Below are 60948 nucleotides of genomic sequence, written 5' to 3' on the forward strand. Positions count from 1 at the left end.
AGTGAAAAGAATATACAGATCGGTGGCTTAGGGCCTTAGATCTAGGTTTTTCAAAGGTTGATGATGAATTTAGGGTTTGAACGGAGATGATCTCAAAGATCTGTGATCTGTGATCTACGATCTAGTAGGAAGGATGATGGAGATGATGCAGATTTGCCGGATTCCGATGAGATTTTGCCGGAAATGGGGTTTGGCCAGGATTGGACCGGAGAAAATGATCGGAAGCACGAAAATCTCTCGATCTCTCTCTCTCTGTTTCAGAGATCTTTTCTATAACCGGAAAATGACTAGAAGCCGGCCGGAGTACTGCCGGATCTCAAGTAAACAATCGGAAGGGACGAGGGATTCAAAATCTAAAAAAAAAAACAGAGAAATCGGAGGAGAAGAAAAGGACTGAAGAATATGATCGGAATTTTGTAGACAATTGACCGGAAAAATACCACCGGAGAAGAAGAATACGCATGAAAAGGGGTTTTAAAATCTCAGATCTGTTTCTCTCTCTCTCGTCTGCGAAATTTTTTTTTTTTCGTAATTCTGATTTTTTTGTATATATAGAAAAATATATCTGCTGATAATGGCACTACTACTTGATGAAGCGCGCGGACTTTGATAGGCGCGCGAAATTGCGCGTCTCTTTCGGCCTAAATTGCATTTTCCAAAATAAATTCGCCCCCATTTCGGATAAATTCGCCCCCTTTTCTGATTTACACAACGGTCTTTTCTCGGCTTGTTCGCAGGGCAAACGCACTCGGAATTCAATGAAATTTTGCAGGGGCCTTAGCGGAACCTTAAGCTAGCTCGGGGTGAAATCTGGGATCCTAGCTGCTTGATTTGATGGGGTTTTGTTCAAACACAAGAAGCTTAGGGTACGGTCAAAATGGGGTGTCTACAGTCATTTTTGTTAGAAGGTTAGTTGGTTGCATGCAGTAACCTTGTAGAGTAGGGGTGAATTATAACTGAAGTAGTAAACGAGTGTAATTGTAGTGGTCACCTCCTAAGAGTAGTGGTAAGTAGTGTTTGGTAAGTAGCTCCCATTCGAGTAGTGTCATCAACGGAATAAGGGACTATAAGAATGTCATTGCTAATATAGAGAGCGAAAGGAGAGAAAAGAGAGTAGTGCTAAATCCCAAGACTCTACTAACAAAAAAGCACCTTTTTTCAAGTAGCTTGGTAGGGGACAAAAGTCATGTCACACCAAATAGCTTGTTGGGGTTGGTCACACAATAGCCTTGAGAAGAGGCATCAATTAGGCCTTGTTTGTTTTAGATTTTGTGAACCAATTCTGAGCGTAAAACATTCTAGGCAAAATAAGGTATTTGACTCCTAGAATTGATTTTGGACTCAAATTGATTCAATGCCGAGTAACATCTGGAATCGATTTGAGTATAAAAATCGATTCTATAGCTGCAAACCCAACTCCAATTCTGCCAAAATCAGTTTTGGATTCAAAATCAATTCTAAAAATTGCCAACAAACACGGTCCTATTTGTTTTGGATTTTGAGAACCGACTGCGAGTCCAAAACTAATCATCGAACTCAAAACTGATAATCAGAGTCTTTATAAACAAAATGACCATAACACTGTGACATGTGGCATATATGCTATGTGATTGGGAGTGTTGATATGATGGGCCATCACACAACTAAGTGGGTGAAGGTCTGATGACGAATAGAGTTTTCATTTGCAAGATAGAGGTATGCAAAAACTAATGCCCTACAAACATCGTATCGGATTGATCGGTTAAAGATCTACAAACATTTGATGAATGAGGCCAAGGGCATAGAGTGACCAACAATATTGATGGACCTGAGGTGATAATATGTAACAAGTAAGAATGATTGGATGCCGGCAGAAAAACTCAGTGCGCGCCTAGATCAAGCGGATGAATGCTGAAAAAGGGAAATGTGGGAGAGAGCTAGGGTATGGAAATCCAGAGGACATATTGATGTTCTCTCAAGAGAGTGTGGACTTGTCAATTCTTTTCAACGCGGATGAATTTTCTTGATTTACCGAGAGATATTTATACCCCTTGCAGTGATGTTGTGTATTTTCCATCAATCCCTTGGATAGACTTTTTCATGTCCTTTCAAGAGAGGCTTTTCCATCTCCTTTCAGGAGGGACTTTTCCATCTCCAACATGGCCTATTATTTAGGTCCATCCACTCACAATCATACTAAGGGTCTAGATTAATGTCTTGAGAAGACTTTTCATCTCCAAATATGGGAAGACTTCTTATTCCCACAATGGTCGATCACCATCAAGCACACACCCACCTAAGACAACTACCCTTTCGCTAAGCGGGATATTTTGTCCACCATATGAGTCACCCACCCCAAGCTAGTTCATCAATTGATGCGGTAGGCTCATGCATTCCTAATGTCCCCATGCACATGCCACCTAGTAGGAAATCAATTTATTTATACAAAATAATAATACATATAAATATGATTTAGAAAATAATGCAAGTGGTGTGTGCATTATGTGTCTAGGGATTGTCAACTGATTATCTTCACTAATGGCCACAATCAGATCATTTCTGATTTCCGATCGAGAGGTTATGGCCACACGACTCAACAATACCTCTGATAAAAGGATAGAAGGGGCAAAATGAAGACATGCCTTGTACTGAAATGTTAAACAAGGAAAATGCTTAGAAGATGGTAAGTGTTAGCCTGCATCCTTGGGCCTCGCTTATGGGACGTCTATGTGGTTGAACCACTTGGCCGAACCTACTGTACAAGTCCGTTCACATGTTGTCTTAAAAATACCACCATCGGATGATCCTAAGGTGTTGATCCAATGGGACAAAGTCTTAGGGTTTTTGTTCATTGTCCCATGCATAGGATGTCCAATAAGTATGACAGGAGCTTCGGCTCTTCGCCTAATGCTATTGTACCAGTTCAATGGTCTTGATTGTACAAACATGTCTCTATGTATGTGGGACCCTATAATCTACTGTCACCGTTGAAAAGAAATCACGGGTAGAGATGGGGAGAAACTTCCATGAGAGAACAGCCACCTCAATGAATTAAATGAATAAGAAAAATCTGCTAAAACGTCAACCCGTGTGACTATTCTCTCGTGCAATAGTGAGCTGCACATTGGCTTCAGTGAATTTGCCTAGCAATCCCAAAATATAAAGGGGTGGCATGACTACAAAAGGGGGGTGGCACCAAATCACGTTGAAGAGATCGACTTTTAGGTCAATCAAACTAGCCCGAGGTGTGAATAACTCAACCACACATCCAGAAGCTTCCACTTGATGTACATTGACTGTATGCAGCGTTAGATTCGGCCATCATTCAAAGAGACGTCAGGGATGCTACTCAGCTACTGCAAATGTTATCAAATAAAGGTTATTGATATCAGCACGACAATGATAATGAGGCATGTTACCTTGTTTTGCATTATTTAACAGGTTGTGCTATTACAATTTCCAAAAAGCTCTCAACAGCCAATCAAGGAACGGTAAAACAAAGGTAGTGGCCCCTTTTGCAATGGACGCTAGCAATTCCCAATTATGAAACAATTGAATAATCTATCAATTAATTAGGGCTACAACTCGAGCCGGGTTTTACCTGACCCGACCCAAAAATAGCCTGGGTTGGGTTCAGGTTTCATGGGTTTCGGGTAGAGCCGGGTTGAGCATTCAAAAGCCCGCATTAATCTCGGGTCGAGCCGGGTTTGAAGGGGCCCGACCCGACCCGACCCGAGTTACATAAGTTATAGTGTGTACATTTTTTTCTATTGTTAGTTAAAAGTTAAAAGTGAAAACCCACGCACCCACTATTATTGTATGTGAGTGTAATTTCTCCTTCTATGAGTTGAGTTGATTCAAGTGTTTGATTCAGCATTGTTTGATTGTAATTACAACATTGTTTGATTCAAGTGTAATGTGAGTGTAATTACATCATTGTTTGATTCAAGTGTAATGTGAGTGTAATTTCTACTTCTATGAGTTGAGTTGCCTTGCTAAACAAGAATTATTCTTAAAAAATGTTTTTAACGTGAAAAAACATGACCCGACCCGACCCGACCCGAGATTTATCATGGGTAGGGCCGGGTTTGGGAATCGTGGGTTTTCCGAAAAAAACCTGACCTGAGATATTTCTCGGGTAGGGTTGGGTTCTCCAAAACCCGACCCGCCCAACCCGAGTTGCAGCCCTACAATTAATCCACGATGCTTCTAGAATAAAATTCGGGCCGAGTGGTGTTTTCCACTTTTCTGCAGTTAATCATTTTTTTTTTATATTTCCAATACTTACCGTTAAAATACAAGAAAAAGGCACGTTCAATGCAAGGCCATAGTGCTCGTGAAAAATAGTTTGTTCGGTGGCCCCATCACCGTATGGGCACCTGATCCACATTACATACGTGTGAAGGAGGTGTATTGCGCATGCCACATGCGTTGGTAAAAAATGAACAGGAATGAAATTACGTAACCATTATAAAAAAGAAATAACATCCGCCCTTTATTTTGACAGTGGCACTCCTCTAGTCTCCTCTGTATTTTGCACATTTTTTAATTGAGTCACGAAAGTCGTTCACGATTTTATTTATTTTTTTGACGAGAAAGCTGGGGTTAGGCAAGACCCCCACCAGAAATAAATAAAAACAAAGGAGAATACAATAGCTAGGCCCCAAGAGCCACAAAAAGGAAAACAAACTACAAATCAATAATAAATAATAATATGAAAACAGAACTCCAACTACCAGGAGCAAGAGCAGGCAAATCCACCCAAAACAGATTCAAAACGAATCAAGATAGCAGGATTCTTCGGAGGCCAACGAGATCAGCCCAATCTAGGATAGACTTGACCATTTTCATCTGCTGCGATCAAGTCCAGCAACTCGGGCGACTCAAGGAATGGAACGATATCAAAGCCTTTAATAGGGCAATGGGTCTTGGATAGGTAATCAGCTGCTGCATTTCCTTCCCTCCAGATATGGGAAATTTTCCAGCTAGAGAGCTTGGCCAGCAATGATTTGATCTTTTCCAAGGGATGGTTAATTTGCCTTGTAATACTTCCACAGCGAAAAGAGAGTCTGATTCGATCCAAATATTCGAAATGCCAATTTCAAGAGCCAGACAAATACCCGCTTCGATGGCCTGTAATTAAAGCCCGAAAATCTCTGCTTTGGAAATCTCAGTAGAGAACATGGATAGAAGCCGTTCACGATTTGTTATACAGTGGAGGCACAAGTTTTTTTTTTTTTTTTTTGGTATGATCCTAAGTCCTAACCCTTCAATCTGTTGAGGGACAGCACCGTATAGAAATCTCAACATATCGTAGGGTGTGGATATGTTTTTGGAGGAAGGGCTATTTACTTTGGGACCTAATGGTTTGGATCTTCCATATTAAAAAATAAAAATAAATAAGCGGACCACTTAAGATCGTCTTAAACATGGCAGAAGTGGGGCCCAATAAGTGCTATTAGAAAGGAGAGAAAAATGACTATCATTTTAGCATTTTGCTTTTAACCGCGGTTAATCCGATTAAACTTACTACTTACAAAACCAATAAAATTACTCCTATTCAAGTGACGAGTGTTATTATCAAAACGGAAGGCTGCAGATATCATTTCCTATAAACAGATAAGAAACAAGGAAAGCAAAATCTCTATACGCAAGAAACACAGAAAAACAAGCATCGAATCGCTTACAGGAAGAAGATGGCCTCCATTGAAGTAACAGGAGCGTACGGATACGTGGTGTTGGTGATCGTCTTGTATGTCATCCTTAACACCTGGATGCTCGCCAAAGTATACGACGCTAGGGTCAAGTAAATTTCTCATCCCCCCTTTGTTATTTTGTTCTTTCTAATTTTACCATGGCAGAGAGAGAATCGATGTCCCTTCATTACCTTTTTTTTTAAATTAAATTTGCAGGTTAAATATCCCTTACCCCACTCTCTATGCCCTAGATTCCGAAAGCAGGAATGCCAAGCTCTTTAACTGCATCCAGGTAAGAAACCATCTACTTTTTATTTCGTGTGAATGTTCAATTTGATTCGGATTGGGGATATAAGGTTTTGGGTTTTTGGCAGAGAGGGCATCAGAACTCACTGGAGATGATGCCGATTTTCTTCGTACTGATGTTGTTGGGAGGTGTTCAACATCCATGGATTTCTACTGGATTAGGGCTCTTTTATGTGGTGACCCGCTATTTCTATTTCACGGGATACTCGACTGGAAATCCTGACAATAGGCTGCAGATCGGGTAAAAAGCACAGATCCTCCCTTCTATTCTCTATTGCTTTATTTGATCAGCTTTCTCTATTGATTTGATTTTACTGCTTGTATTGTTTTTTGATGGAATGTATTTGTGCTATTGTTTTTCAGGGAATGGAATCTGCTAGCTTTGTTAGGGCTTATTTTTTGCACGATTTCGTTAGGGATCCGTCTTATCCAGAAGGATTCAATGGTCAATGCGTAGGGCGAGCTTGGGTCTGAATTGAGCCTGTAGTCATCTTTGTACTTCCTTCTAAACTTCTAGATCTATGGGGTTTTAGGATTTTTGGACTCTGCTATGTTTAGCTAATGTAATACTTTGTATGAATCAACGATCGAGTACCATCATCGTTGAAATTTTGCAAGTTTATGAATAAAATGTTATTTGTAATACATCCCAAGTCTCATTAGAAATTAAATTGCAATGATCACTTTGGTTCAAATACGTGAGATCCATACAAATTAATGGTGGGTTCTGTTGTTCTCAAGAGTTGGCTAATTGGTCAAAAAAATTACATTGTAATATGCCGGAAATAGAAGTAGCCGGACGGTATGACCACCGATTTTTTAAGTCTGACTGGCGGAGAGAGTTAGAAAACCCTTTGCCGACAGTGGTGCCCATTGGTGTGCAAGTAATGAGACCCGCCTAAAATAAAGTTGGTCCCAGCTTCCACGAAAATAAGATAATAAGAAAGAAACAATAAATTCCAGCCTAGTGGTTTTACTTCTTTTTAAAGGAAGGAATGATAAATGAAATTAAATAATAAGATAAAGAGAGGTGCCATATCAACGAATAACATCTCCCAAAGAAAAGAACAAAAACCCATTACAAAAAAGGATAGGAAGGAGAGCCCCTTTTTTTTTTTTTGATTAGTAACCCCTTTACAAGACAAGAGAGAAATTTCACAGAAACAAGAACGAATCGCTTGTGTAGAAAGAGAAGGCAATGGCTAACGTAGAATTGCACAAGGAGTTCGGATGGGTGGTACTGGTGCTTGTCTTATATGTCATCCTCAACACCTATATGCTGATCCAAGTATACTTGGCCAGGAAAAAGTAAAAATCCATTCTCCCTTCTTTCCCTTTTCTCTTTTTCTTTTTCTGGTTATAGCAGAGAAGAATAGGCAAAACCCTTGATTTACACTCTCACATCCGTTTGAATTGCAGGTATAACGTTCCTTACCCGACCCTCTATGCCCTAGAATCTGAAAACCCACAGGCCAAGCTCTTCAACTGTGTTCAGGTTCCCCTTTTAGATACCATAAATAAAAATACTTCCAATCTGTTCTTTTATTTTTCTTGATGGGTTCCTTTTTCTTTTTCTTTTTTTCTCTGGGGTTTTGAGCAGAGAGGGCATCAGAACTCTCTGGAAATGATGCCCATTTTTTTTGTGCTGTTGCTGCTGGGAGGTGTCCAACACCCTTGGATTTCTGTGGGATTTGGCCTCTTTTATGTTGTGACCCGATTTTTCTATTTCACGGGATATTCGACTGGAAATCCGGACAATAGGTTGCAGATCGGGTAAAAAAAATCCTCCTTCCTTTCAGTTCTTGGTTTATTTTCTGGTATTTCTGTTGCTTGTCTAATTTTCTCTTTGTAATGGGGTTTTCTTTGTATCTTTTCTTTTTAGGGAGTGGAATCTTTTGGCCTTGTTGGGGCATTTGGCTTTGACGATTTCATTTGGCATCCATCTTCTCACTTAAAGGGGGATTCTATTTGTAAGGCGTATTCATGTGTGATGTAGGTTTTAGATTTTTAGATATTAAATTGTGAGGTGTGTTTTAGATATCTGACTGCTTAATGTATGGTTTTGCCACTTTCATGCCTGAATAGAATCATATGTAATTTTCAAACGAGGGATCTTTTCCTTTTGGGATGGAACTACTGGTAACACCATTTGTCTGAATTATATATTAGTTTGAATTTCAGTGCTTGATGTATCAATGTCTTCTCATAAAAGAACTCCGAAAATTAATTTACCAAGTTCTTGAACAAAAGGCATGTAGAGTTGTAGTAAAGATTCAACGGAATTCAAACGAAATGCACTATTTTCAGAGAAAGAAAAGGGTTCAAATTTTCTTTTGTGTGATTAATTTGTATAATGAGTTCAACTGTGTGAATACCTATTGAATCTTCTGAAACTGATTAAGATTTCCAGCAATGTAATTTCATCCCTCTACTCTTTGTACTAAGTTTCCGGACTCAGTTAATTAATCTAAAATTTAATCAATAAATGTGTTACGATCCTAAACGCCACGTTAGTTTTAGATTCTGACAATCGATTTGAGTCCAAAACCGATTATTGGACAGAAAATTGCACTTGATTTTTAGTCGCATAATCGGTGTTCGACTCACAATTGGTTTGTCAAAATTTAAAACTAACATGGCCTAACTTGTTTAATGTCCTTGCGTAACGTGTTCCATCAATGGGGCTTTAGTGTATTAGTTAGATACTTAAAGTTTGGTATAGCCAATGTGCTTTGAGTCACAGATGTGTTCGAGTCATTTAAGGGGCGACATGTCAAAAAGGCTATCCGAAGCATATACCAGGGTGGGAAACGGAAACAGAAATGGGAAACGAAAACTGGAAACGCATGAAAAAAAATATAGGGGAAAAGAGAAATGTGAAACAATAGAAAATAGTACGAAAAACGTCTTAGGAAATGTGTGTTTTTTCCAAAATGATTTTCGTAAGTTCCACACATGTTTCTTACACGTTTCATATTTATTTTCTCCAAGTGTAGCATACGTTTATCACGCGTTTACACATTATTTACATAAGTTTTCCATATGTTTCCCATGTGTTTTGAAAATATTTCTCCAATTTTGTATCATATTTTGGAAACGTTTTCGAAACGTGTTTCCCTCATTTTAGGGGAAACGAGTTTCCCAACCGTAAGAAACGCATTTTAGGGAAAAAGGGTTTCCCACCATCCAAGGAATTTCTGGCAACTACGATATGAAGAACAATTGTGGAGCTTTCAGCACGGGCGGGTTTCCCACCCGCCCAAGGAGTTTCCGGCCACTACATCACTACTTGGGCTTTCAGCACTAGAGTTAGTTAATCAACAAAATGCCCACCAAATTGAGAGAAAATTCTGGATATTGTTTCATGAGTATCCAATAGGTCCTAATGAATAAAGGCAGATTAAATCTCCACGGACTAACAACCTTTTTAATCGGGTGAAATGGCCAGAGAACGAGAAGGGCAAAATCAGCGACCGGAAAAGGCAATTCCCTTGATCAAGGTCGATAAAAAAAAGACTCCCTTTGGAATGGTGGGTGATGATCATTACGAAGTTAAATTTGATTGTATATTATATTGTTTATAACATGGATGTTCTTTGGGTGACCTTTCGAAATAATATTATTTGCAAATAGCACTGTTACTCATGTTAAGAATTGTGCTTGGAATGGGAGGGGCCCAATCTTAAAAAATCACCCACTATATCTCCTTTTTGGTTCTTAATTTTTTTCTTTGGATCAGTGCATATAACGCTAAATAAGAGGCCTATAACATTTTTCTTCGTTTCGCAATATGATTTGCCTTCGGCATAGGATTGGTATTTGTTGAGGAATTTTGTCGAACAAGTGGTAGGTCTACATCTTTTACAATGAGACATTTTGGTGGCCTCTTGATGATTGTTACATTCCTAGATGGGTCCTGCTTTAGTAGAATAAATTAGTTTGGATTTAAGATATGTCAAATCGGAGAAGATATGTTTATTTGATTGCGTGTACGGTAGATTAGGCATGTAGGGTAGATTGAATAACTGAGATTGATTTGGCCAAAATTAGGTTAGTCTTTATTTAGTTATTTCCATTTTTATAATAAGATCTTTCTAGATATATCCATGTTTATCCCTTGAGTTTTCACATATGACATAGATTTTGTATTTCACACAAAGAGGAACGACCCTTATCTCGAAGTGGGTCAAGACCCTTATCTCGAAGTGGGTCAAGAGACTGAAGATCAATCATGTTGCGAACCGAATCAGATTCGGAACAGAGATGTGGACCTCTCACTCCCCATCTTGAAAACATTTTGGTAGGTCCACATCTTGAAAGCATGTTGGTACGCCATGTAACAAATCAGTGTTCAAGATGTGATATTTCATTGAGGTATTTTATTGAATAGGTGGTCACTACGGCAAGCATAAAATCAATTAAAGGGCATTATTCACCATCTGATCTGAAACTACAGTCTGATTAATGATTATTTGCACATAAAATTAATCTTCTCTAAAAAGAAATAATTTCATTACTAAATAATGGTTAAAAGGGTTTATTTATCTTCAAATGATAGAAATAATGCCATCCAAATAGCCTCTATAGAGGGAATGAATGTTAGATGGTTGATGCTATGGAAATAATTTTTGGGGCACAACCTAGTTAGGAGAGATAGAGAGAGCAAAATAATGTGAATCGGACGACTTTACCACGTGAAAGTGAAAAGGTAAAGGCGAGAGGCATCCAACGACTCGAAATCGGATCCAAGGTCAAACTTGGCGAGCTTGAAATCTAGGTCTTGAAGCCCTTCTCTCTCTCTCTCTCTCTCTCTCTCTGGAATAACGTTTGGAATCCTAATTACTTCTACGAAGAGAAGAAAAATGGCCTCCGTGAGATTGGCAAGGGAGTACGGATACGTGGTGCTGGTGCTCGTCTTGTATGTCTTCCTCAACACCTGGATGCTCACCCAAGTCTACCAAGCCAGAGTCAAGTAAAAAACCCATTTCCCCTTCCTTCCTTTTTCGTTTTTTTGTCATAGCAGAGAGTACTTACTATTCAATGACCCTTGATTATTCATCCTCTCTATTTGAATTGAACTGCAGGTATGAGGTCCCTTACCCGAATCTCTATGCCCAAGAATCCGAAAACAAGAACGCCAATCTATTCAACTGCATCCAGGTAAATCACATCTTCGTTTTCTACCCTTTTTTTTTTTTTTTTTTTAAATTATGCTTTTTGTGCGATGATTCGATTTGTGATAAGGGGTTTTTGGGTGTTGGGTTTTGAACAGAGAGGGCATCAGAACTCGCTGGAGATGATGCCGATTTTCTTCGTGCTTCTGCTCCTCGGTGGCATTCAGCATCCTCTGATTTCTACTGGGCTTGGGGTCTTCTATGTTGTGACTAGATATTTCTATTTCACCGGATATTCGACTGGCGATCCAGACAATAGGTTACAGATTGGGTAAATCCCTTCTTCTCCCTTCTATTTGTCTATCTTATCAATTTATTTGACTATTTATGTTGTCTATCTTATTTGGGGTTGAATAGGGAGCGGCTTCTGATTGATTTTATGGGGTTCTATCAGAAAAGAAAGTAGGGGAAAAAGATGATAGAGAAAAGGAAAAGAAAGAGTTAATTCGAGTAAACTCGGCCTCCATTAGGCTAATTGCAGTAATTGTGATATTCCTTGCCGAATAACATACTGCATCTACATTATATACAAATTAGGGGAAACAAATTGGGGGAAACAAAATAAGGAAACAGAAATCAACAGAAAAGTAAAAAGAAAATTAAGGCAACCTAATATAAGATAGGAATAAAAAAAATAATAATGTGTTGCTGGGCATGCACATGATGCTTCATATTCTCCTTTATAAATATAGTATATATGTTGTAAACAACGTTTTAAGTAACGTAGGGCATGTTCACGATACCTCATATTTGTACTTCCACTTTTTGATAAAGGAAAAAACTTCCGAGACCGGATATTGTTTAGAAAATAAGAGGAAGGTAAAATTTGACCAGCGATTTTGTCATTTCCAGTGTGTTTTTTATCATTTCTTGGGGATTCGTACTCTCTTCCTTATCTTAATGCGCTGAGCACGAATCCCGTTTTGCAAGTGTACTAAAAAATGTTTGATAAAAAGTGCTGCTACCGAGGCTGAGAGAAGTGGAATCGAACCTAAACCCACACGTTACATGGCATGGTAGGGATAGTTTTGCCATCTAAAGGGGGGAAAAGCCAAGGAAAAAGGGTAAATGATTTCTGCGCTCCAAAGTTTTGATAAACATGTGCTTCACTTGTTTGTCGTGTAGTATTTCAAAGGATGTCAGAGGATATTACAGTTCTCAAAAAGCTCTTAAAACACTTTAAATACTATACAACAAACAAATGGAGCACATGTTTATCAAAACACTGGAGCGCTGAAATTATTTCCAGACAAGAAAACCTTAACAAGATTGCTAACACGTGAAGTGGCCATCAGTTCTGTTTCACTTTGGGTCCAAGACTCGGTTAACATATGTGCAAGTGGAACGAAGCAAATTCCCTTTTAACACATTACCAATCTTTCCCTTGTTTTTGGGTTTTTTCTATATGAAAACGGGAAAACTACCCCTCCCATGCCACATGGCATGTGGGGGATTTGTTAGGTCACACTTGGTTTTAATCTCAGTATCCGTAGCAGCATTCTTTTAAGTAATGTGTCTTTTGATAACGAGACAAACTCTCACCTTGTCTTCTCTTTTTAAATTGGCTGCTGAGAGCTTTTATGAAATTGGAACCAAGGTTTAAAATTTCGGTTTCGGTACTGGTTATTCAATATTAAACCTTAAACTAATATTTTATTCAATATTAAATTTCGGTCGAAATTTCGGTGAAATATTAAATTAATATAAAAAAAGTTTTTTGGGTCAAATTTCGGAACAACCGAAATTCCGAAATTTACCCATTTCGGTGTCGGTCTCGAAATTTAAAACCATGATTGGAACAGCTTTTGACAGATGGTTAGCGTAAATCCTGTGTACCTCATGTGCATACCTCTGTACATGGATACCCAAACAGCAGAAGCTACTCGGCTTAATTACGCCAGAATGTGCATTCAAATAAGTGCTAAACAAGTCCTCCCATCCTCTATCACTCTCAAAACCTCCTCCAAAGAAATTATCCAACCCATACTTTATGATTGGAAGCCGAAGGCTTGCACAAATTGTTGGGATTTTAGTCATTGCTTGGAAGATTGCCCTGTTTCCATTCCAACCCATTCTAGGAAGGAATGGAGACCTGTTTCCAGAGTTGTTGAGGGTGTACGGAGTAGTCCCATAATTCCAGCTCTTCCTGAATCTGATCCTATGATTGGGTCTAAAGTTCTCAAAGACAATATCCTTTCAGCTCGAAATGAAGAATTTGCCCAAGTTAACAGTTATGCGTCCTTAGCAAATTCGGAAGAGGTTTTTGATGGGAAGGATTCATTGGCATGCCTCTCAAAAGAAGACCCAGGTAAGGGCATTGTCTCCTCTCCCTCCACATCTGAGGGAGGATCTTGGCAAACCATTTCAAAGAAGAAAGGAAAAGCTTCACCACCACCCCCTTCTCTGCCAGGCCAAAGAATCCCCTTCAAAGGGCTCATCCCCGGATCTTACAAGTCCTAAGTGGGGTCTGGACCTCTTGCTTTTGGGTTCGTGTCCCCTCTGTTTGCTGTTGGGCTTTGAAATTCTGTTTCACTTAGTTGTTGCTTGCTTGTTGGTTTTTGGCCGTTGTTCTTGATTTGTTTTTGTCCGTGCTGCTTTGCACTTAGTCTGTTCTTGTTTCCCGGTCGCTTGTGGCTTGGGTGCGCTCTTGCTCTATCTTTGTAATCTCCATTTTTTTCAATATATCTGGTCGGGGTCTGCCTAACCCCAGCTTACCCTTTTCAAAAAAAAAAGATAGGAATAACATAAATAAGGAAAGCATCTGAATAAGAAAATTTATTTCTAACATTTTTCTGCGTTTTTACTATTTTCAGTGAATGGAATCTTCTGGCGTTGCTGGGTCTTATATTATGCACGATTTCTTTCGGGATCCAGCTTCTCCGAAATTCGTCAGTGCCCAAGAAGGAGCTTCAAGCCAAGAATGAATAGAGACTCTCTGCTCGTCATTGTCTCTTCTTTTTACGCCTCTTCTTATGTTTCAGTTGCTTTGCCGTGAGATGTATTCTTAAGACATTGGTGTGTTTACCCGAAGTTTTATTACTTCATTCCTATTTAATAAAATGACCCGGAATCGTATGAGAATTTTTATGTTTTATGAGGCGTAGTTCTTTCAGATAGAAGTAAGGGAGGCGAAAAACATTATCATGGATTTTATTTTTTACCCTTCTCATTTGTTGAATTGTGGGGGGGGGGGGGGAGGATGAAGATTCACAAATTAGGAATAACCTCTAAAAGCTACAGTTGTGGCTCAAATAATTGATTCTCAATTTTAATCGTTTCTTTTCCATCGTTCATATCGGAAGAGAACGAGGATGATACAGTGAATTAGTATAAAATGCATGGGATTTGCTAGCATCCATCGCAGAAGGCATTTCGCAAATGGGCTGTTGGGCTGTTGCATGTGAGAGCAGTCACACCGGCTCACTTTTCAGCAGTTTTTCTCTTCATTCATGATGTGGCTGCTCTCACATGCAACAGCCTGAAAATGCCTTATGCAATGGACGGCTAGCAAATCCATTGCAGAACCTTTATGTCAAAAATGCTGTTGGAGCCAGTTCACATTCTAAGAGCTGTAATTTAGCCGAGAGAGAGGTTTCTATAATGTGCAGTTCCTCTACAGATCCAAGGCCTAGGATCATCCAAAGTGATTGTTGGGTTTGGGGCACAACCTATTTACCTTTTGACCCAACAAATGGACAATTTAGATCATCCTATGGAGTGGGTCGTACAAAATATTTTGAAAAATATTGAAATACAGGGCCACACCATATAAAATCTCTAATTTATAATGGGAATTTGCTGGGAACTTTGGCAGAAAGGCATTTAGTGGCTGGCTGTTGCATGAGAAAGCAGCCACCTTAGGTAAATTAAATGAACAGGACTGATGTAATCCAGGAAATTGCCTAAGAGGCCACACACCATATAAAATCTCTAATTTATAATGGGAATTTGCTGGGAACTTTCGCAGAAAGGCATTTAGTGGCTGGCTGTTGCATGAGAAAGCAGCCACCTTAGATATATTAAATGAACAGATTAAATGAACAAGACTGATGTAATCCAGGAAATTGCCTAAGATTTTGAAGATACGTATCACCCAAAATTGTGTAAAGGACAAGTATGGAAACCGGGCGTGAATAAAGAGGTGTTTTTGGAGGAATGCACACGATTTTGTAGGTCATTCCTAGTGTGTAGGCTAATTGTTAGCCTTTTTCTATTTTGTAGGAATTTTTGCATTTAGAGTTTTGTTTTGGAGAATGCATGGATAAAAATTTAGCTTCACATTTTTATGGAGACGGGATACGTGAGATTTCGTACGGCTTCTTCTTGGCTTTGCTTGATAGTTGGTGTTCAGCTGCGACAGATTGGTATCAGAGCACATCGTTCCAGTAGTTGGCGGCGGATCGATCATGTCACAAAGAAGAAGAGGTGTTGGCAGCATTCTGATGGCGGAGATTGAAGCACGAGATGAACTGGCCATGCTTCAAAGACAACTTGAAGATATGACGGCCCGAATTCTTCACTTGGAAACGTCAGCCTAAGAGGAGACCGAGGAAGAAGATAAAACCCAAGTGAATCCTTTCCTTGACAGGGTGAGATTGAAGCTCCAGTGAACCCATGTGAAAGAGACAACCACAATTGGGAATCCAGATTGATAATAGAGATGGCCAAATTCCATTGTGGGTTGTCCACGAAAGAGTTCTTGGATTGGTTATGCACACGGTGGAAAGAGTTTTTGAGTTGAAAGGGGCTCCAAACCATAAGCAACTAAGCAAGAGGGGTTGAGCCTTAGAATAGTGGATTCAATTGGAATTGACAGATCCTTTCGAGGAAAGTCCAAACCAACACCTGTGAGAAGATAGAGAAGTAAATGAGGGAAACCTTTTTCCCTCTTAACCACCTCCAATCTGTTCACCAGTGGTTAGAAAATGTAAGGTAAGGCAACAAATCAGTTGATGAATAAACCAATGAATTCTACGAGTTCATCGCGAATAACAAATTGGAAGGAAGCGAAGAGCAACTTGTGGTGAAATATATCGGCACCTTGAAACACCAAATGCAAGATGTTCTGAATCTGCACAACTTTTGGTTGGTGTTTGAAGTACACCAAAATGCATTGGTTCTTGAGAAGTAGCAAGGGAGAAACAGTGGGAGGAGTACTCCCAATCCATGACCTAATCCTATTGCACCAGTGTCTATGGAACGAAACCAATCAAGTTAGAAGACATGCGAAGGGATTGAACATGCTAAAACTTGATTAGGTTCCTCCACGTCAATATGGTGCTTCAAGTGTGGGGAATCTGGTCATAAGGCATAGGATTGCCAAGAAGGAAATCGAGAGGGCAAGTAGTTCCTTTTCGATTTAGGAAAGAATGGTCAAGATGAACATGTCTATTATGGTACAAAGATGAGGAGGAAGTAGTAGAACTGCAAGGCGATGTTGGGGAAGCCTTATTTATTCGGAGGGGGATGATTTCTCCTCGAGACAATTTTGTCGATCGACTCAGAAATAAAATTTTCCATAATATATGTACGATGGCCGAAAAGGTTTGCTCTTTGGTTATCGACAGCGAGAGTTGTTAGAACATCTTAACGGAGTTTGTCACAACCAAGTTACAGATTGACTTCTCAAACCATCCAAAACCCTACAAGCATTTATGATTGAAACGAGGAAGCAAGGTCAATGTTTCAAAAATGATGCCTTATGAATTTTTCGATTAATAAACGTTATTCCGATAGTGTATGGTGTGATATGATGCATATGGACGCATGCCATATTCTCTTGGATCGTCCATGGCAATACGATCGGAGCGTCATGCATGGTGGACGTAAAAGTACTAACACCCATTCGAAGGACACTTTAAAGCTTGTGCTTATACGATTGAGTGAAGTTAACCCAAAAACTACAACAGGAGTGACTTCTAGTCTCCTCTCTATCTATCAACTTGCATGTGTGATAAAGGAGTCGAAAGTCATGTATGTGGGGAGGAAGATCCATGGGTATGCCAACTCTTGATCAAACGAAGCTTGTACATGAGCAAGTTCAGGAAACGGTCAAATCTACCACCACCGACTATAGTTAGTTGGCTGGCAAATATGAACATGTTATTTTCGAAGTGGGTGATTTCATGTGGGCCATGATTACCGATGATCACTTTCATTAAGGTGACTATAACAAACACCGCCTTGAGACGACAGGACTGTATGTGATTGTTGAACGCATCAATGATTTATTGCCTCAAATTACCTTAGACATCTTCGCATCTCAGATGTGTTCAATGTCAAGCATTCAATACCATATCATGTAAATTTGTCAGAAAATGATGTGGTGAAAATGGATATGAATTCTTCTAAACAAGGGACGACTGATGTAATCCAGGAAATTGCCCAAGGTCTTTCCGAGTTTGTAGGCTAATTGTTAGCCTTTTTCTATTTTATAGAAAATTTCCCATTTTATAGGAATCTTTGCTTTTAGAGTTTTGTTTTGGAGAATGAATGGACGTTTTTGGAGTATTTAGGAATTGAATAAAATTTTAGCTTCATGTTTTTTGAAGATGGCAAACAGATTTCATACGATTTCTTCTTGTTACTTGTTCTTGGCTTTGTTTGATATCTGGAGGTTGGTTGCGCCAAAGACAAAATCTGCTAGAAAGTGAGTCTATGTGGCCGCTCTCTCATGCAACAATAGCTCTGAAATGACTTTCTGTGAAATTTCCTAGCAAATCCCCTTATAATGATATTACTTTGGTTTACCATTCCCCTCTAAATTGTACAAACAAAATATTTCCTGTGCAAAAAAAATTTTCTACAAGATTTTTATCCTTGCCGTGGTCAAAACCCACTGGTCAATTTTCCACCTTCGAATACATGGAAAAATCTAACATATTACATAAATAAGATGAGAAAAATATGCCAAACAACCAAAACCATAAAGGGAACAAAAGAAATATATCATTAGCAACCAAAGGACATGAATATATGTGGTTCATCACAATGGGCTATATCCACTGACAACGAACACAAATCCACTATTTAAAATCAAATAATGCAATGTTATTATATCTACCGGTAAAAGCAATAAAAAACCCTTCTCCCCAACCTTCTATATAACCACAAAATAGCCACTAAATCTCTATCCTTCAATACTATGCTTGGGTTCTAACGAAGAAAAAGCTAATCGAGAAAAGAAGAATGGAAGAAGATCACACCTTCACTAGGAGAAAACGCTTGCTTTTGCTACACTACAAGTCTACAAAAGCCCTCCAACACCGTCAGTAGGAGAAAACGCTTGCTTTTGCTACACTACAAGTCTACAAAAGCCCTCAAAGAGCTCAAAGAGAAATCCCTCTTTTCTTCCCCTAATTTTATTCCTCTCAAAGCCTCACCTTTTTTCCATTCTTATGACCCCTTTCTCTTTTTTTGTTTATTATTATTATTATTATTATTTTTTAAAATAGGTAAGCTGGGATCGAACATCTGACCTCAGGCTTAAGACTAGGGTTGCAACTCGGGTCAGGCGGGTCGGGTTTTCTAGAACCCTACCCTACCCAAGAAACAACCTCGGGTTGGGCCAGGCCGGGTTTTTTGGGGAAAACCCGTGATTCTTAAACCCGGCCCTACCCGAGATAATTTCTCGGGTCGGGTCGGGTCGGGTTTTTTTGCATTGCCGCCTCCAACTTCATGCAATGCCCTTCTTTTTATTCCAAATTGTCCTAATTTACTCTAAACCCACTTTAAACCTGATTTTAACATGTTGATTGAAACATGCTGATAAGTGATATGATTAGATAAAGTATGATTTAAACATTTTCTAATTCTCAATGAACTCGTTAGTGGCTAGACTGATCTGTAAGCTTTTAAACACTACTCACTAAATATTTATGCAAAACATAGGTTCTGAGTAGGGCTGCAACTCGAGCTGGGTTTTACTCGACCCGCATCGACCCGAAAATAGCCTGGGTTGGGTTCAGGTTTCATGGGTTTCGGGTCGAGCCGGGTTGAGCATTCAAAAGCCGGCATGAATCTCGGGTCGAGCCGGGTTTGAAGGGGCTCGACCCGAGTTACATAAGTTATAGTATGTACATTTTTTTCTATTGTTAGTTAAAAGTTAATAGTGAAAACCCACGCACCCACTGTTATTGTATGTGAGTGTAATTTCTGCTTCTATGAGTTGAGTTGATTCAAGTGTTTGATTCGGCATTGTTTGATTGTAATTACAACATTGTTTGATTACAGCATTGTTTGATTCAAGTGTAATGTGAGTGTAATTACATCATTATTTGATTCAAGTGTAATGTGAGTGTAATTTCTGCTTCTATGAGTTGAGTTGCCTTGCCAAACAAGAAATTTCCTTAAAAAATTGCGTCAACGTGAAAAAACCCGACCCGACCCGAGATTTATCATGGGTAGGGCCGGGTTTGGGAATCGTGGGTTTTCCGGAAAAAAACCCGACCCGAGATATTTCTCGGGTAGGTTTGGGTTCTCCAAAACCCGACCCGCCCGACCCGAGTTGCAACCCTAGTTCTGAGGTTCGATAAAAAAATAATGCAGTCATGGCCTCTATTTGCCTATAGAGAATGACATAAAATTATTTTTGTGGTGGTGATATAGTGATACGTATCCTACAAACATGTACATGAATGGAAAGCATGAATAAAATGGACAATCAAATATGAGTAAAGATGCCACTGTAAACAAATTAAAGAACTACACAGATTATTTTGTGCAAGAAATATACCTTCTTATGACTTCGATGGCCATCAGAGCAATAGGCAATTGAGGCATAAATGCGAGATATAGACCTTCTTTCTTGTTCGTGTCTTACACTCTTACTGTCTTGGTGAGATGAGAAATGAGAATTACTAAATTACTCATATCAATGTTATTATTTATAACTTATAATATTAAAAAATGAATAAATGTGGGTTTTCGGGCGGGCCGGGTTTTCCACCTTTAAAACCGGCCGAACCCGAGAATCACTCGGGCTTTGGAAAAGTAAACCCGGTCCAACAACTTACCCGGCCACTTTGAACCCGGCCCATGCTTTTTTCGGGCCGGGTAAAACCCGACCCAAGTTGCAACCCTACCTAAGACCCATTCTTACCTTCACATAAAGTGGGTGGAGAGGAGACAAAACACTTAAAATACAATGTGGGACCCACTACAGGAAAAAACAAGTACAACAAACGCATGCTTATTCATCACCGACTTAACAATCCTGCGATCCAAAGAGAGCCTAAATCCAAACAGAAGATTCTAAACTTCATGAATCGAGCGAGTTGGCTCAACATGAACGATTTTAGTTTCCCTTGAATCCAGAGTCAGAATCGGCAACTTCACATAATCATAGAGTTGGTTTAAAACTAACGTTTTAGTTCCCGTTGAATCCTGAGTTAGGATCGGCGAGTTTTCAAATGTGAAATGCCCTATAACTTGGTTTTATAGCACTAAGAAAAGTCAACTATTGTTCCTCGTAAAAGATGACGATGAGGATTCAGGACCACAACCATCGGCCTTTTTTAAGCGAACAATAACCACTAATTTTTTTTCTTTTTCTGCCTTGGGAAGGAAGGAAGGAAGCAATTGAAAAGGACAAAAAAAAAAGGAAGAAAAACCCTAGTAACCACTATATAAGAAGTAGAAGAGGAAAGGAACAGATAGACATACCGATTGTAAAACAAGCATAACAGAGGAGAAAATAATGGAAGGCGTAGGATTCCCAAAGGAGTATGGGTACGTGGTGTGGGTCTTCATCTTGTATGGGTTCCTCAACTTCTGGATGGCCTTTCAAGTTGGCAAAGCAAGGAAAAAGTAAAAATCTCATTACCCAATCTGTCTGTTTCTTTTCTCTAATCTCTCCCTTGCAGAGAACAAATCGATGACCAATGTTTACTTTTATTCTCTCCATTGAATGTTGAAGGTATAAGGTCTTTTTTCCGAACCTCTACGCATTGGAATCGGAGAACAAAGATGCCAAGCTATTCAATTGCGTCCAGGTTAGACCTTCACAGATTAAACCAATCAAAAACCTCTCTCTTATCTTCTTTTATTTTGACCGATTATAGATTGGTTTTTGTTTTAAATGTTTTGGGTTTTGTGCAGAGAGGGCATCAGAACTCATTAGAGATGATGCCATTTTTCTTTGGGGTTTTGCTACTTGGGGGCATTCAACATCCTCTAATTTCTGCCGCATCTGGGCTGGTCTACGTGGTCTTCCGCTATTTCTATTTTACGGGATATGCTACTGGTGTTCCGGATAATAGACTGACGATGGGGTAAATCTTTTCTTCTTCCTTTCTTATTTATCTAATCTAGTTTGTTTTATTTTATTTTTTTAATTTTAAGCTTATCTTTCTTGGCTCTGAGATGTTCCTCTTGATTGGCATTTTGTGTGTTTCTTTTTTCTTTTCAGGAAATTCTATTCTCTGGGTTTGTTGGGGCTCTTGGGTTGCACTGTTTCCTTTGCCATCCATCTTCTTCTTTGAAGAGAATTTCTTTTCGTCTCTGGTAGAATCTATTGAGTATTGAGTCTTGGGATGTCTACATTTATATGGTTTTGCTACTTTCTGTAATAAGATACTCTAAACAAGTACACTCTTTCTATGCATTTGATGTTTTCATGTTTGGTAGAGCTTATTCCAGTAGCAAAATTTTACTATTGATGATGCTTCAATCACACCAATGGCAAAATTTCCCTACTTTTCTGTTGGTGCCCGTGAACTATTGATCATGGATAATTACTAACAATGGTATACAACAATCAAATTCCATGTTTTCCACGCAAAAAATGCGAAGCCTGTTGGTAATTTCTTTGCCAAATTGGTGTGATGTTGGCATAAGTTTCAGAGCGTATTTGCTTACTGGTTTCATTTTATCTTTCTATTAATACCTTGTGACAATGTTAACAACCTCCGTGAAGAATAAATGGAATTCAACGACTGGATGTTAAACATATAATACAGACAATTCTATGATCTTCCAATATTTAGGAGAAATTTCATACAAAAAATTTCAATCAAATTTTGACCGTACTCTGCGTAGCACTGTTAGATCATAGGTTGCCTAGGAGAAGATGACCATGAATACACTATTGATTATAAGAAAACCATGTTGGAGGTTGCCCTCTGTGTAGCACTGTTAGATCATAGGTTGCCTAGGAGAAGATGACCATGAATACACTATTGATTATAAGTAAACCATGTTGGAGGTTGCCCTCTGCGTAGCACTGTTAGATCATAGGTTGCCTAGGAGAAGATGACCATGAATACACTATTGATTATAAGAAAACCCTGTTGGAGGTTGCCCTCAGTTGTATCACCACCATCAAGGTGGGTGTTGCAAACCCTAGGCGTACCTTATACAACCCTCACCTTCCCAAGCTCTGCAACTGTCACCCTTATGAATTCCAAAGCTGAAATGTATAAGCCACTTCTTAGTACTAAAGTTGAGGTGGTTTCCATTCAGATGCAGGCAGTGGGATTCCTTTCTCAACAAGACTAGTTCAAGTAATTAGCAGTATCCAATGATGTTCTTCTTTAGCTGACTTCAAAATCTATTCATCATCGGATATATCAACATCATCCCCAAAATCTACTGGTTTTGTTACTTTTGTATCAGCAGCCACTTTGGGTTTCCTCCAAATCTGATCTCCATATTCTGTCACCAAATTCTTGGGACGTTTACAGTTGAACTTCAGGTAGGTCATGTTTCATCTAAAATTAAAGAAGCTACATCTACACAAATCGTATTTATGTTTGTATCAAGTAATCAACTTTGCAATTGCACATAGACAAACATGCAGGCACAAACACAGAGGAGTAGCAGTCTTACAATAGACATTCCCATTCTCCCGGATTCAGCTGCCCCTCTTGGAAATTGATTCTTGGTAGCGTCGGCACTTGAGGATGACAAATTGATTTAAGCTGTTCACATCCATAGTCTGTATTATACCCACAAATTGATTGAGGAAGGATGCTCGAGTGGAATTTGGAGATAGTATTCAGTACTAATGTAGATCTATAAGAGAGGAACACTCAAATGATTTCTACTGAGAGTTTATGGAAGTTATTTCAAGAGAGAAGTGATCTAGGTAGACGATTACAGGCAAGGCAGCAAGTTCAATAAGCTGAACTTTGCTGCTATGCGTCTCTCAGAGCTATGTACAAACTCCAAGTTTCTAATTTCATGCAAGTTCTAGCTGTAAAACAGCTCTCCATGACTACATCGTCATGGATCTTAGGCAGAAAGACTACACAATTTGAATCAAAGAGCAGGAAATGCCACAAGCACAAAAACAGTATGATACGAACATGGCAGTGAAAATGGATTCAATGAATCATAGACAGAGAAGAGCTCTCCACATGGAAATCAAGTAGAAGGGGGAAGAAAACAACATGAGTCTTCCAAGGGGCCCTCTTCTCAACCACAGAAGTCTTCACTCAAAACATCATTCTCCAATAGATCACTCGACCAACTACCTCTAATTCATCTTCCTAAAAGCCCCCAAACCTCAGCTCTTAATTCCTATTTATAGATATCCAGTGAAATTTTCAGTTGTCTAGCTGTCATGTCTGATGTGGCAACGAATAATGGCCCACTTGCTGCTGATGCGGCAGCAAGCTGACGTGAAGTATTCATCCAAAGGGCACATGGAAGCAACTGCACTTCTACTGTCCACCTGCAAACAAGAAGCCCCCATTACTCCAAGGCCATTCCTATGTCCACATCAGAACGTGAGCTAAGCCCCCTTTACCAATGGAGAATTACAGCTGAGTATCAACGTTTATCACAAATGAATCAAATGCTCTATTTAAACTTGGCAACCCACCAATGTCACTGTGTTACTTTGGTTCTTTATGCAGGGATGTGAACGTGGTTCTCAAAATCAGAAGAGAGCTGCAAGGAAGACGCACTTTGAAACTCCCTTTTCTAAAATTTAAACGGTGTTTTCTTTTTTGATGAAGATCATGGATATTATTAAAAGAAAACAAGATACACATGCTCATCAGTGAGCAGATGCCTCTTATGTACCCCCCTCCCCCCAAAAAAATAAAATTGGTAGCGCCCAATTTGGGTAGACAATCTGCCAAATAGTTGGCACTCCTAGGAACATGAGCGAAAGAGAAATTCATATCTCTGCACATATCTCTAATGTCATCAATGTATTTGGGTAATCTCCATGGACCATCTTGATTACCCATGATCCAGAAAATGACATTAGGGGAGAAATCTTCCATCTCGAGCTGTTCAGGTTGCCAAAAAAAAAAAAAAAATCCCTCATACCCAAATGAAGAACATGGCCCCCATCAACCGTCAATCAAAATCCATTAATCTGTTCAGCTTAGAGGAAGGAAGGAATGATAGGCATCCCCTCCCTGAATCCTTAAAACTTCTCCGATGCCAGCTTTTGCCGAGGGAACTGTCTGCATGGAATTTCAAGGCATTGGAAAGGTGGAGCCATCCAAGTATTCAGCTCTTCGTGATCTTTCTCTACAAATTCCTTAAACTTTTTCCTTTTGTATATACTAAGCTCACTAATAATAAATACTTGTGAAGTAATTATAGTTTTAATAATTAGTTTTTTTATTTTCATTTATGAGAAAATGCCCTTCATAATGTTCTTTCGTACAAGTTTATATAGCTCTTACAATCTTTGTTTTCAAGGATTTGAATTACACAAATATCAACACCGATACGTATCTGTCATTTGAGAAGAGCAAGATGATAAATTTGCAGGCTTACAGATCTTGCAACAACTCCTGCTTTTGACTTGCAACCCAGTTTTTGCAATGGTTTTCTGCAACACAACCTACTTTGGTCCCAGTCGGATTCTTATAAATGAAAAATCAAACACAAAAATGTATCTCCATTCATCTTCCACAGTTGATTTTGTAATTTATTTTCTATGATTACAAATCATCTCCTTTAAGATGTACTACAGTTTCAAAACCCCATCATACAATCATCCCACATTCTCACTCTTCTCTACTGTACAAAGTTATTCTAGTTAGGAATGGGAGCATCACTAATAACGGCCGAAGCACTTTTTCAATGGATTGTGAAAATACATTTTTACCTTTTCCTTCTCGGTGTGCTTGATGTGTCTATCCAGCCATCAATCAATTAGTTGGGTGCATCATTTGGCTGGACAGGAAGGTCGGCAGCATGCCGTCGTTGCCGGTCACGAAGAAAAAGGACTGTCACAAGGCATACAATGAGGGTTAGAATTGTCGCATTCCCTTCGTCCATGACCACGTTTTCTACCCATGCTCCCACTGTAGGGTAGACTTCAGGAAGGGAGTCAATGAAATCCACCTGAGAATGCAACCAAGACTGTTCAGTTCAGTGTCCAGAATGACTTCTCGACCAAAGGAGTTCGACTCTTTCACATAACTTAACAAACTATAAACAATTTATAAAGGGAAATGCCATCAGCACAACCATATTTTTGTATTTGCACAAACCCAGCTGTCTTTTCTTCTTGAATTGGCTCGTGAGAGCCTTTTGGGAAATGTAATAACCTTTTGACAGCTCTTTAAATTTTTGAAAGACAAGATGGTTTAGTGAAAATATCAAAATATGGTTGTGCTGATATCATTTTCCTTTATAAAATGCCTAAAAGGAAGTATAAGAGGGCAAAAATTGAACCCAAATGAAGAGTTAAAAAGATAGCATCCAGTATATCAGCAGAACTCTGTTTTATTGAAGCAGGAAGCAGGTGTGTTTTTTTTTAATAATTGAAACAGAACTACAGGGATAAGGAGTCCCCATAGTTGGGGAATAAACAAACATCTTACATCACATATATCATCCCATGCATATTCTCAAAGCAAGGTTTCAAATTTCGGTCGAAATCTGGTACAAAACCCAAAACCAATATTTCGGTCATACTTTCGGTGAAATATTAAATTAATATTAAAAAAAAAAAAGATTTTTTGGGTCAAATTTCGGAAAAACCGAACTTTCGACCGAAATTCCAAAATTTTGGCCGAAATAAATGACCGTTTCGGTTTTGGGTGATTTCGGTGTCGGTCTCCACCGAAATCTGAAATTTCGGTTGAAATTTAAAACCATGCCTGAAAGTACAGTCTGCAGTTTTTCAATATTTGAATAGTGTGTCAGGGAATTTTTTTTTTTTTTTTTTGGAAGGATGTGTCAGGGAAATATTGGAAACATTTGGTGTTGCCTCCATTTCCAAATATCCAGAGGTAGATTATTGTTTCCTAAAATATGAGTCAACATAATTTCTACTGAGAACAAAAAATGAAGAGGACTCACCAGAAAGCTGTGTGCATAATTCTTCCGTATCCATAAGCTCATAAGGGCCAGTGAGACAGGCAACTTTGCAGCAGGATCATTCTCTAGGGCCTGATCATAATACCGCTTGGCCAAGTGAAGATCAAATGGAAGCCCTTGGCCATGCTCGTACATGTATCCAAGATTGAACATGGCTTGTGCATTGGATTGCGACTGTGCATGTGAGTAAGCCTCTGCCGCACGTTCATAGTCTCTTTCAGTACCCTGAAACAAAGAACAAAAACCAAGTGGACGTTAAGCACGGTGCAAGGCTAAGGGTTTTTTTTTGGCGCACAGCTAAAGTTCTTTCTCAAGTTAAGACTCATTCGGCTTAGACACATTACCCGGCCGTAGTAATATGCATCGCCAATCAGCAAAGCTGCTTGTTCATTACCCTGCTCTGAAGCTTGCCACCACAAAGAATGTACACGTTGATGCCTCTCTGCATCCGTGCAAAATCCGGATTCTCCCATGCACATACTACGTTCCCCATATTTGTCGAGAATCCAGGCAGCATTGCTCTGTGCCACCTCGTATCCCAGCTCAGCCATTCTAGAGTATAAGAAGAATGCTTTGCCAACTTCACCTTTTAAATAAGACTCTAAAGCCCATCTTGACAAGGAACTCCAAGGTCCCCTCTCTGCAACTAGTTTGTATAGTGCAGTAGCCTGAAACCATAACATTTCATTGAATTTAACAGCATATTTTTTAAGGCGGGGAGGATACTGAATTTCCTAATTAAAATCAATTGAAGCGAAAGCAAAGGTGTAGAGCAGCTGTACCCCCATTAACAAGCATTTGAGTATACCTGACAAGAAAATAAGTTTACCAGATCACCTTTGTAGATGTAAGAAGCTAGTAACAGCTTTCAAATGCGGCAAATTCCCCAGTTTTTTAGCACCAACTTTTAGAACCCTATACCGTCTAATCGGGATAACCCAGGCAAAGAAAGAATAAGGATTTTGCTAGCTATGTAAAAACCACCAAAATGGAAGAACCGTGAATTTACTGTTTCAAATGGAAAGTGGCAGTTTAAATTTTTCTAAGAATGGAGGGAGGGAGTAGAGAAGGGAGAAGGAGGGATAAAAAGAAACAAGAGTAGAAAAATAATCATATCTGATGAAGATTTCAAGTCCAAGCCTTGAAAAGAGGAGGATTCTAATATTCTTAATTTGCAAAGGCTCGTAGAAGATAACAATGAAGGAATTGAGCATGAATTGGATAGTAAGAATGATTCTCAATCAACACTCGTTCCAAAGCCTCTAATGTTACATGAGAAAGTACATTTCATGTCTTTCAGGAATTTTTATTTTTCAAGGGCCAAGGACTTCTATCCAATCTTGAAAGTATTCTTTGTTAACTCAGATTCAAAAGCTTCTAGTTTCTTTTCAAGAATAAAGGGAGATATTATTACACCTTGAGAGGTTAGTCATGTTTCTATGCCTTTAAGGGTTACTAGGGTTATAAAAAATGTTAGGATAAGATAATAATGAAGGGTTGAGATCAATGTTTTGAAAATCGGAATCGAATTGTAAATCGTAATAGGGGTCGAATCGTATCGGATCGTAAATCGTAAGATTCATTCAGAAATATAAAAATATATATAATAAAAAATTATAAACAAATTAAAGAACAAAAATAGCCAACTATTCATTTTCATCCAAATTCATTAATTCAAATACAAACTACCATGATTAGCATTCAATATCGTAATATAAATTATTTGCTGACAAATTGACACATACTAATCATCTAATTCTCATCCAAACCCATGCATCTTGGATAATAATCTTTAAAAAAAGACACAAGATCATATCAATTCTCAAAGTCTTAAACATGAAATGACAAATATCAATCATAAAAGACGGAAGTCGATGTTGTCCTCATTATGGTAGTCTCCCACGTTGATGTGAGTAATGCCCTCAAGCCCTCAAGCAAATGCTTTGTGCTTGACTGCTCGATTTGTTCGAACTCCTACTCCTTTGTCTTCTTCCTTCTGATGACAGGGATTTCGAAGGCTTCTTGTAATGTAGAAAGGAAATGAGGTCTTTTGAAAGAAGTCATATTTTCTTTTATACAAACTTAATTTGGATAAATATAATGAATCGTACGATTTACAATCGAATCGTAAGATTCAATAAAAAATCGTAAGATTCGTACAAATTAAGATTCAATCATGGGATTCAAATTGTTTTGCCTAAGAATCGTTAATCGTAAGATTTTCAAAACAATGGTTGAGATTAAAAGTGGGTGGATTTCAGGGTTGTATCAAAGTGCATACATTATATTTTTGAGGGATTTTTTATTTTTTAGCTAGTCATACATCGTATTCATGTCGCTCATTAACTTGCCCGAGTCCACTCGGTTTTACCTTGGAAGAATTCTTGTCCTAGTACGAGTTTTTATACACTGTTCCACAGTACTCCAAAGTGGGTACCCCTTAAGGGGCTGAAGTATTGTTCTCTCTCTCTCTCTCTCTCTCTCTCTCTCTCTCTCTCTCTCTCTCTCTGTGTATGGATTATATCAATCGCCGGGGTGTGCCCCCTGTTTCTCTTCTTTTCATTAATTAAATTCTTTGCCATTCAAAAAGAAAATACTCCAAAGTTGGTGTTTCATGAATGAAGCAGCGTGTCAATGGCTGGCTGTTATATTGTAAGAGCTATGAAAAAACATCATCTTTTCCTTGGAGGCAAGGAGCATTAGCTACCAAATGTTGAAAGTGAAGGTATCAGCCATGAACTTTTCAGCTTTTCATAAGCATGCTAAATTTTCATTTTACAACTTGGTAGGAAGTATTAAAAACGTTGTTTGATATACTTTACTATGTATTCAAGGATATTTTACTCACAATACTCTTTAGTAGGTCATGCCAAACTCTACTATATATGTTGAATATACATCGTTACACAAATCTAGCACATCTCAATTTTAAAAAAAGGAATTTATTTTGACCTAGATATGGCTAAAAAACTTGCAAGTAATACTCTATACTCTATACTTACTAACAAAGCAAGGCTCCAATCTATTATGAAATGCATAGATGTAACAATAACCAAAACAGCCCCAAGATAACAAAACAAATCCAATTACAAGGATAAAAAGGAAATAATAAATATATTACTCATATGTATACACACACATCTTCTAACAATTCACTGGTTTTCTACCACAAAACAACGGTAAATTACCAAAAAACTATATTTACTTTTACCAATTCAGCAGGGAAGTAGCAGCCAATAAGCAAGACAAGAATAGAAGGGAAATGGATGGTTTTACCATGGCAAGATTCTTTTTAAGTCCAACACCTGTCTGGAACATCTTTGCTAATTGGTAAAATGCCTTTGGCTGACCAGCTTTAGCTGCAGCCATGATATACTTGCATGCTGTCCTCACATCCCTTTTCACACCAATTCCCTTGAGATATAATATCCCCAGGTTATAAAGCCCCCCAGGCTCATCATTGTCTGCAGCCTTCTCGAAGTACTCTTTTGCCTGTGAGGAAAAGACTTAGCTTTAAGAAAATCATGTCATGAGTAATCTACTGGGATTATTTACTTAAAGTTCATTTTACCATTAAAAAAAAAGAAATCTACTGGGTTAAACGGCTAATTAACTCATTTCCAGCCATGAGTGAAGAAACACAATAAACAAATAAGCTTCCAAAACTACTAGTTTGATAGAAAGCCACTTCCAAACATAACAAGTTCATATTGGATTAATACAGGGAAATGAAAAAAGTTTGTCGATGATCAATGACTAAAATAATAATTTGGTTCGCCTCTCCCTATATTACCGATGCTCTCCCCATCTCTCTTGTAATAATTAATCATGGGCACACAAATCAACAGCTCACAAACACTCCGCGACACCTACCACTAATCTTCATCCGAGAACTGCGCGGGGGGGGGGGGGTGTTATTGCACAAAAAATGCCAGGACGCTAGATCCCGCGGAGGGAAGAAGCACAACTAATGTCAAATGCAAAGCCCCACACATCATTAAGATCATATTGGCATACTCTCCTTCGTAACCTTTGTCACACCCTTGACAACTCTATCCTTTTGACTAGATCCCTCATTGCATCTTCCTAGCCTTTCAGGCATAGTCCTAGAACTTCGCTCATTTCTTCCATTTTGGATCCCGGATGGGTAGATAATAACACGTCTTCATCTACTTTCTCGAGAATTATCTGCATTATTTAGAACTGAACAGAGACTTCATTGTTGCCTCAGTGCTTCTTCTGTTAGATCAACCCATCTAATGACACTTGTCCCTTTGATATGTTTCTTCAAAAAAGGCCACGCTAGATACCTTAAAGGACTAATAAAAGGGGACTCTTTCAATGAAGGGAGTTAGATGAAGACGGGTCTGAATTTCCATGGAGTTTTGCCGATGCAATTGAGGGAATACTTGATCCCCTCTTGGGCAGGGATGTATACTGCCATGGAAGACGACTAGTTAGCTAACAGTGGTATGCGTAGGCCATCTTTAGCAATTGCCGACCAATTTCCACTTGATGAGAGCTGAGTTCTTGCTACATTTTTATTTTCCTTATCGGGCCTTAGCCATCTTCTTTGGGGCATGCTGTAACTATTTATAATTTAATAAATTTCTACCATGCAAAAAAAAGTAAAGCTTCCAAGGGAAAAGGTCCCAATTTGGAACACACCTGTGTACCCAAAACTTGTGCTAGACTCAATACGAAGTTTAGAATGATGTGATTACCAACTGCCAAATTGCACACATACAAGTGTCCGCTCTTGTAGCCAAAATAAAAAAAAGAGCAGTGGTATCCTTAACATTCATCTCCCCAAAAGATTCAGGACTTCAACTTTAATTAAACCATACAAATAAAAATCCCTATATATCCCAATAAATGCTACTACCTACCAATGACTCTCAGCCTTAGCTTTATTGACAACCACACTCACTCTGGAAAAATCACCACAAAAATTTTAAATAAAAAAAGAAAGGAAAAATAAAAATTTAAATATCTACACACATGTATACATACAAAAAGATTATGCATTCTTCTATCAATTGTAAGAAACCCTTTTCCAGCTTTCCTTTCCTCCAACTTTGTTGGAACATAACAACCAACTACTTTGAAATGATACCGCCTAGCCAATCCTTGACACTAAGCAAACATGGATGTGAGATTTCGTCTCAAGTTTCCACTTGCAAACATGGGAGATATCTACACACATATGTATACATGCAAAATATATGCATAAATGTATCACTTGTAAGAAACCCTTTTCGAGCTTCCCTTTCCTCCAACTTTGTTGGAACATAAGTTGAGTATGATTGGATGCATGCTATTTATCTTATATGACTTAATATCATATCCATGTGGAGTTTCAAAAGTTCCACCCAGAAAAGTTCCACCAAGATCAAATGCTAATCTATCCATAAGAAGTTGCCCATAGATATTTCATGATCAGCGTGACCTGATATAAATACTTGAAAGCTTGACTACTAATAACTTTTAGGTTTTGCAAGTGGTGATTCAGCTTTCTATCTAATTCTCGATAACAACGTACCATATTTCAGTGAATTCTTTTTTTTTTTTTTTGAAAATGCATATTTCAGTGAATTCTATGTATGCATTATGCATCAAATTCAATTCAAGGGGCTTTTTTTCTCCTTCATAATTTTTGTGGATTAAAACCATTCTTTGAATCCCAGAGCGTGTTCTCATATGAATGGAAGAAATGCAAATAACACAACAACAGGGCCAGTTACAGAAAACAACACAGAGAAATAGACTTACTTTGGTGTAGTTCTTCTTTTCCACTCCATAGCCTTTGACATACAAGTAACCCATCCCATTATAGGCCGAGAAATGCCGTTGCTTGGATGCAAGTGTAAGCCACTCCAGTGCCTTGGTATAATTCCTATGCACTCCAGCTCCCCTTGCATAAATCTCTCCGAGAAGCTCCATCGACTTTGGCTCCCCCTTCGCCACGGCTTTAAGAAACCAAGAAAATGCCTTGGGATGATTGCGCCTCACTCCTCTCAATCCAAAATAGTAGAATATCCCAATCTTGTACATTGCTGCAGCATTCCCTCTCATTGCCTGATATTCAGTGATTTGGAAATCCTCATCCTCTTCCCCCCTTAACTTCCTAAACGCCTCCTTATTCTCCTCAGCTCCGCTATGGATTCTCACCAGTTCGATCACCGGCGAGTTCTTAGTAATCAGAAAGCCAGCCAATGCAGTTTCCGCCAATTCGGCATAAAGTTTGACAGCTTTCTCATACATCTACAAACAAAATAAACACAAAAACGATCAAAGAAGAAGAGGAAATTGAATTAATCACAGTGATATTTCTAGGGTTAGGGTTTCAGCCAATTCGGCATAAAGCTTAAAGGAAATTGAATAAATACCAATGATATTTCTAGGGCTAGGGTTTCGGCAAAGTCAGCATAAAGCTCGACAGCATTCTAATACATCTAAAACCAAAACAAACACAAAAAAGATTGAAGAAGAAAAGGAAATTGAATTAAATTGCAAGTGATATTTCTAGGGGTAGGGTTTCAGCATAAAGCTTTACAGCATTCTCATACATCTACAAACAAAATAAACACAAAAATGATGACAGAAGAGAAGGAATTTGAATTAATCGCAGTGATATTTCTAGGGTTAGGGTTTCGGCCGATTCAGCATAACTCACGACATCAATCTCATACATCCACACAAACAAAACAAACACAAAAACGACCAAAGAAGAAAACTAAATTGAATTAATGGCAGTGATATTTTTAGGGCTAGGGTTTCGGCCGATTCAGCATAAATCTCAACAGCATTTGAATACATCTACAAACAAAATCAAATAAAAAACATCAAAGAAGAAAAGAAAATTGAATTAATTGCAGTGATATTTCTAGGGTTAGGGTTTCGACATACTTCTTGGCGTAAATAAGTGTAAGCTAGGGCCATCTTGGACTGCATATTCCCACCTTCCGCAGCAAAATTATGGTACAAAAAGGCCTTAGAACGGCTGTGCTCTCTCATACAACCCACCCCATAGAGAAACCCTAAAACAGACTGAGCGTGGGGAAATCCGGCCATGGCGGAAGTCTGGATCTCAGAAGCAGCTTCCTCCATAGATCTAGGATCTGCAGAATTGACGGCTGAGATCATTTTACGGATGCTGGATAAGTATAGGGTCTCGTATTCTTCTTCGGAAGTAGAAGAAGAAGAAGAAGAAGAAGAGTCGTGGGATATGGATTCGGGTTCGAAGATGGGGCGCCATGATCCGGGATCGAGTTCATCTTCGGACTTGGTTTCGGAATCGGCGAACTCATCCCACTCGGATGAGTCACCGAACGGGTCTAACTCGGAAGAGGGAGGGTTGTCATTATTGAGATCGTCTTCGGATAGAACGAGGAGGACGGGGCGAGCGGTGGTGGGAAGAGGGAGGAGAATTAAGAAGAGGAGGAGAACTGTTCTCCGTCTCATTACTCTTTCTAGGGTTAGGGTTTCAAAAATCTGATCTGTGTATTTTCTGATTTGGGGAAAATTCGTTGAAACGAAGAAGGGGGAGAAGACGTATTGTTTTTCACTGGTCTGTTTATGTCATTTGTTTTTATTTAACCAATGATATTGCGTCTTATTTATTTTCTACTGAAGTCGTAGTCATACAATGACATGGATTAGTATGATTGGGCTCCGATCCTGGCCCACATCTAGGCCCGATCGACGGGGATAATCACATCCATGTGGCAAAGATGGGCCCACAAGGTCATGGTTTGAAAGAGTAACGGAGATAGTATTTGGGAATTGGGACCCCTTGTTTGGATGGAAAGAAAAACGTTTCTTAAGGAAGGAAATGTTTTCATATCTACCATTTAGAAGGAAATTTCTAAATGTATGGTTATTGCTTCTCTAGAGAGATATGGTTTTTTTATTTTCGTTAGAGAGACATTGTTATAAATCGAAGGTCAATATAAATAAAACTTGAACTACGGTGGTTCAAGTACCTTTTTTCCATGTAAAATCAAACAATGGAAAATCCCAAAAAAAATTAAAAAAAAATCTTTTCAAAACTTTTCCAAAAAATTCCTGTAATCCAAATATGGCCATACAAACAGTTCAAAATACCTAATCAAAGTAGATTGATTTTTTTTTCTTTTTTTATCAATCCCGCATTCACACCGCACCCACACCCAAAAAGAACCGATCTGATTAGAAATTATAGTGGGATCTCAAAAAACAATGAATTTTTGCTGTGTTTCTATCGTTTTAACGGTTCACTAGGATTCGTATTGGATGGAAATTTTATTTTCTTGCGGCAATGACATGTTGATCTAGTCGCTACTTGAGCTACAAAAAAGACTATAAATTGCACCAACTCAAGTTCTAATTTGGTTGAAATATAACCGCTTTACTCATAGTTGAGACTCACTCTAAGGATGCTTCGGTGCACCCACTAATTAGGGCGGTTTTGAGAGGTATTATTGGGTTTTAAACAAAGGGAATGTTAAAGTATAAAAGATAAACAAACACCTTCTCCAACAGCTTAAGCTTTTGAAGTAATTTGGTTGTTTCACATGGCAACAGAGTGAATTGCCTGGGTTTGGTTCAAACCTCCTTGATATTGAAAATCCACATGTATTGGCAAACAAAAAAGAGGGGCACATGTGCCACATGTAGGCCAACCCTAAAAAAGAGGGGCATCATGTGAGGGGGAGTGTTATAGTATAAAAGACAAAATAACGCCTTCTCCAACAACTTAAGCTTCATGCCACAGGGAGTCCAAAAGACTTTAAATATTTGGTTTGAAACCCATCTCAAAAAAGTTTCATTGAAAGATTGTCATCAATTGATTAGAACCACTTCAAAATATCCTTAGCCGACTCACAAAGTAGAACAATAGAATTGGTATGAAAGACTATATGCCAGATTCTGAATCTTCCACTGAACAAGATTTGAGCTAGGATTGAACTGATACATTGCAATTAAAGAGATAATTGTTAAATAGGAACGGATTATATGCCACAGATTAGTAGTGTAATATGCATCTCTTGCAAGCCTTGTATTTATGGTACGTGAGGCCCAAAACATGCTTGTGATGGAGTACGAGCTATAATATATGCTTAAATGGATGAACATGACCTTCATAAAAGAATAACAGATTGCAACCTACTTTGAGGCGTGTACACGGGTGCAAAATTGTTTTGATTGAACTTTTGATCCGACTGTTAGATTTTGTGTGTGTGTGTTGTTGTGGGGGGGGGGGGTGTTGGGGGTTATATATTGATTTGATATACGATTTTTACATTTAGGCCCTGTTTGCTTTGGATTTTGAAAACCAATTGTGAGTCCAAATTAAATTGATCATTGGACTCTGAATTTAACGTAATTTTAATTTTGAGTCCAATAATCAGTTTTGAAGTCACGAACAGTTCTCAAAATCACAGAACAAACATAACTTAGCGATATGTCAGTCTTTTGTCTTCTTTTTGCTGTAAGTACTTGCTTGTAATCTGATTTAGGAAAGTTTTGGATATTTGTTTTAAGAAAGATTAGTGAAGCATTAATCCCCTACTTTTGGTCTATCTTCTCCATTTTTTTAATGTCTCAAACTGGATGAGAGCTCATTTTGACATTGTTCGTACTGGAATTCTTCTATACTCAAACATAGTTTTGAAACTGTCTCATGTCATCGTCTACTCCCCCGAGTCACCCCCCTGGTCCCATTTTTGTCCAAGTCCATAATTTGCCTTACAAAATCAATCAAAACTCCTTTGTATACTCAGCCACAGTACTCAGCCACATCAACTGCGTACTTGACCGCGCTATGCCAAGTCGACTAGGATTTACTTTTGCCACGTTTAACCAACACCAGCATTTTGAAACACCGGTGCACAATACTTCTCCATTGTCTAATTTGCATCAGGCTCTTAGGAAAGAGATCTTAATTGCAGCTGTTTTTTCAGCATTTTTCTTTTGACAGGTGATAAATTCGCACCCCTTGTAGGATGATTCGCACCCGTGAATTGTGACAGACTTCAACGCTTTTTTACGTGCAAAAGGGGTATGAATCATCCTAGAGGGGGTGCGAATTTATCATCTCCTTTTCTTTATCTATCCAAGTCTCCCATGTCTACAGGTCAATTCAAACATATAGACAAATAAGCACAACCATCTTATTGAGAGGGATTTTAGTGCATCAGCTCCCAACCGAAGCTTCTCTAACCAATAAAGACAAATAATCATCCATCGATCCAAAAAGTCACCTTTTCCTCTCCACCGAATTTAGTGGACACAACCAATAGTCAAGAAAGTCTGCTACGAGTGCTCACACCATTCGTTGTTAAATAAAGAAACCCAAGAGCAAGAAGCTGTGGAAAATCTAGAAGAAAAGACATGACATTGTTGCACCGCCTTCTGTTCTTCCTATTCTCTCTCACACTATGTAGTGCAGACCCTATTGGCCAGTTCTGCAATAACCAGAAGAATTTAAGCAGTAGCCAAACATCAGCCAACGTTGATCGACTGTTAGCAGAATTGGCCACCACAACCGCACTAAACAGCTTCTCTACTGCCTCCTATGGAAGAGGCCCTAACAAGGTATTGTGATACAGCCAATTACTCCAAAAGCTTAATCTGTTAGAGTTGGCGTTATGGGGAAAAAAAATTACTCTAAAAGCTTAACCTGTTAAAGTTGGTGTTATTTAATCATTTATACTTCAACACTCCCTTGTACGTGTGGCCGGCCCCTCTTTTTTCAGGTTGGCCATACACGAGGATTTTTAATATCAAGGAGTTGTTATTAAAAACGACTGCTAGATGTATCCTGAAGCAATTGCTCTGATACCATGTGAAGAACCAGTTACCACAAAAGCTTAAGCTGTTAGAGTTGGCGTTATTTAATCATTTATACTTCAATAGGTCTATGGCCTTGCACAATGTAGAGGAGATGTTAGTCCCAACGACTGCTCCACTTGCATCACCGGCGCAGTTAGGCAGATTCGCCAGCGTTGTCCAAACCAAGCTGATGCCCGGATATGGTACGACTATTGCTTCTTATGCTACAATACCGAAGACTTCTTCGATCAATTAGACACGGGGTTCGGGATATTCTTATATAATGTGGCAGACGTTACGGATGGTGAGGTGTTCGAGAGAGAGCTTGGAGCTCTAATGGATAGAATAAGACCACAGGCGTTGATGCCGATGAATCGTGCTTTGGGTAAGGGTGAGACTAAGGTTTCTCCCTTTGTGACCATCTATGGTTTGGTACAATGTACCAGAGATCTATCTCAACTATCATGTGCCCAGTGCCTGGCTATAGCCATTGCCAAGTTCCCAAGCTTTTGCCAATATAAAGAGGGATGTCAAGTTATATACAGCAGTTGTAATGTCCGATACGAGATCTACCCCTTCTTCTTCCCTCTTGATCCAAGCAAGAAGGTCGTGGCTGGTACTTTTTATAAATCTGTTGTATACCCTTGATGGGTCCCAATTGGGGTCAACGATGTAAATCTATGTGAATTTCCTTTAATCGGTTGCAATCAGATATATAAAATAAGAGGAACAGTATGGTGATCTGCTGTATCATTTCAAGTATCTGTATGTGTAGGCAATCCAAACTCTTCTTTTGATTAGCCCCTGTGAAATATGCAATGGTTTCTCGTACCTGTTTACTCTAAAGAAGATCCCTGATAAATGATAAATTGAAAAAGCAGACATTCAACATAAATTTTGGTAGACTTGTTGTTGGTAACATAAGTAGATCCGTAATGTTGGGATTCAGAATATACCATAAATTATCGTGGTCACGGAAGATGAAATCACAATTATCAGTAATCTTGTACAATGAACTGTAAAGAATAGAAACAGAGAATAAAGTACTAATCGAGTTGAGATGCAAATCTGCATTCGCTGTAGTCCTTAAGGCAAACCTCACGCCCACTATGATGAATCAATGGTGTAGATGGGCTAATCAGAGTATGCCTCCAGGATACATCTATTCTCGCTTCATGGGTGTGCACTCAAGTCAACCCGGATGCCTTTCAAACTTGCTTATATGACCGATTGCCTTGATCTGAAAATAATGGAGGAAGAAGATCGTCAAAGAGAAAGAGAGAACATAGTAGAGGAAAACAGAAAGCCTTTGGATTACCTACTGTTATCTTTCAAAACCGATTTTACAAAAAGTGACAAGATGCTTATCTAGCAAAATGTCGCACCTTATTCGCGCATTAGACGGATCAAAACGGTCCACTAAACCGCTAGGAAACAGTAACCCAAACGGTAAAAAGGAGAACACGATTCATTCAGGATGCCCTTTTTCCCTTGAAAAGAAAATCTTTTCAGCAAAAAAAAAAGAAAGAAAAGAAAAACACACGCCCACATTGCACATCCACGACCACGACCCGGCCTGGCACGGCTCAGCGCTCACGTGGTAAACATTTTCCCACAATCACTGTATATGGTTTTATCTCTAATAATCTCCAACCCTTAGATATTCGAACTCTTTATAGAGGAATGATAGATGCAAGGGCCCTCTTTATGCAAGGACTGAAGAAGGCCAGGTCCTAGAATACATCCATGTCATTAAGTGCAACCGAATTCAGTTTCTCAACCGAATTTAAAAACGACGTGGATCTATTCAAGGGCCCTTCTCCGGCCCTTGCATAAAGAGGGCCCTCGCATCTATCATTCCTCCTCTTTATATATACACCCTCTCTTCTACTCTCATTCTTCCAAGAGGGACTAAAGATCTCCACGAACTAAAGAAGTAATGGAGGGAAATTCAAATGTGGGTATGAAATCTACAAGAGTTCAAAATAGCAAAAGTGAGCCACAAAAGCACAAGAGACCATTATTTGTAATTTTGAATTACAAAGTTGCTTTTCTTTTAAAATACCAAGGCTCAATTTCTTTTGACTAAATTGGATGTAAATTTTGTTTTATGTTCACATAAAACAAATCTCAGTTCCATTTTTATGTCGAAAGAGAAGGAACTCAAAGAAAAGTTAACACTTCATTCCCGTCATCTTACTTCTGTGTGCTCGCTAGAGTAGTAGAACAGGGAAGTGAGGATAACTAAAGCGATGAGCAAGGGCATTTTGGTCATTCCATTAACGAATATAGAGCCTGTTTTAGGTTGTAGGCCATAGGGCATCTAGAATGAAATTGCCCAAAATTTCTTTATGCAACTTGCAGAAGAAGAGGAGGAAGACTGTGCTTTGAAGAAGATGAGAAATGAAGACTTGGGTGCTGGCATAAAATTCAGACAAGAAAGCTACCCCTCGAATGTCTTTATGGAACGTTGCTGAACACACCCTAAAGTGGGCTCCATCTTTTGTCAAATTTGAAATGGGTTTTGATTTGGGAAATAATATCAGCACAACAATGTTTTAATATTTTCAATAATGCGTCTTGTCTTTTTAGTATTTAAATTAAGAGCTGTCAAAATGTTGTTACAGTTCCCAAAAAAGCTCTCAGAAGCAAATTAACATAGAAAAGACAAGCTGGGTTAGTGCAATTATTAAAACAAGGCTGTGCTGATATCATTTACTTTTGATTCTTACGAGTCTTTATTTGCTTTGTACGCGTGAAGTCCAATATTTTCCCAAAAGTACAGTGCGGCCCACTCTACAAGATGATCCAAACCATTCGTTTGTTTGTTGGGCCACTTCATTGGATGGATTACCAATGCTTGGATCATAGGATTTGGTAATCCAATGGACGAAGGTAAGGTAATGTTGCCAAACAATAGTAAGGTGTTTTTGCCACTTGAGAAGGTATTTGATATTCTCTTGTACGGTACATGTTATAACATATTATAAAGTATTGAATGAAATGGTAATATTTACGGATGTTTGAAAGTTTGTTTGGAACTCTGTGGCACTCTAGAAATTGAAAATACCATGGAAATTTAGAACATTTGTACGGTCGATTGATCGCCATAACTGTAGAATTTTATATTGGATTGGGCAAATTTTATATCTATTTGGTGGATTTGCTAGAGAATTTCGTGGAAGGGTATTTCGCAGCTGACTCTTGCATTCGAAAAGAACCACCTCTGATTAATTAAATGAATAAGACAAAATCGGCTGAAAGTGAGCATGTGTCGCTGTTCTCTCATGGAAAAGTCAGCCACAAAATGCCCTTCCGCGAAATTCCCTAGCAAATCCATTGTGTGTGGGTGTGAACGGATCTAGTGCAAGAGGCCATACACTGATGCTTCTTTAATCAACGAAGACAAGTTGTATGCCGTATATATCCAGAAGTCCATAGACTAATGCTCATATAATTAACGAAGACTTGTCACATGCCATATATCCAGAAGCACCACCGAATTTAGTGGAGGTAATCAATGGTTCAAAGTTTGCTATGGATGCGCCCACTACTCTTTTTTATATAAGAAACCCGAGTGGAAGAAGCTGTGAAAAAACAAGAAGAGAAAGCATGGAATTTCTCCTTCTCCTTCTATTCTCCCTCTTCTTTCTCACACTATGTAGAGCAGACCCACTTGGGCAGTACTGCAACAATGACAAGATCTTAAACAGTAGCAAAACATCAGCCAACGTAGATCAAGTGTTGGCCATATTGGTCGCAACAACCCCAAAAAACAGCTTTGCTAATGCTTCTTACGGAAGAGACCCTAACAAAGTCTATGGCCTTGCACAATGTAGAGGAGATGTTAGTACCAAAGATTGCTCGGCGTGCTTAGCCGATGCAGGTAAGCAGATTCGCAAGCTTTGTCCGAACCAAGCCGACGCCCGGATATGGTTCGATTACTGCCTTTTACGCTACAACACCAAAGATTTCATCGGTGAATTGGATACCGGGTACGGTGTATTGTACACTAATGTGGAAGACGCTACAGATCCTGATGCTTTCAACAAAGAGCTTGGAACTCTAATTCAAATACTAAAACCCCAGGCATTGGTTCGGGCTAATCGCGCATTGGGTAAGGGCAAGATTAGGGTCTCGCCCTTTGTGACCATCTACGCTTTGGAACAATGCACCAGGGACTTATCTGAATTCTCATGTGCTGTGTGCCTGGCTATAGCCATTTCCAAGTTACCTAGTTTCTGTCTAAATAAAGTGGGTTGTCGTGCTATATATAGTAGTTGCTATGTCCGATATGAGATCTACCCCTTCTTCTTCCCTCTCGATCCAAGCAAGAAGGTAGCAGAGGGTGCTACTTTTAGAACTGTTGTGTATCCTTAATGGGTCCCAATCAGAGATCAACGATGTAAAATGTATTTGAATTATTTCCTTTAATGGTTCCTAAGGGATATAAAATAAGAGGAATAATTATGTGATCTGAGGGCTCTGATCAATAATGTAGAATTTTTCTGCTGAATGTGAAGGGAAGCCTTAATCTTTGTCAAACTGTCTAGTTGCATGCTACCAGATGAAAGGCTAAGATTGTTAATTTGAAGGGGAATATCATTTCGGAATGGCCCATCCACGGCAGAGTTAAGAGAAGAACATCTTGGATCATTGAAAATGGTTAATCCTCATTGATTTGAAAGAAGATAGTAATATTCGTAGGCTAAAGCCTAATGCTTCCATTAATGGGTGTACTGTGGACCCCATTAAATAATATGGAAGCCAGTGAGATTCCATAGTTGTCCTAACTTTCACTGAGAGTGATAAATTGAAGAGGCAAACGTTCAACATAATTTTTGACAAACTTGTTCCCATTTTCATACATATCTTTCCGTTATATGTGGAAACGATGAGCTCCAGTCCACTTCAAGGAAAACCGAAAAAAAAGGATTCTTATATGTAGGGGTGTCAATGGATCGAGATGGTCCGATGGATCGTCCGAATCCGAACGTTAATGAACGGGATCTAAACATATGGATAGGATCCATGGGCATATTTCGGATTATGAAATCTGGGATATGAAAATTTTCGGATTGGGTATGGGCACGCCACATATGCCCATTGGATAGTCACGATCCGAAATGGTTGGCAAAAGTACCCTCCAAATTTTGTTAATGCTAACCGTTCTATGAAGGGTATTTTGGTATCAGATGGGAATGCAATTTCACTCAATTCAGTCGTTTCACTTGATACTTTCAAGAAGGAAAAGAGAGGGGTTTTGTTCTTTATGCATCATATTCTTTGATAATAGTTATACATTATATTTATGTATGTAATTTTGATTAGTTTTATTGTTTATAAGCATTATTATACACAGATTAAACATTGATAAATTTTTGATTTAGTTGAAGAAAATGCATAGAGACACACTAATAGTGGACTGCCATTCTAACTCTTTAAAAAAAAAAAAAAAATTGTTTACTTAGCTTAGTGGGACATAATAGGACACTCCGATGGACGGCCCGAATTAAAATGGATCGTGATCATGACGTGGAAAGTAGGATCCGAAGAACAATCCGACTCCGACCCGACCGACAAGGAATTTGAATGGATCGTGACTGTGACATAGGTGGATCCGACCCGAAGTGGATCCATTACACCCCTACTTATATGGCGACACGGTCACAAAAGGCAAAGAATAGAGGTTCAGTCGTGGGCCAAAACTTGGGGTTAAGCGGAAATTACCAAAACTAGTGACCTCGGTGGCCGAATTCAACCCGGCCAGACTCTCTTCTGCGGCCAATACAACGTCCGAAGAATATTCGGACGACGAAAGATAGGGGTGGCAAAATTGGCCGAAACCGAACCGAAAATTCAATTTAACCAAACCGATTCAAATTTCGGTTCTATTCGGTTTGGGGTCAAACCGAACCAAAACCGAAGATTTTCAATGATTATGAGTAAGGAGTGGCAAAATTGGCAGAACTGAACCGAAACCGAACCGAAAATTCGGTATCGGTTTGGTTGATTCAAATTTTGGTTCGGCTCGGTTTGGGGGTCAAACCGAACCGAAACCGAACAATTGCCACCCCTAGCGAAAGGTTGTAGGTTCGACTTTAGCCGATATGGCATTTATTTGAAATTTAAATATTAGGCCACGTTTGGATAGCCACAAGATTTAGATTTGGATTTCTCACATTTGCAGTTGAGATTTTGAACCGGATCAGATCCATAGATTTCCAAATCAGCTAAAACAGTTGAAAAAAAATCCGATTTTTAAATCTGTTCTGCAAGAAATTATTTGGAAATCAATATTTGTGGCAATTACCTTCACCCTCGCTGCTCCTCGACCTTGCTCCTCCAGCAGCAAGCCGTCCCTCCCTCTTTCTCTCGTCCAACATGAGTGCGAGGATGATTGATGTATTTGTATCCAAAACTCAAATCCAAATTCAAATACAAAATGCATGAAGTATCCAAACGTGGCCAAACGGCATTTTGGTCATTTAAAATCGTGAAAGTTTTTATTTCCCGGACGGATCCCTGCTTTAGAAGACTTGTCCTTTTTGGTTGGACTCTGCAGCCTTATCCACAGTGGCTTTTCCATACCATCTGAGCTTGAATCTCCCTCGTGACCCCTAGAGTACAAAAAAATAATTGAGAGTAGGCACTAGGGATAGATTTACTGATGAGGTGGGGGCATTCCAAAGCCCGAACACTCCATTATCGAAGTCAGAGTGCTTCTAGAATGAAATCGCCCAATATTTCTTTTGTGCTATTTGTAGAAGAAGACGACAAGGGAAGTTCGGTGCTGGGCCTGATTGCACAAAAGTAAGCCAAAAACATACCCCCAAACCTTACAAGGAAAAAGATAGAATGGAATATAAAGTGGGCTCCTATCTTTCCTCAAATTTGAAACGGGTTTTGATTTTTAGTGGCTACTCACATACGTTGCACCAAAATTGGGTATTCAAATTTGGAGAAGCGCTGAAATTTAAAACAAAACTAAAACAAGGCTGGCAATTATAGAGTCTTCTGATTTTGATCCCATGGAGGTTTAGACCACCCCTTTGATCTTTCTTTGGCAACTACACTAGATATATAGTTGATTCTCATCTTTCCTCTTTCTTTCTTAGGCACTGTTTGGATGCTCGAGTATTCTTTGGGTAAGTGAAGTTCATGGAAGGGGCAGGATTTTGGATGCAATTAAAACCCTTGTAAAGCCATGTGCTTTATTCTATTTGGATGCCCAAGTTAACCGGGAGAGGGAGAGTTAGAGAGAGTAGGAGGAGGGAAGTATTACTTGTAAACTTCTTTCTTTTTGGGTTATTTCATATGGAAATCCAAGTGATGCAACGTCACCATATATGCAATTGTTACACCAATTTCTTGTATGATAGTCGCCAAGGATTTCGAAACTAAATTGGCAACCAAGCACCATAAAGTTGAAGAAAAGTGTATTTTTTTTGCTCTGAGATGCCTTTCTTGTGGTATCCGAACAGAGAGTTTGTTATAGTTTCTATCTTTGAAATACAATGGTAATAGTAATTCTACCTTTTTGTAGGAATCACATTTATCCTCTTTTTTTTTTTAAGACTTTTTTTTCTTCTATATTATAATGGATTTGCTAGGGACTTCAGCATAGAGGCACTTCGAGGCTTGCTATTGCACAAGAAAGCAGCCATGCAGATTCACTTTTCAGCAAATTTTGTGTTATTCAATTAATTCATCTATGGTGGCTGCTCTCTCATGCAACAGCCAACCCCGAAATGCCTTTCTGGGAAAGTCCCTAGCAAATCCCATATTATAAATATATAGTTGTGCGACAAACATTGCATAGCTCTAATACTGGAATATTTCTCATCTAGGACAATATATCCCACAATGAAACGGCCTTTAATGGTGGAAAAACTGGCCTTCTTTACGAAGTCTTTGATTGGCCATCTTCATTAATTCAACACTAGTAAAAGTTATGCTGTTCACATGAAATCCATTGACCGGGAAGCAAGCAAAGTCAATAAGGAGATTATTCAGTGCGGCAATTATGGACTCAAGCCCCATTACTTAATGTAGTCCACCATCCATATCCAAGAGGACCATCTCCTTTCTCTCCACTAAATATAGTGGACGATTGGGGGCCATCTTGGGTCAACAAAGTCTGCTTGTGGAACTCCCAATTCTCATCCTTAAATAACAAATCCAAGTGGAGAAAGATGCAAGAAAGCATAAAGAACAGAATAAGCATGTCATTACTTACCCATCTTCTACTCTTCTTCCTCCTCTTTTCCTTATGCAATTGTGCTGATCGTCTTGGAGAGTTCTGTAACAAAGACAATAACCTCACCAGCGGCCAAACATTAGCCGACATCGACCACGTATTGGCCGAGTTGGTGGCGAAAGCCCCCTTCAGCGGATTCGCTACCGCGTCCTATGGAAACGAGAAAGAAAGAGTCTATGGCCTTGTGCAATGTAGAGAGGATGTGAGCAAACAAGACTGCCAAAAATGCACTGCCGATGCCGCAAACCAGACCCGGCAGCTTTGCGCTAATCAAGCCGAAGCGAGGATTTGGTTCGACTTTTGCTTCCTACGCTATGGCACTCAAAACTTCATAGGAGAATTGGATACTGGGTTTGGGATATTCTACTGGAACGTAGAGAATGTGACGGATCCAGAGGCTTTTGACATGAAGCTGGGTGCTCTAATGGATAGAGTGAGAGCACAGGCAGTGGTGCCTGCGAATAGAGGGTTGGGTAAAGAGAAAACCAATTTGTCGCCTTTTGTTATTCTCTATGGCTTGGTGCAATGCACCGGAGACCTTCCTCAGCTTTCGTGCGCCCAATGCTTCGCCATAGCCATTTCTAATTTCCCTAAATTTTGCCAGTATAAGAAGGGTTGCAGAGTGCTTTATAGTAGTTGCTACGTCCGGTATGAACTATATCCTTTCTTCTTCCCTCTCGACTCTGGGGAGAGCGTTGTGGGTGTTTCTTCTTGGGCGGCAGTGTACCCATAGTGTCACCTTAAAGAGATCTCTGAGTTGTGAGTGTCTTGATGAGATTCCTTGAGAAGATCTCTCTCCTTTTGTTGGAAACCAAGTCAATATATCTTGCAACATTGGCGCTTACTTTTTTATTTGATTCATGAATCTTTAGATACTACTCAAAACTCGCTACTTACATTTGGATGACTTTGAACATCTTAGATCTTTTGATTTTATGCTCAAGTGTATTTTAATAAAATAAGGATTTTCTTTCTTGATTACATTTTATATGGTTTAAAAGCAGCCTAATGTTGTTGGTATGATGATAGATAAAGGCTTATTAGAAGCAAAACACAATTGAATAGAGAGGTCATACAATTTGTCCACGAATAAGTGATTGTGGATGGTGAGGGAGAAGATGATGGAATGAATAATGCATTCCTTAAACCAATACAACTCAATGACAATGTTCTAAGCAGGTGGTGCGAGTTAGGAATTCTATCGCAAATGCAATGGCAGGCCAGGAAGCGTGGTATACCTCGGTGCTAATGAGATGTTATGAAGTTATGATATTTTTATCATTTACTACATTACAATTCCTCAGTTTTCAATTGCTAGAGAGACGTTATGAAGTTATGATATTTTTAGGGGAGTGATAAATCGACCCCCATATATCTTAAATCAACCCATGTAGGGCATTGCAGAGATAGAGAGAGAGAGAGAGAGAGAGAGAGAGAGTAATGCGGGTGCTTAAGAGGGAAGAAGAAGAAAATTACAACTCAAGAACACAACTTAGAGAAGAAGAAGAAAATGAGAGCAAAGCTCAACCCAATTGATATTTCATCAATTACATAAGTTAATCAACATCCAAAATCCCCTCTAAAGATGATTTCTAACTCTTTAAATAAAAGAAAACCAAATCAAATTCGTTCAAGCTCCTCCACTAGCTAGCTTAGGGACTAACATAACATTAATTGCATAGGAACTCACTAACTTTGACTGTTTTGGGAACCCACAGACACATTCCACAAAAACTGCCATAACTTTCTGCCATCTTGTCCAATTTTCAAGCACAAATACTTGTTGGAAAGATCTCAAAGAGACTTACAACTTTGTAGTTTACCATTTTCCATAATTCTTCCATTTAGAAGCTCAAAAATCAGGTTCAAAACGGGCCAGCAACATTAATGAGGGACTGCACCTTGGAACTCCACCAAAACCACCTAGGCATGACATGGCTGCCATGTTGGCACTACACCAGAGAAATGGGGATCGATTTAAGATTTTAGGGGGTCGATTTATCACTGCCCTATTATTATTTACTATTTTGGAAATCCTCAATTGCCAATGAGATGATATGAACTTAGGATATTTTTATTATTTACTATCTTGGAATTTTATGGACTTTTTTTTTCTTTTTTTTTTTGATATGTAGAGTTTTATGAACTTGTGATATTATTTGTGTCAAATATTTGCTAGATACATATAATCGTGACCTTGATGTTTATTATTCACTTTTGACGTGCACAATCACGATGCCTTAATGTTTATTAGTTAGTTTATTATGATAAGAAATACTTACATATAGAAATCTAGAGAAAATTCTCAAAAAAGTGGGAATTTTAATTGAAAATCTCAAAAAAGGGTTGAGTTGGCTAAATTCTCAAAAAAGGGAAAACACATTCCAATGCATGTTTTAAGACAAGAATGCCCTTGAGTTGCTTTTCCCTCCATCTTTTTGAGAAACGGATCCCAATGCATTTCACAAACACTATTTTTCACCCTTTTTAGCTTCTTTTTTCCCACGCCAAGTATTGAAAGTTCATTGCCTTTGGTAAAACTCCATTGTACACCCCCCTTCTATGATGAATTCAGCCCATTTTTCAAAATGGACTATACAGCCCATAGGATGATCCAAACCGCCCAATTGATGGGCCACAACGTAAATAGATCATGCCCCAAAATTCATTTCCATAGGATGATTCTAACCATCCGATCTAAAGAGGGACTTAGATTATGGAAACTTCAAAATGGATAAATTCACCTCATATTTTTCAAAATGGACTGTACAGCCCACACTATAGGATGATCCAAACCGCCCAATTTATGGGCCACAACATAAATAGGTTCTACCCCAAAAATTATTTTCATAGATGATCCCAACTGTCCAATCTATAGAAGTTTCCATAATCTAAGTCCCTTTTTAGATCAGATGGTTAGAATCATCCTATGAAAATGATTTTTAGGGCACAACCTATGTACGTTGTGGCTCATCAATTGGGCGGTTTAGATCATCTTATGGTATGGGCTGTATAGTCCATTTTGAAAAAAATTGGCTGAATTCATTCTAGAAGGGGGCTATACAATGGAGTTTTACCAAAGGCTTAATTCAATCTTTTTACCTTCTTCACAAACAAGTGCGAATCTGCCTCAATGAGTCGACCTGAAGGTCGACCATTTTACCTTATTCACAAACAGGTGTGAATTTGCCTTAATGGGTTGACCTGCAAGTCGACCTTTTCACCATATGACCAAACAGGTAGGAAAAGCATTTATGGGTCAACCTGCAGGTCGACCTTTCCACCATCCCGTTAGACAGGTTAAAAACATATGAAAAGGTCGACCGGTTTTTGCGATTTAAAAAAAAAAAATCAAACATCGTTTGCAGAAACCACTCCTCATAAAGACCACTTCCACACCTCCCCCCCCCCATTACAACCGTGTGTTTCCTCCCCAAACCCTAAATCCCTCCACTCCCCTCCCCTCCCCTCCCTCCACCATAACCCTAAGATCAATTACATCTAAAACCCTAAAACCCTCCTAAATATTTCCACTCCCACCCTCCACAAAACCCTACCTTAGAACCACTATTTATACCTTGGAACCACTACATATTGGTAAATAGTGGTTCCTAATTAGTGGTTCCCAGGTATAATTAGTAGTTCTGAGAATTTAAAACCCAATAAATAAACTCATTCTCACTTTTTTATAGTGTTTTTAGTGCATAACTTTTTGTAATCACAATTTAAACTCTCTAAACAAGTATTAGGCCATCTAAACTATGAACCACCATAAGATCTGAGTGTTTAGACAACTATTTAACCCATTGTTCATAAATTCATTGCAACATTGACACCTAATGAAGTACTATTAGATTGTGTGAAGCAATATTTCTACTCTGGAACCACTATTTATAATTTGGAACCACTATTTATAACTTGGAACCACTACATAATGGTAAATAGTGGTATAATTAGTGGTTCCTAAGTATAATTAGTGGTTCCTAGGTATAATGAGTGCTTATGAGTGTTTAAAACCCTATAAATACAATCATTCTCACAAGTATTAGGCCATCTAAACTATGAACCATCATAACATCCGAGTGTTTAGAAAACTATTTAACCCATTGTTCATAAATTCATTGAAACATTGACACCCAATGAAGTACTATTAGATTGTGTGAAGCAATATTTCTACTCTGGAACCACTATTTATACCTTGGAACCACTATTTATAGCTTAGAACCACTACATAATGGTAAATAGTGTTTCCTAGGCATAATTAGTGGTTCCTAAGTATAATTAGTGGTTCTTAGGTATAATGAGTGCTTATGAGTATTTAAAACCCTATAAATACAATCATTCTCACAAGTATTAGGCCATCTAAACTATGAACCACCTTAACATCCGAGTGTTTAAAAAATTATTTAACCCATTGTTCATAAATTCATTGAAACATTGCCACCCAATGAAGTACTATTAGATTGTGTGAAGTAATGTTTCTACTTTAGAACCACTATTTATACCTTGGAACCACTACATAATGGTAAATAGTGGTTCCTATGTATAATTAGTGGTTCTTAAGTATAATTAGTGGTTCCTAGGTATAATGAGTGCTTCTGAGTGTTTGAACCCTTATAAATACAGTCATTCTCACAAGTATTAGGCCATCTAAACTATGAACCACCATATCATCTGAGAGTTTCGAAAATTATTTAACCCATTGTTCATAAATTCATTGCAACATTGATACCCAATTAGATTGTGTGAAGCAATATTTCTACTCTGGAACCACTATTTATACATCGGAACCAGTACATAGTGGTAAATAGTGGTTCCTATGTATAATTTCTGCTTCTGAGTGTTTAAATACTGGTTCCCAGATATCAACAGTGGTTCTGAGAACAAACTATTGATTCTACAAATTTAAATAGTGGTTGTAATTGTATAGACATAAGTTTCATCCGGGTTTACTCTATATAGAAACATAGAGGGCAATAGAGAGATAGAGAGATTATGACAATACACCATAGCATTGTAAAGAGGATGATGACAATAACAAATGCCAAACAAAACCATAACAAATCCCTAACAAATAAATAAGATGATGACAATACACCATAGCATTGTAAGGAACATGTTAAACCTATGCAAATGTATCACAATGGACCTACCAGACAAGCTAGCTTATGGGTTTGATAGCCAAAGAAAAATAAAGAGATCCAATGGTAGATTTTAGGAGAAGGGAGTTTCACCTCTCTGCAATGGAATTTTAAAACAGACAATGGAGTTTTGTTTGGGCGTGGGGAAGAAAAAGGTAAGAAGAAGAAAAAAAAGTTAAAAATGTTAGGAGGAATGCATTGGGAACTGTTGCTTACTTTCTTGGAGGAAAAACCAACACAAGGGCATTTTCATCCAAAAACACTCCTAGGGATGCATTTCCCCATTTTTTGAGACATTAGCCAACTTTACCCTTTTTTGAGAATTTTCCCCAAAAAAAAAAACTATGGATCGAAGATGCCCAATAAACAAGCCAATATTGTTTGTAGCATAGTTAAAACGAAACAAATAAGAAACATGATGTAAAATTGGTTTACAAGTATTGTGCTTCATTATGTTGGACATTTGATTGGTTTGATCCACTTAATTATATTCTAAGACTTAAAAATTCAGAATTCAATGTTGTTACATGCAAACGTTATTTTGCTCAAAATAGAAAATACGATTCTTAGGTGTGAGTTTGCCTAAAACGATTTTTGTATTTTGTCATTTCAATTCTTGATTCCAGAATGAAACAAAGGAATGATTGGCTAAGTCTGGTAGAAAATAACTCATTCTCCATGGAATGAGACATGATGCCACAAACGTGAAGGAAATCCTATCCTAATAGCGTGATTAATTAGTATCTGTAAGTTAGTGCTAACCAAAAAATAAGCACTTGTTATAAAAGTAGCTTTATGAATAAACATGGGGTTAAACCCATCCAATCATTGTGGGACTCGTTGTGATGGACTGATGTGTTGGACTTGGTATTCCCCAAAATATTAAAGGAGCCAATCACGTACATATGGTATCACTTATTCCACAATTGATTTTTAGATGTTGCCAACCATATATAAAGGAGCCATTGGGATGCGCTTAACATAAAAATAAGAGGAAAGGAAAATATAGATTCTCATGTTTTCTCTTTCCTTTTCCACTTGATTTGTGAGTTAAGTCAGCCTGAAAAAATTGTGTTACATTTAAAAAATTTCCAACCGACAGTGGGTATCATGTGAATAGTAAATAACAATCATGTTTTTAAATTTTGACCGAAATTAATCGTATACGCCCGAAACGATACAATATTTGGACCAAAATTTCGCAACTTTGTATATCCCGAAATAAATTTCATCAAAAATTTAAGGATTTCACCCAGAAATCTCAATTTTTATTCATTATTTAATATTATCCCAAAATTTTAGCCAATATTTTGTACGAGATAAAAATATGAGGAAATTTGATTTCCACGGATTTCGGCCGATATTTCAAAATTTCGGTTTCGGTGAGGTCTGAAACTTGTACTGAAACCGAGATTTAAAATCATGATAACAACCAAACTATGCCAGAAAGGGATAATATGTCCTTTTACTTTGATTTAAGAAGACAACCTAGGAGTTAAGGCACTGATTTAAAAGAATTTTCTTCTGAATATGCTAAGCATTCATGCCAAATGCTTTTACCATTCCCCACCTCCTGCCCAACTTTAATTTCTCAACTTTTGCCTGGCCGTTCAATTATTCCAAAATAAGACCACCTAGTAGAGGTGTCCCTTGCGATGGAAAACATTAAACATTATGATCAAATGGCTAAGATGAAGACACTAGAAAACTAGCTGGTGGGGTCCGTTAGATGCATCCCTTGAAGCCCAAATGACGCCGTGTGCCACTCACCACGACTGCGTAATAAGTAGTCTCAATGTAGAAAAGCGGACCCTTTTACTTGCATGAATTGAAGCACAAATAAAAATCTAAAAGTTTCCCCAGGCTAGTGCTATGGATACTAACTAGTAAACATGATGTTCACAAATCGGCCAAGATTACTGAACAAATTTGTCTAGTAGAATCTTGGGATAGAGCAAGAAGAGATCCAATCAACAGCACACGTAGCTGGGATGGCTAACATCCCAACCATAGAATTCGGTGGGCTGATCTCATCCGTCAGATGCTCATGCCCATCTTAAGTCGAAACAAGGGACAGATAATATCTTATTATCAGGGATAAGTCGCCTTGTGAGAGTAGGTTGATATTAACACTCCCCTCTTTTTACTCTGATCAGATTTACCTCTTTCTTGCTCTCCTTTGTCGTTGTTAAAGAACTTATTTTATTATAATAGCCAATGATAAAAAATTTAAAACAATTAGATTTATGGTAAAATAGAAACTAATGAGCATGCAATTATTTGAAGGCAAAAGGGGCCCCGAGATACAGGCATTAGTATTTCAAAACTTATGATGAGGAACTCAGCCACAATAAAAGGAAATTTGATTCAGGTGCGCAAATAATTGATGTGGTCAAATTTTTTTTATTAATTAGAGTGAGTGAAAAGAATTTTAATTGAACTGACTGGGCAAAACTCAGACTCGGAGCCCAGGTTAACGAGTCAACTCAGGCACGTCAATGATCGCAATAAGGAGTTTTCAAACAGTAACTAAATCCACTATGAATTATGACGTTTGCTGACATACATAGCTTTTTTGCTGGATAAAAATTCCAGAGGACTGCTAAATCTGTTTGGTAAAAAAAAACAAAAGGTTGACCCTCTATTGTGAGACTAAAAACAACCCTCACCTAACAAGGAAAACAGGGTGGCCCAGATTTTACTCTTGGATGGTCTCGTAAGAATTAAAAAAAAAAAGAAAAAAAGGTGGGGGTCCCTTGGTAGACAAAATCAGATTTGAGGATCCAGTGTAAAGGCGATTAAGAAATGGGTCATTTAAAACTTGGGAAATTATATGGTGGCCGACCGTGTGGTGAAAATGGTAGAGAGAGAGAGAAAGACCTGTTACCCTTGATTTCTGATCCAAAAAAAGTAAAAAAGTATAGCTTTTTTTATTAAAAAAAGAAGAAGAGGGTTTTCTCTCTTCGACCTTTACATCACACGATCTGCCACCAGATAAAATCTAGTCTCCAAGTGCAATGTTTCAGAAGTACGTTTTTGGGAAACTTCCTAAGCAAATTCCAACCATTCACAATGGGACCCATTCTTATTCTTGATATTCTGATCGTCCAAACCTATGAGTAAGTTAAAGGTGTACAAATGATAGGTGTGTCACTCACCAAACCCGTGTAAGAAGTAGTCTCAATTTCACCAAAATGCATGTGGGCCAGCTTTATTTATATGAATTGAAGCACAAATAAAAATCTAAAAATTTCACCAGGCTTGTGCAGACATATGGATACTAACTAGTTAATATGTAGTTCCCAAACCCAAGGCTAAACAAATGGCCAATATTGCTGAACAAATTTGTCTCCTGCAACCTTGGGCTAGGATAGATCAAGGAGAGGTACAATCAAGCACATGCCGTCTTTTATTTGCATGAATTGAAGCACAAATAAAAGTCTAAAATTTTCACCAATTTTTTGCCAACATATGGATACTAACTACTAAATATGTAGTTCCCAAAGCCAAGGCTAAACAAATGGCCAAGATTACTGAACAAATTTGTCTACTACAATCTTGGGCTAGGATAGAACAAGGAGAGGTACAATATCAAGCACATGTAGCCGTGATGGCTAATATTTCCACCATAGAATTTGTTGGGGTGATCTCGTCCTTCGGATGCTCGTGCAGTTTCCCGGCATAGTCGTCAAAGCACTCCGCCATGCTACGAAACGGAATGTCGGGATAGAGAGTCGTAACTTCGAGGTCGTTATGTCCTTCGATCGGAAAGATCTGGCACCCCTTTATAAAGATGTCGTGGGTGAATGCCGCAACGATGCTCCGGGGGATACAGTTTTCTTCAAGCAAGACAGTGAATTTGGTAAACATGAAGTTTAAGGAAATTGAAACTAACACTCCCATCCTTTGTAGTCGTAAAAAAAAAGGAGTACTGAACTTATATTTGGGTATGGTCGGTTTGAGCTTTTGCTAATTTTAAGGTAAAAGCTCAACCCGAATTTCCAAAAATCGTCCCGAGTTGCACCCCTACTTGATAAAATATTTAAAACAAATTGTGGGGGTGTACCCAACCAAAATAAAAGGTTGAAAATTTCAGTTAGCAAAGTTAATCCTTTAATATTGTGAATTAATGAGTATTATCTAGTGTTATAACGGAATATTAAATGAGATTTGGTGAACCTTCAGCTGCTGAGAGTAGGTCGTCCTCTGTGACGATGACTCTAGGGAGTGTTCTACCGATCTTTTTCTCCCACATAGACGAAAGTTCGTTTATGTTGAGGAAATTGCTGGTTGGCCGGAAATGGACACTTTTGTTGAGCGTGCGGATATCGTCCACTGCCTTCATTGTAAATTTTCCGATGTCGGTTCCGGCAACAAAGTAGGCTAAGACACAAATATGAAATGAAATTAGGGGTCAGGGTAAAAGAGCGAATAATGAGCGTGCATTTATTTGAAGACAAAAGGGGGCCCAACTCACTGGCATTTGCCACTCTTAAAAGTTAGACATGCAAGTTTGTCTCAAATGTGAACAGATAATAAATGAAACAAGACAGAAGGGGGCCTAACTCACTGGCATTTGCCACTCTTAAGTACACCGGGGTTCATAAAAATGGGTTTTGCTACGTTAAGCATCATTTAATTGCCTTTGGGAACTTGAATTTACAAATTTACACATACTATGAAACTTTTACACATATTTTCATATGTTTTTCGTCTATGTGTAAACTCAAGATCCCAAGGGCAAAAAAACTATGTTAGCAAAACCCTTTCTCTATCTTATGGGGTGGGTTGTCTGTTCAGGATGAATCCTTGAACATGTGGGTTGCCTCATTAACATGGACTTATTAACAAGATCAACAGTCTTGATCTCTCACATGTACCACCAATACCCTTTCACAAAAGTCATTTTTAGTATCAACAGTAAAAGGCAATTTGGGTCCTAGCAGGGGACATATGGGAGCATGTCCATGAGATCAGAGTTTTTATATGGTGAACGACAGCCATGTATGCTAGCGGTATCGCCCTTGATATTTGATCCAACAGCAGACCACTTTTTAAGAGGCTGCTGTTGGATCAAATATCAAGGATGGTACTTCCAGCGTACCACCTACAAGGGACTTGACGGTCGGACATCATATAATTTCTCATGAGATCAAGAGCATGAGATTTGTTTTTCGGTCCAAACTCAAAATTGATTTTGAGTCCAGTAACCAGTTTTGGACTCAAAAGCACACTACAATGTTTTGATATAAAGACAAACCGACGTTGTACTTTTTAGGGTGTTTTTTTTGGCGAAATACATGTTCTACTTTGCTTTATTTGCAACAACAGTCTCCTAGTTTAACAATTTACAGATACAGTTACCACAATTTGAGTGAATCTGGGAAATTAGGTCTTGAAATCAACTTGTGACCAACATATCCTTGGTAGATTTTTTTTAACCAAGAAAAGATCAAAATGTCCTCATACGTCAAAACACGAAAATAACCTTGAAAAAAAGCCCAAAATACCCATGATGCTAAGTGATACGTTTTGATAGGGTGGGTCGCACCAACTCAACCCAATCCCATGCATAGGGTGGGGCCCACCATTTTGCCTCATGTTTTGATGGGAGAGGTCCCACGATCTCCAACCGAGCCCATTTATAGGGTGGGGTCAACCATTTTACACCTCATGTTTTGATGGGGTGGGCCCATTTGTTTTCGCCCATGCATAGCGTGTGCTAAGAATGCTGTTATATATAGAAATGATATTCCCATACCCCGTTTTCAAAACATAACATATTTCATTGGATTTTTGGTCTTTTTACAAGGTAAATTCATCATTTGACCAATGAGGACGTTTTCATCTTTTTTTTTTTATTATTTTTTGGAATGGTGAGATTTCATTAAAAAGAAGCATTGACCAGGACGGTCAAACCTACAAAGATGACGATCGACGAAAATAAAAGAAAGAGAAATACAAGATTTCTCATCAAGGGGGTAGAAAGTCATATATCTCTAGCAGCCAACACCCCTTCACGGACAAGGTGATCCGCCTCTCCATTCGCCGATGAGGACGTTTATGTCTTCTTTTAAGTAAAAATATCTACCATGGTTAATTTTGGTCCATGGCATAAACTGATTTGAAAAATTCACTCAATTGTGATGACTCTAGGTAAATTATCAAACTAGATGACTTTTTTTGCAAAGAAAGCAAAGTGGAAGACCTTGTTTTACAAAAAAACACTTTCCTTTTTTTTTTAATGTAACCAGCTTCCAAAAGCTATTACAAAATCCAAAACAAGAGGGCCTTAAAGAAGAGAATGAGAGCATAGTGATTTTCTTGTAATCAATTTAAAATATGTTTGGATACCTCATGCATTTGTATTTTGATTTGGATTTGAGTCTTTGATACAAAACACATCAATCATCTTCATGATCATGTTTTAAGAGGGGGGGGGGAGGGCGGGAGGTCTTGCTGCTGCCGGAGCAACATCGAGGAGCAGCTATGGTGAAGGGAGTTGCTACAAATATTGATTTCCAAATAATATCTCGCAGAACAGATTTGAAAGTCGGAATTTTTTGCACTGTTGTAGCTGATTTGGAAATCTAGGGAAGTCGGAATTTTTTACACTGTTGTAGCTGATTTGGAAATCTAGGGATCTGATACAGTTCAAAATATCAACTAAATCCAAATCTAAATCTAAATCTTGTTGGTATCCAAACGTGGCCGGGAGATGATAAATTCACACCCTCATAACGTGTATTGTTGCAGGGGTGGGAATTTATCATAAGCCTGATGGGTGACACACGGGGATGGTCCAAAGAAGACACGCTAGTACTACTTTTGTACCACGCATCACAATCATAAATAAAAATACTCGGGATATAGCCTGATGGGTCAAAATGAAAGCCTGATGGGTGTCACGAGTCACATGACACCAAATGTTGCAACATGAGGTGGGTCTTGTCTATTTCAAAAGAGGAGCCGCGAAATGGCTTCCTCCCAAATTGCTTAGACATTTCCAAAAAACAAAAAAAGGATCTAAATACTCGATCATCCGATATCTCCCGTGACAGGATGCGAATGATGTCAGACTACTTGAAATTTCGAAAATAAGCAACAAAATTGGCGAGAAGGACAGTCCGATGGACCATCCAAATCCGAAACTATACTGACAGCATCTATAGTTCTATACACATTATCAATATCAAATGGACACATCTTGGAAACATATCATAGGACCTAAAATCCGAATTCACTGTACTATTTTATGAAAATACCCTCCCACTTTCAATATTATTTTCAGTAATTTTTTATAAAAATAAGGCATATGCATTTATTTCGAGGTATTCTTATTTTGAATATATTATCATGGGAAATATTAGATTCGCCTCCCCTTTTTTTAAACTTGGAACAGCCCCCTCTACTAGAAAAGAGTAGTCATAAATACGCTAGAGGAGGGGGCTCTCCCATGTAAAAAGGGGGGCAAATATATCACTTCTCTTTTATCATTCATCTGTTTCAAGACTTGAAGTCTCTAGTTACCGTCTCATCTTTCTTCTAAAAGTATTGACACTAAGTTCCTAACCCAGTGCGCTGCCGCTCGAGCTACCACTTGCTCTTGCTAATTTTTTGTACAATGTCGGACCTACTGAGACATTCCGATGGACGGTCTATTTTGAAATGGATCTTGACCCAGTAAGGCATAAGTCGATCCGATCGGGACTAAGTAGATCAGTTAACACCCGTGTGTCTAAGAAATGGAACGGTGCTATTCTACCAACTCCCACAACAAATAGCTTTTGAGAAGTGATATAATTGCCCCTTCGGTTTTACTTGGGACAGCCCACTCTAGTGCAAAATAGTAGTCCTACATAATTCATAAACAAACTAGAGAGGTTGTCCCCATTAAAAAAAGGGGGCGAATAAATCATTTCCCTAGCTTTTTGTACTCCTCAACCACATGGGGCCAAATGTGCGAACTCTCCAACTCAAGCATACAGACTCTGTACGTTTCAGATATACGGAAAAATTGCCCAATGGGGGACATCAAAATATGAGAATTGCCAAGGGGGAGACACTTTTGAAAAATTGTTAGAGAGGAACGAAATGGGGGTTATCAAGTCTCTAATGCTCTGTTTGGATGCCGGGTTTTTTTTTTTTCCTGGGATTTATGTGGGTAAAAGGTAGGAGACAAAAGAGGGGACAAGCATTAATTAGAGAAAGATATTATGATGAGTGGAGAGAGAGGGTAGAGAGAGAAAGAGAGACCACCCTTTTCAAGACAATATTTTGCTGATGTCAGCAAGAAAAAGCTGATGTGACCACTAAACCTTTACCCACATAAATCCTGGGAACAAAAAAAACCCAGCAACCAAACAGAGCATAAAAGGGGCTTATCAACCCTCTAAATGGGGTTATCAAACTCTCAAAAAGGGGGTTATCAACCCTCTTTAACAATTTCTCAAAATTGTGTCCCCGGTTGACAATTCTTGTATTTTGGTGTCACCCATTGGCAATTTTTATGTTGAGTTTCATAGAAAGCTCCAGGAGGAGTGTCCTTCTACGAATCTTTGTAGATATTACTCTCTTTCTTACTAATTTTATTTTATTTTTCTTTGAATTTTCCAACCTTTAACGCTACCATCACCGTAGATTTGGAAGCGATCCAACGGTGGGAGGACCTCAGCAGGGTGGGTGTTGTCGTGATACGGCCATGCAGCAATGGAGTTACAGCATATGTAGGTGTAAGGGATACCGGCTGCCTCGGTTGCCCGTCTCACCATTCGCTTCTCGTTGTACATAGTGAGTCCCGGCTCAACCGGGTCCGCTCTGTCTATGTCGTGCCCAAACTCGGACGGCAAAAACCTCTGCAAAACCAACCATCAGAATAAAACATAAGCAAAATAAATAACCCTAACCATCTTTGGTTCTGTTACTACCTCAACAGTGCCAACGGTTTTGATGGCCTTGATCAAGATGAGTTGGTCAATTATGCTGCTACCTCCCACTGCTGATATTACCACATCAATCTGGAGTTCCCTTATCAAATTCTCCATAAAATCCCCATCATCTATTGATCCCTGAAACAAACCATTAATAAAAACATGAGGAAAAAAAATCAACCTTTGAAACAGTAGGGTAAAAATCAAAGGCAGAAATTAGAAGCTTACATGTACAATGATGGCACCTTTCTCTTGGAGGGCTCTAATGGTTTTAGCCTTAGATGGGTTCCCGTTGACAGTAGAGCGAACGAGAATAAAGGTGGTTCGGCCTGTAGCTAGGCTAGATTCAGCAACGAACCGGCCAATGAACCCGGTAGAACCGACAATAAGAGTGCGGTTGCAAATTGTCATCTTGGGTGAGCCCGGTCTGATGACTTGGTCTGACCCTGAACTCAACCCTCAGCTGACACAGACTTAAAGCCTCACTCCGGCAATGTTGGGTTTGGGTTAAATAGGAGGAAGTTGACGAGTCTTCATCTAACACACGCAACGAACAGTCTATGTTCTTTCTGATTCGGGTTAGCTAAGTGGGTGTGGGCCTTATCCTTTTAAAGAAGAGTAGGTGATCACCCGGTAGTTGGTGGAGAAAAAAGAAAGGGAAGTGATATTTACGTGCCATTTCATCACCAGGACACCCAGCGCCAGTGTACGTGGCAATCGAGGCCACTAGATTCTTCTGACATCAAGTACTTTAAGCCCCCTTTAGTCATTGGTATAGTGGCACCAGGTGAAAGGGGCGTAAATATCACTTCCCTAAAAAAAATCTTGTAATTGTCATTAGATTAAATAAGCTGTTGGATATCACGGTGTCAATTTTGGCTCGGGCTTGGAAGCTCGCTCGAGCTCGGCTCGAATCGTTAACGTAGTTAAGAATTTAATATATTTAAAAATATATATTATATATTAATATATACACTAAAAGGGTTGTCCAGGGAGTGAAAGAGGGAGGCAAAATATGTCACTTCATTTTTGGAACCCCATTTGTTACTTGGACCACCCCCATAGTGTAAAAAAAGTAGTCAAATTACACTAGATAGGGCTGTCCAGGGAAGAAGAGGGGTGTGAACTTAATATAACCCGAGCTCGGTAAGGCTTGCGAGCCTGACCGAGCTGAGCCCGAGCCTGGTTCGAGCCCGAGCCGAGCCCAGGCCGAGCCGAGCCTGGCCAAGCTCGGCTCGGCTCGGCTCGTTTACACCCCTACCCAATTCTTTATTACCATGAGATGCCGTTGGATATCACCCAATTCGATATTCGCTCCATAAATCAACAAAATAAGAACCATATATCTCCCCCAAA

The 60948-nt window shown here is 38.8% G+C and overlaps 8 protein-coding genes and 1 pseudogene across 8 annotated transcripts; 7 read left to right on the forward strand and 2 right to left on the reverse strand.

The window, feature by feature from the left end:
- Nucleotides 1-5608: 5608 nt before the first annotated feature.
- LOC143877768 (uncharacterized) lies at nt 5609-6626 on the forward strand. The gene is made up of 4 exons (XM_077379989.1): nt 5609-5785; nt 5892-5967; nt 6050-6222; nt 6345-6626. The coding sequence occupies exons 1-4, from the start codon at nt 5676-5678 to the stop codon at nt 6436-6438; spliced, it is 453 nt and encodes a 150-aa protein (XP_077236104.1). The 5' UTR covers nt 5609-5675; the 3' UTR covers nt 6439-6626.
- A 232-nt stretch (nt 6627-6858) lies between these two features.
- LOC143877769 (uncharacterized) lies at nt 6859-8166 on the forward strand. The gene is made up of 4 exons (XM_077379990.1): nt 6859-7289; nt 7401-7476; nt 7582-7754; nt 7864-8166. The coding sequence occupies exons 1-4, from the start codon at nt 7180-7182 to the stop codon at nt 7934-7936; spliced, it is 432 nt and encodes a 143-aa protein (XP_077236105.1). The 5' UTR covers nt 6859-7179; the 3' UTR covers nt 7937-8166.
- Nucleotides 8167-10639: 2473 nt separating this feature from the next.
- Nucleotides 10640-14236, forward strand: LOC143877770 (uncharacterized). Its single transcript, XM_077379991.1, has 4 exons — nt 10640-10953; nt 11066-11141; nt 11254-11426; nt 13969-14236. The coding sequence occupies exons 1-4, from the start codon at nt 10844-10846 to the stop codon at nt 14081-14083; spliced, it is 474 nt and encodes a 157-aa protein (XP_077236106.1). The 5' UTR covers nt 10640-10843; the 3' UTR covers nt 14084-14236.
- Nucleotides 14237-20693: 6457 nt separating this feature from the next.
- On the forward strand, nt 20694-21771 carry LOC143877773 (uncharacterized). The gene is made up of 4 exons (XM_077379993.1): nt 20694-20962; nt 21072-21147; nt 21254-21426; nt 21564-21771. The coding sequence occupies exons 1-4, from the start codon at nt 20853-20855 to the stop codon at nt 21634-21636; spliced, it is 432 nt and encodes a 143-aa protein (XP_077236108.1). The 5' UTR covers nt 20694-20852; the 3' UTR covers nt 21637-21771.
- A 3218-nt stretch (nt 21772-24989) lies between these two features.
- EBS5 (HCP-like superfamily protein) lies at nt 24990-34033 on the reverse strand. Its single transcript, XM_077379992.1, has 6 exons — nt 33356-34033; nt 32219-32710; nt 29723-29938; nt 26791-27114; nt 26429-26671; nt 24990-25465 (listed from the first exon to the last, which is right to left on the reverse strand). The coding sequence occupies exons 1-6, from the start codon at nt 33908-33910 to the stop codon at nt 25274-25276; spliced, it is 2022 nt and encodes a 673-aa protein (XP_077236107.1). The 5' UTR covers nt 33911-34033; the 3' UTR covers nt 24990-25273.
- Nucleotides 34034-36775: 2742 nt separating this feature from the next.
- Nucleotides 36776-38023, forward strand: LOC143876754 (cysteine-rich repeat secretory protein 55-like). The gene is made up of 2 exons (XM_077378450.1): nt 36776-37024; nt 37346-38023. The coding sequence occupies exons 1-2, from the start codon at nt 36821-36823 to the stop codon at nt 37907-37909; spliced, it is 768 nt and encodes a 255-aa protein (XP_077234565.1). The 5' UTR covers nt 36776-36820; the 3' UTR covers nt 37910-38023.
- Nucleotides 38024-40759: 2736 nt separating this feature from the next.
- On the forward strand, nt 40760-41806 carry LOC143876755 (cysteine-rich repeat secretory protein 55 pseudogene; annotated as a pseudogene).
- Nucleotides 41807-45391: 3585 nt separating this feature from the next.
- On the forward strand, nt 45392-46504 carry LOC143876756 (cysteine-rich repeat secretory protein 55-like). The gene has a single exon (XM_077378451.1). The coding sequence runs from the start codon at nt 45457-45459 to the stop codon at nt 46252-46254; it is 798 nt and encodes a 265-aa protein (XP_077234566.1). The 5' UTR covers nt 45392-45456; the 3' UTR covers nt 46255-46504.
- A 7542-nt stretch (nt 46505-54046) lies between these two features.
- On the reverse strand, nt 54047-60114 carry LOC143877774 (leucoanthocyanidin reductase-like). Its single transcript, XM_077379994.1, has 5 exons — nt 59821-60114; nt 59590-59730; nt 59280-59517; nt 54842-55045; nt 54047-54501 (listed from the first exon to the last, which is right to left on the reverse strand). The coding sequence occupies exons 1-5, from the start codon at nt 60001-60003 to the stop codon at nt 54254-54256; spliced, it is 1014 nt and encodes a 337-aa protein (XP_077236109.1). The 5' UTR covers nt 60004-60114; the 3' UTR covers nt 54047-54253.
- Nucleotides 60115-60948: the final 834 nt, after the last annotated feature.

Source organism: Tasmannia lanceolata, unplaced genomic scaffold (assembly GCF_043159265.1).
Source record: "Tasmannia lanceolata isolate RefF3 unplaced genomic scaffold, GAP_Taslan_0.1 ptg000005l, whole genome shotgun sequence".
Lineage (NCBI taxonomy): Eukaryota > Viridiplantae > Streptophyta > Magnoliopsida > Canellales > Winteraceae > Tasmannia > Tasmannia lanceolata.

Excerpts from the sequence above, each read along its gene's own strand:
- LOC143877768 (XM_077379989.1), top strand. The coding sequence starts at position 5,676 with ATGGCCTCCATTGAAGTAACAGGAGCGTACGGATACGTGGTGTTGGTG. Across the intron at positions 5,968-6,049 it reads AGCTCTTTAACTGCATCCAG|AGAGGGCATCAGAACTCACT; the intron begins GTAAGAAACCAT and ends GGTTTTTGGCAG. Across the intron at positions 6,223-6,344 it reads GACAATAGGCTGCAGATCGG|GGAATGGAATCTGCTAGCTT; the intron begins GTAAAAAGCACA and ends ATTGTTTTTCAG.
- LOC143877769 (XM_077379990.1), top strand. The coding sequence starts at position 7,180 with ATGGCTAACGTAGAATTGCACAAGGAGTTCGGATGGGTGGTACTGGTG. Across the intron at positions 7,477-7,581 it reads AGCTCTTCAACTGTGTTCAG|AGAGGGCATCAGAACTCTCT; the intron begins GTTCCCCTTTTA and ends GGTTTTGAGCAG. Across the intron at positions 7,755-7,863 it reads GACAATAGGTTGCAGATCGG|GGAGTGGAATCTTTTGGCCT; the intron begins GTAAAAAAAATC and ends TTTTCTTTTTAG.
- LOC143877770 (XM_077379991.1), top strand. The coding sequence starts at position 10,844 with ATGGCCTCCGTGAGATTGGCAAGGGAGTACGGATACGTGGTGCTGGTG. Across the intron at positions 11,142-11,253 it reads ATCTATTCAACTGCATCCAG|AGAGGGCATCAGAACTCGCT; the intron begins GTAAATCACATC and ends GGTTTTGAACAG. Across the intron at positions 11,427-13,968 it reads GACAATAGGTTACAGATTGG|TGAATGGAATCTTCTGGCGT; the intron begins GTAAATCCCTTC and ends TACTATTTTCAG.
- LOC143877773 (XM_077379993.1), top strand. The coding sequence starts at position 20,853 with ATGGAAGGCGTAGGATTCCCAAAGGAGTATGGGTACGTGGTGTGGGTC. Across the intron at positions 20,963-21,071 it reads GTTGGCAAAGCAAGGAAAAA|GTATAAGGTCTTTTTTCCGA; the intron begins GTAAAAATCTCA and ends TGAATGTTGAAG. Across the intron at positions 21,427-21,563 it reads GATAATAGACTGACGATGGG|GAAATTCTATTCTCTGGGTT; the intron begins GTAAATCTTTTC and ends TTTTCTTTTCAG.
- EBS5 (XM_077379992.1), bottom strand. The coding sequence starts at position 33,910 with ATGAGACGGAGAACAGTTCTCCTCCTCTTCTTAATTCTCCTCCCTCTT. Across the intron at positions 27,115-29,722 it reads TTAAAAAGAATCTTGCCATG|GCTACTGCACTATACAAACT; the intron begins GTAAAACCATCC and ends TTATGGTTTCAG. Across the intron at positions 26,672-26,790 it reads ATGCATATTACTACGGCCGG|GGTACTGAAAGAGACTATGA; the intron begins GTAATGTGTCTA and ends TCTTTGTTTCAG.
- LOC143876754 (XM_077378450.1), top strand. The coding sequence starts at position 36,821 with ATGACATTGTTGCACCGCCTTCTGTTCTTCCTATTCTCTCTCACACTA. Across the intron at positions 37,025-37,345 it reads ATGGAAGAGGCCCTAACAAG|GTCTATGGCCTTGCACAATG; the intron begins GTATTGTGATAC and ends ATACTTCAATAG.
- LOC143876756 (XM_077378451.1), top strand. The coding sequence starts at position 45,457 with ATGCAAGAAAGCATAAAGAACAGAATAAGCATGTCATTACTTACCCAT.
- LOC143877774 (XM_077379994.1), bottom strand. The coding sequence starts at position 60,003 with ATGACAATTTGCAACCGCACTCTTATTGTCGGTTCTACCGGGTTCATT. Across the intron at positions 59,731-59,820 it reads AAGGTGCCATCATTGTACAT|GGATCAATAGATGATGGGGA; the intron begins GTAAGCTTCTAA and ends GGTTTGTTTCAG. Across the intron at positions 55,046-59,279 it reads CGGTGATGGTAGCGTTAAAG|CCTACTTTGTTGCCGGAACC; the intron begins GTTGGAAAATTC and ends TTTGTGTCTTAG.